Genomic DNA, 70,775 nt, shown 5'->3' with positions numbered 1-70,775 from the left:
ATTAACCCTGCCGTGGCTGACCATCATTATAGCCTCTGGGGCTAGGGCCTGGAAATAACAGGGCCAGAGAACGAGGAAGTGAGAGAGAAGGAGAAAGGGAGAGAGGGGTGAGGAAAGAGAGAAGGAAAGGAGAAAAAAAAGAAAGAAAGAAAGAAAGAAAGAAAGAAAGAAAGAAAGAAAGAAAGAAAGAAAGAAAGAAAGAAAGAAAGAGGGGAGAGAGGGAGGGAGGAGGGTAGGGAGGTACTCACAGAACTGCCCCTCAGCCCCCCACACCTCTGGCCCCCATGGGCCTGGACGTCTGATACTTAATGAGAGGTGGGGTTGCTGACTCCTGATTACCCAGCCGTGTGTCTACACTCTTTACAACAACACAATAACCCTATAGGCCTGGCAAGAAAAGCTAATTCCTAACTCAGTTTGGGTTGACGACAACCACCCAAAAATGTCTGTGGCCCAATAAGAAGGTAGACAGGTACAATGAAGGTCTATTGATCTTTAATGACAAAACCATACCACAATAAAAGTATGTTTTTGCCTTCTTCACCTCACAAGCTACTGTAAATCAGTCTTCTCCAATCAGGGATACTAGAACCCCTTGGGGTGCCTGGCCTATCCACAGGGGGAACTTGAGAAGACTCATGAGACCATAGGTTTAAGGCATCAGCATGCTTCATTCGGCTGGTGGCTAGCCGACGTCGGCTAGGCGAACCAAACAAGTGTGCTTGAATACTCCCTTAATTCGCAAAAAACAAAAAAAACAAGCGGTACTGTTTGTCCATTTAGAGACACTGTAGTCAGAATGAATCTCAAGATATCTGTCATTGATTTTGAAGTTTTTGCAGAGGAGATCTTAGTCACGCAATTTGACTGTACATCTAACTAAGTTGTTTGGTGCAGTATTTCTAAATGAAAAATGTGCCTGAAAACAAGTCGTCTCTCGTTGAATGACAACAAAGACTTTACTGAAGAATCCCTACTGTTGACCGATCACCAACAAAGGGGAGTAGACTTCGGCTACAGACTTCTGCTTCCCTATAGACATTTTTTTGTGTGCCCCGAACAGCTGAAAAATGTTGTGTGCCCCGAACAGCTGAAAAATGTTGTGTGCCCCGAACAGCTGAAAAATGTTGTGTGTCCCGAACAGCTGAACAATGTTGTGTGCCCCGAACAGCTGAAAATTTTTGTCATAATATACAGTGCATTCGGAAAGTGTTCAGACCCCTTCACTTTTTTCACATTTTGTTACCTTACAGCCCCATTCTAAAGTTGATTAAATAGTTTTTTCCCCTCATCAATCTACAGACAATACCGCATAATGACCAATCAAAAACAGATTTGGGGATTTTTTTTTGCAAATGTATTAAAAACAACAAACTGAAATATCACATTTACAAGTATTATGGGGTATTGTGTGTAGATTGATGAGGGAAAACAATGATTTAATCAATTTTAGAATATGGCAGTAACGTAACAAAACATGCAAAATTGAAGGGGTCTGAATACTTTCTGAATGAACTGTATGCACGTACTCCTCCGAACTGCTTCGGCTGGGAAGCATGCGGATTCCTTTCCTCTCCAAAGCAGGCAGAATCCTCTGTTTCTTTCATTCTCCCGTACTATCAACCTCCCATAGATGAACGTCCCTGGCTAGCCTAGATGGACTGGATGGACTCCTGCCACAATCCCAGGCCTGTTAAGTCTCATTTAAGCACTCATTCAATACCTCAAGCTAATTTTTCTTTCAGAAAAACTGCGCCAGGTGAGGAGGAGGAGGGAGGGAGGGAAGGAAGGAGGGAGGGAGAAGGCGGTTAGAGGGGATACTATATACACATAGCATATCACAGCCAGCCAATAATGACACAAGCATCAAAAGGTTTGGGCTCTTGGGCATCACCCAAGAGGAAAATGCACACAAATATCATGTTTATTATCGCAGTTTGTTGCACAAGTGCCTGAAGTTGTCTTTTCTTTTCTTTTTTTCGGTTGGAAATCTTATCGAGGTTCAGAGGTCGCACACCTGTTAGGCTCCGAGACTGGAGGGATCAAAATGAATGTCTTGAAGGGGCCTTTCCCTTAACCAACCCATTAATACAGTATAACACCACATAGGGCAGGGTTCTTATGGGTCGGGACCCAAAGTGGGCCCTGGGCATGTGAGTGGTGGGTAACGAGTTATGAGAATACATCTATAATCACAAACAATTTATTCTTAATTTGGGTCATTGGAGGAAGATTTGGGTCACGAGCTGAAACATTTTAAGAACCCCTGACATAGAGCATTCATAAAGTCTTCATAAACACTACATAGATGTTTCACAAATCATTCATAGGCAAAGTCATTCTACATAAAGAGTGGTATAAAAGGCTGTTGGTGCTTTACCAAATGTGCCATTATCCTTTTGTCATCCTCTGTAAAGCATGAAATTAGCTTTTGAATGATTTCTGAAGCGTCTATAGAGGCCTTATAAAGGGTTTAGAAAGGCGTTGTCCAGCCTTAAAAGTGGTAGTTGGTTTAAAGCAGGACCATATTGACTAAGGGAAAGCCATATCTCTGTTGCGTGCAGTTATGTCAAATGTCTCCATTTTCTTTGGAGGATTCAAATCAACTGACTGGCTGCACTAGCAGGTTATACCTGTAGGAGTCCAGACATACTGTAGCCGTGTTGGTTCCCTGTTGTTGTCCACGTCTCATCCTCATCCGTCATCCGAATGTCAGTGGTGTGGTGTCCTGCAGGGTCGAGTGTTGGGTCACGTCAGTGGTGTGGTGTCCTGCAGGGTCACGTCAGTGGTGTGGTGTCCTGCAGGGTCACGTCAGTGGTGTGGTGACCTGCAGGGTCGAGTGTTGGGTCACGTCAGTGGTGTGGTGACCTGCAGGGTCGAGTGTTGGGTCACGTCATTCCTTCCTAACAACTGCAGGAGAGCTCTGAACACAGAGAGAGGGACAGACGGCAATAAAGAGAGGGGGAGAGAGGGAGAGAAAGAAAGATATAGAAAGGGGGAGAGAGAAAAGGAGAGCATGAGAAAGAGATATGTATAGACTCAGTGAACATAGCCTTGCTATTGAGAAAGGCCACCGTAGGCAGACCTGGCTCTCAAGAGAAGACAGGCAATGTGCACACTGCCCACAAAATGAGGTGGAAACTGAGCTGCACTTCCTAACCTCCTGCCAAATGTATGACCATATTAGAGACACATATTTCCCTCAGATTACACAGACCCACAAAGAATTTGAAAACGAATCCAATTTTGATAAACACCCATATCTATTGGGTGAAATACCACAGTGTGCCATCTCAGCAGCAAGATTTGTGACTTGTTGCCACAAGAAAAGGGCAACCAGTGAAGAACAAACACCATTGTAAATACAACCCATATTTATGTTTATTTATTTTCCCTTTTGTACTTTAACTATTTGCACATCGTTACAACACTGTAAATAGACATAACATGACATTTGAAATGTCTTTATTATTTTAGAACTTGTGTGAGTGTAATATTTACTGTTCACTTTATATTGTTCATTTCACTGTTGTTCATCCATTTGACTTGCTTTGTCAATGTAAACATATGTTTCCCATGCCAATAAAGCCCCTTGAACTGAACTGAATTGATAAAGGGAAAGAGAGCACGAGAAGACAGAAGAAATAGAGACTTACAAATGCAAGTTCACTAAAAAATGAAGTTGTGTTGCGGATGGACGTGTTGAAGACTGAAAATCAGCTCCATTCAAAGGAATTGAATGAGCAAATGAATGGGCCAGTGTAGATAAAACAGTGTGTAAGGGAATACGACAAGGAAGCGGATGTTGGGGTGAGAAGTCCGCCTGCCTCAAGTTACATCTGAGGAAGACATGTTTCACTACCGACTCTGAAGGGATTTAGTGTACTGTATATAGTGTACTGTATGTGTATGTTGATACCCCAGTAGTGGAGTGAAAAGCCAAACAAGTCAACACGGAAGCAAACTAAATGAGGGGTGTGGGTTCGCTCGCCAGAACCAGGAACAGCTAGGCTATTCAAATCTCTCAAGCCATTGCACTCCAAGGTTGCATCCTGCACTACTTTTGACAAAGGTCCATAAGGCTCTGGTCAAAAGGAGTGCACTACATAGGGAATAGGGTGCCATTTGGGTTCTCAGTGTGTCTCTCCCTCTCTCCAAATTATCTGTGTTGATTTTGTGCTCTCTCTGTCTTTCTCCTTCTCTGCCTCGCCTCGTCTCTGTCTTCTTCTCTGTGAAGTTGCCTCTTTGCTGAAAATCCAGGACGAAAACAAACCTGTCCCAGTTTGTGTCGTGCCAATGCATGTTTTCACAAAATAAGCATAATAAAGCCTCTCTCTCTCTCTCTCTCTCTCTCTCTCTCTCTCTCTCTCTCTCTCTCTCTCTCTCTCTCTCATCGAGATGCTCTCTGCAGATCTCCTGCAGGTGTGTAGCAGCAATACTGGACAGTTTGGACAATTTACACTTGAGCGCACATGAACACAGGCACAAGTGCACATATGCACACACACACAGTATTTCCCATTTGGGGCTCGGGGCAGATAGAGTGGGAGGAGGGGAATGTTGAGATAGGAAATTATGGGCCAAATAAAGCAATACAGCGGGCAGGGTGTTTCAGATCCTTATAGTCCTAACCTGAAAACACAGAGACCTGAGATTCAACACTCCCACTCTCCACTAGAAGACACAGGGTGCTGCTTTAGTCTTTTACAGCAGCAACAGTCAGCATTAGGACAAAGCTGTTACTGTCTCAAAAACAAGCCCCTCCACTCACACACACACACACACACACACACACACACACACACACACACACACACACACACACACACACACACACACACACACACACACACACACACACACACACACACACACACCCTCTCCCATCCTTCCACACACACCCATCCACCCTCCACCACTCCCCATACCAGGCTCTATTTTACAGCACTAAGGTCAGGACAAGCACAGGATCATGCAGCTATGTGGATGAGATTATCACCAGGATCTGACCCGGTGACCTTGTGGAGGTCATGTATGGAGGGCCGGGAGGGCGGCAGGCTGGTCGGTGAGGTGACCCCGAGGCCCCAGCAGGACTGTGAATGCCTGACGTCTCAGGAATCTGCGCAGCGCCACTCTGCCTGGCCCCATCCCCTGTCACTGGCCACGCAACACAGCACAAGACTGGAGAGTGATGGAGGGAGGGAGGGAGGGAGGGAGGGAGGGAGGGAGGGAGGGAGGAAGGGAGGGTCTGCTCATCCTGACTAATAGTACTATAGAGGAAGGATGATTAGATGTGGTGTAATAACAGTGTAATTGGTTGACTAATAGGCTTCGTACATGTCTCTACATGTTTATGGATGAGTCTGTGTGTGTGCATGCGTGCATGTGTGCGTGTGTGAGTGTGTATGTGTGTGTGTTTGTGTATGAATGAGTAAGCGTGTGTGTGTTTTCTATGATTAGTTAATTGTTAACACCAAAGCGTTACCAACCTCTCTGATAGATATCTCTGCAGGCCAAACAGTCTTACTGTAGTTACCTGGGTTAGCTACAGCTACCTTATCTCCTAACGTTGATACATTTCCAAACAGTCTTACTGTAGTTACCTGGGTTAGCTACAGCTACCTTATCTCCTAACGTTGATACATGTCTGCACGCAGCACAGTGAAAGTGTGTGAAAGGCAATTTCTATCAAACTTTATAACGGTTTTTATAACTTTATGAAGTATATCAGTGCACTCAGAGCTGGTTTGGGGGAAGCTGAGCTGAGCACGCACGCACGCAAACACACACACACACACGCACGCACGCACGCACGCACGCACGCACGCACGCACACACACACACACACACACACACACACACAGAGAGAGAGAGACAGCTAGTTAAAAATATGAGAGACAGAATGAAAATGGACAGCAGGCCTACCTACCTTGCTGAACCGTTCAGCTCCCACAGTGAACAGATCTACACAGTCTGTTACTGCCTAGCTACCTTACTGAACCGTTCAGCTCCCACAGTGAACAGATCTACACAGTATGTTACTGCCTAGCAACCTTACTGAACCGTTCAGCTCCCACAGTGAACAGATCTACACAGTCTGTTACTGCCTAGCTACCTTACTGAACCGTTCAGCTCCCACAGTGAACAGATCTACACAGTCTGTTACTGCCTAGCTACCTTACTGAACCGTTCAGCTCCCACAGTGAACAGATCTACACAGTATGTTACTGCCTAGCAACCTTACTGAACCGTTCAGCTCCCACAGTGAACAGATCTACACAGTATGTTACTGCCTAGCTACCTTACTGAACCGTTCAGCTCCCACAGTGAACAGATCTACACAGTATGTTACTGCCTAGCTACCTTACTGAACCGTTCAGCTCCCACAGTGAACAGATCTACACAGTATGTTACTGCCTAGCAACCTTACTGAACCGTTCAGCTCCCACAGTGAACAGATCTACACAGTATGTTACTGCCTAGCAACCTTACTGAACCGTTCAGCCCCCACAGTGAACAGATCTACACTGTCTGTTACTGCTGTTTCCCCCTGCTCTGCACACTTCTGCTGTAGGTGTAATGCGTGTAACATATGTAGGTTATATACAGTATATCAGACACACGTCAGATCTGACAGTATAGAAGGAGGGAGGGGATGAGAAACAGGAAATGGGAGTCTGTCTGACAGTATAGGAGGAGGGAGGGGATGGCAAACAGGAAATGGGAGTCTGTCTGACAGTATAGGAGGAGGGAGGGGATGATAAACAGGAAATAGGTGTCACGACTCCCGCCGAAGTCGGCCCCTCTCCTTGTTCGGGCGGCGTTCGGCGGTTACCACCGATCGTTGTTTCCCTGTTCGTTTGGTTTTGTCTTTATTGTGTACACCTGTTTTTGATTCCCTGATTATGTTCATTATTTAACCCTCTGCCTTTCCTGTTTGTCTTGTCTGTGATTGGTTCCTGTTTTGTGGTTGTTGGAGGTGTTTCTCCCAACCATGTTATTTTCTGTGAGAAGTTTATTGAAAAGTTGAGTAAACACGTTTTGTTTACACTTATCCCTGTGTCCTGCGCCTGACTCCGCTACTTCTCAGAAGAGACCATTACAGAATCACGGACCACACTATAGAGTCAGCAGGAGCAGCCAGCCCTCCTATTCCAGTAGAGGAGCGCGTCCAGCAGCACGCGAGTATGATACAGAGTCTCATGACAGCCATGGATTGCGTGCTGCAGACCATGGAGAGAGTGGAGAGAAAAGGATTTCCCTTCGACCCAGCCACACCACCACCAGTCGCACCACCACCAGTTGCACCTCCTGATGAACACATTTCTACCCATCCTCCGTCTGTATCCCGTGGGATTCGGCTCTCGCTCCCAGGAGCGTTTGATGGAACAGCTGCCGGGTGCCAGGGGTTCCTACTCCAGCTGGAGCTCTACCTGGCGGCTGTCCAGCTGGCACCCTCGGGACGCGAGAGAGTGAGCGCCCTCATCTCCTGTCTGACTGGTAAAGCCCTGGAGTGGGCCAACGCCATCTGGGAAGAGGAAGGCCCGACTCTGGATGACTATGAGGACTTCTCCCGCCGCTTTCGGGCAGTATTTGATCATCCACCAGAAGGGAGAGCGGCGGGAGAGCGCTTGTTACAATTAAGACAGGAGATGAGGAGCGCTCAGGAGTTTGCACTAGACTTTAGAACTCTGGCGGCAGGTGCGGGATGGAATGAGCGGGCCCTGATCGATCACTACAGGTGTAGTTTGCAAGAGGACGTTCGTAGTGAGCTAGCCTGCAGGGACACCACCCTCCACCTGGACCAGCTGGTGGACTTATCGATCCAGCTGGATAACCTGCTGGCCTCCCGCGGACATCCGGATCGTGGTCCGTTGGCTCCATTCCCCAGTCCCTTAGACCCAACACCTATGGAGTTGGGAGGGGCTGGTACTAGGGAGACCGGAGGGGAGACCATTCCATGCACTAGAGGTGACCGCAGAGGGCACACTGCTGGTCGGTGCTGGGGAGGTTTTCCAGGTAGTCAAGGTGGTAGGCGGAACACTGGTGGTTCATCTCAGGTGAGTAGGCACACGACTCACCCAGACCCCCCTGTTGCTCACATGTGGGTATCTATAGGATTTCCAGGGGTTTCCCCGCATTCCCAGCATAAGGCGCTAGTAGATTCAGGCGCAGCTGGGAACTTTATTGATTGGTCCTTGGCCCATAGATTAGGGATTCCTATTGTTCCCGTTGATGTTCCCTTCCCTGTACATGCCCTAGATAGTCGTCCGTTGGGGTCGGGGCTGATTTTCACCTCTTCCGTCCGGATCGGCCTGCTCCCCGTCCTCCGGGTCGTCCCCGAGGCCGGTGTCGGCGCGCTGCTGGAGCCGCGCGTCAGGAGGGGGGTAATGTCACGACTCCCGCCGAAGTAGGCCCCTCTCCTTGTTCGGGCGGCGTTCGGCGGTTACCACCGATCGGTGTTTCCCTGTTCGTTTGGTTTTGTCTTTATTGTGTACACCTGTTTTTGATTCCCTGATTATGTTCATTATTTAACCCTCTGCCTTTCCTGTTTGTCTTGTCTGTGATTGGTTCCTGTTTCTGTGAGAAGTTTATTGAAAAGTTGAGTAAACACGTTTTGTTTACACTTATCCCTGTGTCCTGCGCCTGACTCCGCTACTTCTCAGAAGAGACCATTACAATAGGAGTCTGTCAGAGAGTTTGAGCTACAGGAACAGTGAAGGGGAAAACCAGTAGGAAAACCCAAATGACAGACACACACACACACAAAAGCACAAACACATACACACTAATCCACACACCCATGTGTGAACACACACGTGTGTGTTAGCATTACATACATACCAGGCGGCTATCAAATTATTTTTGTAAGAGCTGCAGCTTCAGCATTTCTTTGTGCGGTGGATTACGTCACCTGTAGTCTGTAGGGTCAACAGTGGCCTTAGTCTGGTCTACACTACTGCTGCTTTTGCTAGCCTGGTCCCAGATCAGTAGATGTTTAACCCAATACGCTTTTAGAGTGGGCTTTAAGAGTTGGCTAACATATCTACAGATCTGGGATCAGGCTAGTTGCTACAGTGGCCCTGCTCTGGGTTCTACTGCCATTACTAGCCAGGTCCCAGAACAGTAGATGCTTAACCAATGTGCTTTTAGTATGTGGTTTTAGAGTTGGCTAAAGTATGTACAGATCTGGGATCAGGCTAGCTGTTACTGTTGCTTTATCTAAGAGTGGTGTTGACACATGCTGTAGTAATGGATGTGACCCAGTCCTCCTGTCGCTGCTCCTGGCTCAATGGGGCTCATTACCGCTGAACTCTGTGTGTGTGTGTGTGTGGATGTGTGTGTGGATGTGTGTGTGTGTGTGTGTGTGTGTGTGTGTGTGTGTGTGTGTGTGTGTGTGTGTGTGTGTGTGTGTGTCGGCCTTGTCTCAGGATGGTAAGTTGGTGGTTGAAGATATCCCTCTAGTGGTGTGGGGGCTGTGCTTTGGCAAAGTGGGTGGGGTTATATCCTTCCTGTTTGGCCCTGTCCAGGGGTATCGTCGGATGGGGCCACAGTGTCTCCTGAACCCTCCTGTCTCAGCCTCCAGTATTTATGCTGCAGTAGTTTATGTGTCGGGGGGCTAGGGTCAGTTTGTTATATCTGGAGTATTTATCCTGTCTTATCCGGTGTCCTGTGTGAATTTAAGTATGCTCTCTCTAATTCTCTCTTTCTCTCTTTCTCTCTCTCGGAGGCCCTGAGCCCTAGGACCATGCCTCAGGACTACCTGACATGATGACTCCTTGCTGTCCCCAGTCCACCTGGCCGTACTGCTGCTCCAGTTCCAACTGTTCTGCATGCGGCTATGGAACCCTGACCTGTTCACCGGACGTGCTACCTGTCCCAGACCTGCGGTTTTCAACTCTCTAGAGACAGCAGGAGCGGTAGAGATACTCTCAATGATCGGCTATGAAAAGCAAACTGACATTTACTCTTGAGGTGCTGACTTGTTACACCCTCGACAACTGTGAATATTATTATTTGACCATGCTGGTCATTTATGAACATTTGAACATCTTGGCCATGTGCTGTTATAATCTCCACCCGGCATAGTCAGAAGAGGACTCAGGGCTCTCTAGGCTTCTTCCTAGGTTTTGGCCTTTCTAGGGAGTTTTTCCTAGCCACCGTGCTTCTACACCTGCATTGCTTGCTGTTTGGGGTTTTAGGCTGGGTTTCTGTACAGCACTTTGAGATATCAGCTGATGTAAGAAGGGCTATATAAATACATTTGATTTGATTTGTGTGTGTGTGTGTGTGTGTGTGTGTGTGTGTGTGTGTGTGTGTGTGTGTGTGTGTGTGTGTGTGTGTGTGTGTGTGTGTGTGTGTGTGTGTGTGTGTGTGTGTGTGCGTGTTTTTGTGCGTGTGTGTGTGTTTTTGTGCGTGTGTGTGTTTTTGTGCGCGTGTGTGTGTGTGTTCCAGCATGCCTGCCTGTGTGTGTGTTCATGTGTTTGTGTGTGCGTGCGTGCGTGCGTGCGTGCGTGGCACAGCCCCACAGTCACCATTGATGGATATCTACTCTGGCTTCAAGAGAGCCAAAGGTTTTCCAGCTTGTAACTCATGAGCCTTTTGACAATTTACTGCTGCCACTGCAACCGGTGCTCCTGCTCCCCACCCAGTGTGTACATACGTCTTTCTGTGATTGTTTTTTCCAGCTACCTCTTATGGATTTTCCACTCCACTGATGAACGGACTGCAAATGAAGGGAGGGAGAAGACGGAGGGAGGGAGGGAGAACAGGGAGGAAGAAGAGGGAGGTAAAGGGAGTGAGAAAAGGGAGGGAGAAGAGGAAGGGAGGGAGAAGAGGGAGAGAGAAGAGGGAGGTAGAGGGAGGGAGAAGAGGGAGGGAGAGGAGCATTCAGAGGTCTAGAAGAGGTCATCTCGGTTACCCAGAAGTAAAATTCTCTGGTGAAAGTTTGTCACTTGGTGTTTTACTTCTGGGGGAATGCTGTTTGCAATTGTGATTACCTTTGTGCAAAGGAAGGAAGTGAAGTCTCCTCCCTCACAAACGGAAAGTCTCAGCCAAACCCATCCCTTCTGCTAATTTCACCCATGTATATCATTGTTAAAAAGCACATTTTGGCTTTCATACATTTTTAAGATATAGCCAATTTTGACTCTGTGGCTGTGGAATATAGTGGAAACAATTTATCATCCCCGCACTACTTTAAGCACCGCCTTCGCCCAATCCCGATACACCCAAATAATCAATAAATTAAAAGATTACAAAAATTCAAAAATTAAAGCCTTGACAGACTCTCGCCATTTCATCTGTCCATGAGAATCTGTCCACGGGAGATTAAGATGAGGGGAGGGAGAAGAGAGGGAGGGAGAGGGGAGGGAGATGAGGAAGAGGGGAGGAAGAGGGGCATTTTGAGGACTAGGAGAGGAGGAGAAGAGAGGGAGAAGAGGAGACGGAGAGGGGAGGGAGAGGGAGAAGAGGGAAGGGACGGAGGGAGAGGGTCATTTAGAGGACTAGAAGAGGAGGGAGGGAGGGAGGGAGGGAGGGAGGGAGGGAGGGAGGGAGGGAGGGAGGGAGGGAGGGAGGGAGGGAGGGAGGGAGGGAGGGAGGGAGGGATGTCCATGCCCACTTGTGCCCATACTCTAAAAGCATCTGTCTCAGAGTAGCATCAGGACCTCCCTGTACATATAATCTGATTGATTATTATCTAAAAGGCTATACTGATCTTAGACCAGCAGTCCTACTCTGGTCTGTCTTTGTGAATACGAGTGTTTGGAACATGGTGGGGTTGGCACTACGGTGAAGGGAGCCAGAAAGGTTGAGTGTTAAATGAGTCTGGGCAAACACACACACATCTAACTCACTATCATTCAGACTCCCTCTCATTCAGACTCATTCAGACTCAGACATGTTAGCTATGTTTCTGCACCAACACCTGAGTACACAGACTGAGGGAATGAGATACACTATATATATATATATATATATATATACAAAAGTATGTGGACACCCCTTCAGCCACACCCGTTGCTGAAAGGTGTATATTTTATTTCTTTTACCAGGCAAGTCAGTTAAGAACAATTTGTTATTTACAATGACGGCCTACCCCGGCCAAATCCGGACGACGCTGGGCCAATTGTGCCGCCCTATGGGACTTCCAATCACGGCCGGATGTGATGCAGCCTGGATTCAAACCAGGTACTGCAGTGATGCTTCTTGCACTGAGATGAAGTGTTCTAGACCACTTCGCCACTCGGGAGCCCAAATCGATAAAATCGAGCACACCGCCATTTAATCTCCATAGACAAACATTGGCAGTAGAATGGCCTTTCTGAAGAGCTCAGTGACTTTCAATGTGGCATCGTCATAGGATGCCACCTTTCCAACAAGTCAGTTCGTTCAATTGTGTGGTAGGCCACACAAGCTCACAGAACGGAACCGCCGAGTGTTATAGAGAGTAGGGCGTAAAAAACATATATTGTCTGTCACGGCTGTCTGAAGAATGGGACCAAAGCGCAGCGTGTGTATCTTTCCACAAATTTGATTTAACCTGTTGGGGTGTAGGGGGCAGTATTTTCACGGCCGGATGAAAAACGTACCCAAATTAAACTGGTTACTACTCTGGCCCAGAAACTAGAATATGCATATTATTAGTAGATTTGGATAGAAACCACTCTGAAGTTTCTAAAACTGTTTGAATGGTGTCTGTGAGTATAACAGAATTCATATGGCAGGCAAAAACCTGAGAAAAATCCAACCAGGAAGTGGAAAGTCTGAGAATTGTAGTTCTTCTTTTGATTCTCTATCAAAACTACAGTTTCTGTGGGGTCACGTTGCACTTCCTAAGGCTTCCATTGGCTGTCAACAGCTTTCAGAAAGTGGTTTGAGCATTCTCCTGTCACTGGGCAGAGTATAGGAGCTCAGTTACTGAGTGGACTGCCTGGAGACAAAGGGATTGGATATGCTCGATCCCGCGAGCGCACAATTCCTCCTTTTTCTTCTTGAATGAATATGCTATTGTCCGGTTGGAATATTATCGCAATTTTACGTTAAAAATACCATAAAGATTGATTTTAAACAGCGTTTGACATGCTTCTAAGTACGGTAATGGAACATTTTGACTTTTCGTCTCTGGTTCCGCACTCGCGCGCTATGCCTTTGAATAAGTGATCTGTACGCACGAACAAAACTGAGGTATTTGGACATAAATATGGATTATTTAGATCAAAAAGAGCATTTCTTGTGGACGTAGCATTCCTGGGAGTGCATTCTGACGAAGATCAGCAAAGGTAAGAGAATATTTCTAATACTAATTCTGAGTTTAGGTTGCCCCGAACTTGGCGGGTGTCTGTATAGCTCGCTGTGATGGCTGAGCTATGTACTCAGAATATTGAAAAATGTGCTTTCTCCATTAAAGCTATTTTAAAATTTGACACTGCAGTTGCATCCAGGAGTAGTCTATCTATAATTCTTTAAATAATTGTTATATATTTTGTCAACGTTTATGATGAGTATTTTTGTAAATTGATGTGCACATTCACCGGAAAGTTTTGGTGGGAATACATTTTCTGAACATCATGCGCCAATGTAAAATGCTGTTTTTGGATATAAATATGAACTTTATCGAACAAAACATACATGTATTGTGTAACATAATGTCCTAGGAGTGTCATCTGATGAAGATCGTCAAAGGTTAGTGCTTCATTTAGCTGTGTTTTGGGTTTTATTGACACATGTCCTTGCTTGGAAAATGGCTGTGTGATTATTTTTGTCTATGTACTCTCCTAACATAATCTAATGTTTTGCTTTCGCTGTAAAGCCTTTTTGAAATCGGACAATGTGGTTAGATTAACGAGAAGTTTATCTTTAAAATGGTGTAAAATAGTTGTATGTTTGAGAGTTGAATTATGACATTTTGTTATTTTGAATTTGCCGCCCTGATATTTCACTGGCTAGCGTCCCACGTTGCCCATAGAAGTTAAACTGTGAAACTATGCAAGATATAAAAATAAACTACTAAACAAAATAACAAACCGTGACGAAGAGGTGAAACATACACTACCTCAAAATAATACCCCACAAACACAGGTGGGAAAAACAACCACTTAATATGATCCCCAATTAGAGACAACGATGACCAGCTGCCTCTAATTGGAGATCATCCCCCCAAAAAAAACATAGAAAAAAGAAACTAGAACCAACATAGACATAAATAAACTAGACAAAACCCTCTGTCACGCCCTGACTGACATTGTCAGTCCTCGGTTGCAACACTCACTACGGAGTTCCAAACTGTCTCTAGAAGCAACATCAACACAAGAACTCTTGAAATGGGTTTCCATGGCCGATCAGGCACACACACGCCTAAGATCACCATGCGCAATGCCAAGCGTCGGCTGGAGTGGTGTAAAGCTAGCTGCCGTTGGAAATGCATTCTCTGGAGTGATGAATCACGCTTCATCCTCTGGCAGTGACGGAGAAATCTGGGTTTGGCGGATGCCTGCCCGAATGCATAGTACCAACTGTAAAGGTTGATGGAGGAGGAATAATGTTCTGGGGCTGTTTTTCATGGTTTGGGATAGGCCCCTTAGTTCCAGTGAAGGAAAATCTTATCGATATAGCATACAATAACATTCTAGACGATTTTGTGACTCCAACTTTGTGGAATCGCACAAAGCGAGGTCCATACAGAAACGGTTTGTTGAGATTGGTGTGGAAGAACTTGATTGGCCTTCACAGAGCCCTGACCTCAACCTCATCAAACACCTTTGGGGTGAATTGGAACACCAACTGCGAGCCAGACCTAATTGCCAAACATCAGTGCCTGACTTCACTAATGCTCTTGTGGCTGAATGAAAGCAAGTTCCCGCAGCAATATTCCAACATCTAGTGGAAAGCATTCCTAGAAGAGTGGAGGCTGTTATAGCAGCAAAGGGGGGACCAACGCCATATTAATGCCCAGATTTTGGAATGAGATGTTCGACGAGCAGGTGTCCACATACCATCTGAATGGTACACACACATTGCAGTACAGACAGTGTAGCTGGGGGAATACATGGATCATCATAATACAGGCTTTATCCAGACTGTATATGGTTATAGCCTATCAGACCTGGGCTCAAATACTATTTTACATTTTACATTTTTCTAATCCTTTGAGCGTTTGCTTTGGCCTGCCTGGAGAACCAGTAGGACAGGCTTTGCCATTTGAGACTGTCCCATTGGTTCTATTGCAACAGGCATGCTCAATCAAGCCCAGCTAAAATAAAAAATACATTTCTCAATATAGTTTATGTTAAATGTATTGGTATGGATTTAAATCTGTGGTTAAGAGGTTACCAAGTTCAGGTCCTGGGTGGGACTTGAACTCCTGTTGAACTGCCATTCCCCGAAGCGCTAGATTCTTTACCTGCAGAGCTTTACCTGGGATTGCCTCTTAACTTAACAGTTTGACAAACACACTGGATACGTCCCAAAGTTGCAAGCATTCCCTACAGTGGACAGCTTATAGGGTTCTGGTAAAAAGAAGTGCACTATAGGAAAATACAGTGTATAGCGAAACCCTGCCTCTCAAGACAGTCCTCATATTTGATAGTTCAAGGAAACTCTTCAATGAAAGACACCTGAACGTTGGTCCATGTTCAATACAGTATACAGACTGAATTTGAATAAACACCTCAGCAAACACAAGTAGGGGAACAGGGATACCTAGTCAGTGGCACAACTGAATACATTCAGAAGAGGTGTCTGCACATTTAACCCAGAGAGGTGCTAGAAGCTGCCTTCATCAATGTCCAGGGAGCAGTTGTGGTGGAGGTTAACTGCTTTGCTGGGACAGAAAGGCATTTTCTTTCCCACCTTGCCAGCTTGGGGATTTGAACCAGCAATCTTTTGGTTATTGGCCCAATGCTCTTAACAGCTAAGCTGTTGAGCTAATGGGCACTAATGGGCACTAATGTGATTAGCATGAGGTTGTAAGTAACAAGAACATTTCCCAGAACATAGACATATCTGATATGTGCAGAAAGCTTATCTTAAATTATTGTTAATCTAACTGCACTCTCCAATTTACATTAGCTATTACAGTGAAAGAATACCATGGTATTGTTTGAGGAGAGTGCACAGTTAGGTACTTGAAAATGTATCAATAAACCAATTAGGCACATTTGGTCAAGCATTTTGAACAGTGTCATGACGTTGGCCTGTTGGGAGAGGTTTATGACCCCCATAAATACCCCCCCCCCCATTTCTCTCTCTCTACTCTATAGTGTTGACTCTTGAAAAGCCCTTTGTTAACATAGATATTCTGGGAACATCAAAAGGTGGGAAACGGAACCATATTTCGGTAATCCAACCAGTTGAAAATATGCCAACTGTCAGATCAGTTGGCGTCTGAGACATGATTACTGATGATAGGACGACATAAACTGTATCTTGGAAAATCTACACATTCTAGTTCTATCAGATTCACATGGAATTGTTGTGCAATTTAAATGTTTAAATATGAAACTATTTGTGAAAATATGAAATGTAATTTTTAGCTTCTTAATGAGAGAACGGTTTGTCATAAGAAAACCACTCTGCTCACTCAGAGGCCCCGCCCAAGTGAACAGACATGGGTTGTATAAACTATGAAACACGCCCTTTCACCACTATATAAAACCGGTGACGGAAATTCAACTTTCTGTTCCAAGGACGTGCGGACTTGCAGTCCCCACGTTGAAAGGACAAAGATCAACAACAGAACTAAGCCAACCTCAGCGTGAGTTATGGTTGAACGACAAGAACCTAACGAAATTAGCATCGAATTTCAACGTGAAGATGACGATCAACACGCCAAAAGATGAATTTGAGCTTAAAAGTATGGCAACTTGGTATGAATTTTGAACTCTTATTCACTAAAGAAGTGATACCCTCTCCGCTCGCTAAACGTGGGCTAGGAGAGGACGGATAGAGTACCCATTCTACCACGCTCCAGTTCACCACTAGACATTCTTCAGTGGGCCAGAGATCCATGCTGGACTACCCCACTTTCTATCTACGACCAATCTACCAAAGCGCAGCTCAGAGTAAATATTTATTGCATTTTCCTTTTTCAAATGGGCGGTTATTTAGAATGCATAAGATACTGTATTTACGATAGCATAGCTGCCTATGGCCCGATAGAGACACAAAACCTTTTTTGCTCCTCAGTCTTCCTGCTCTTTCACTCAAACCCAACCCCCGTTCTTTTTGTAACCAGCCGTCGTATCTGTTCCATCCGCTTGGGACGTTTTCCTTTATGACATAATTTGTAATCAATGTATGATCCATTCTGTGTAGATGTAATTCTGTGTGATTATTTAGGTATTTAGTAAATAAATAATTAAACCATATTTTGTATTGCTGATTCAACTTGTTAGCCAGGGTTCATGAAGATAACCAAGAATGTACAACTTTCAGATGAGACTAAATAAAGTGACGATTAAATATTGACTGCTATTGAGGTAAAAGATTACCAGGTCTTTAAGAGTTTATTCGGAAGATAACAGCTCTGTAAACATTATTTAGTGGTGCCTCGACTATCTAGTTAATTACATTTACCTGATTAAATTAATCAGGTAATATTAGTTACAGAGAAATGATTTTATAGAATAGCATGTCATATCACTTAATCCAGCATAGCCAAAGACACGACAACAGTAATGCAATGGTTTATTGGATCAGTCTAAAACTTTGCACATACACTGCTACCATCTGGTGGCCAAAATCTAAATTGTGCCTAAACTGGAATAATACATGGCCTTTCTCTTGCATTTCAAAGATGATGAAAAAAAAAATAAGAAAAAATATGTTTTTTTCTTTGTGTTATCTTTTAACAGATCTAATGTGTTATATTCTCCTACATTCATTTCACATTTCCACAAACTTCCAAGTGTTTCCTTTCAAATGTTATCAAGAATATGCATATCCTTGCTTCAGGTCCTGAGCTACAGGCAGTTAGATTTGGGTATGTCATTTTAGGCGAAAATTGAGGGTCTGATCCTTAATTAAGAACAAATTCTTATTTACAATGACGGCCTACCCTGGCCAAACCCTAACCCAGCCAACGCTGGGCCAATTGTGTCCCATCCTATGGGAACCAAACCAGGGTCTGTAGTGACTCCTCCAGCACTGAGATGCCTTAGACCGCCGCTCCACTCGGGAGCCCCCTGAGTCTAAACAACTGGAACTCTACTGGTTTTGCCTCGGGACACAAATTGAAGTAGGTTGTCTCAGTCGGGACCCAATATTCGCATTGCAAAAAAGAAACCGCCAAAATACAATCTGGAAAAACTATTTTTAATGCTATATTGATAGTAAATGTGCCAATTATATGAAAAGGGAACAACATTCCCACCTCGTTCATTGTCAATAATACAATTTTCCCCATATTCTCATTGAAGAATGTTAATAAACTCACTGATTTGAGACCACAAAACCAAACAAAAATAGCTCTGCTATTTCAGTAGCTCTATATTGAAAATACTGTGATTGAACAAAAATTGTTCAGAGATTAAATTATGTTAAAAATAAAAATATATATAATTTCTACACACTTTCTATCTTGTTCAAGTCATTTAAGTTCAGACTGGAGTATTTTTTTAGAAAATATATTTTGTTTTTACACCCCGACCCATTGAAAACCTCCCGGCGCACCAGTTGATAATCACTGGTCCTAACTACTCTGGACATGATGATCATCTTCATCCTGAACGACGGTGGCGTGTGTATGTGGAACAGCTGGTGTGTGAGGGATGGGACAGAGGGTATGTCTATCGTGAGTGTGTGTGTGTCAGAGACCTAGAGACATGACTATACTTCACGCAACAGAGAGCCCACACACAGACTGAGACACTAACAACAACCCAATTGGCTCTATTTCATGGTTTTATATGCATGCACGCACACACACACACCACCTTGTCTGAGTTCCTCATGCTCTAGTCTAGGTCAGTGGTTCCCAACCTGGGGATACTTGGCCGAACCACAGGGGGGTACTTGAGAAGACTCATGAGACCATAGGGCATAGATTTACTGGTAAAATGCGCATGAGGTGGGTACTTCAGGGGTACTCCGGGCAGACAAAATTCAGTTGGTGGTAAAGTGACCGAAAAAGGTTGGGAACCACTGGTCTAGGAAACACACTATACAGTAACAATACATAGAACATGGTACAGTAGAGACAGATGTCACGTCCTGACCAGTGAAAGAGGTCATTTGCCATAGTAGAATGGTCAGGGCGTGGCAGGGGGGTTTGTTTTGTATGTATTTTGGGTTTTCTGTTTCTATGTGGGTTTGTTTTAGTTATCTATTTCTATGTGTTGGTTTTCATGTTCGGCCGGGTATGGTTTCCAATCAGAGGCAGGTGTCTTTCGTTGTCTCTGATTGGAGGCCATACTTAGGCAGCCTGTTTTTCCTTTGGGGTTGTGGGTAGTTGTTTTCCATTTAGTCTAAGTGTACCTGACGGGACTGTGTTGGTCGTTTTGTTATTTTGTCAAGTGTCTTCATTAAAGTATTGAAAATGAGCACTATCCACGCTGCGTCTTGGTCTCCATTTCACGACCCTTGTGACAACAGAGACAATGGCTGCTTCTAGTCTAAAGGAACATACTGTACTCTTAATGGCTTGGTCGGTCCTGGTCTAAAGGAACATACTGTACTCTTAATGGCTTGGTCGGTCCTGGTCTAAAGGAACATACTGTTCTCTTAATGGCTCGGTCGGTCCTGGTCTAAAGGAACATACTGTACTCTTAATGGCTCGGTCGGTCCTGGTCTAAAGGAACATACTGTACTCTTAATGGCTTGGACGCTTAATTGGCTTGATATACCCCTAGACCAACCCAGACTATACAGTGCCTAATGGCTTGGCCGCCTAATTGGCTTGATATACCCCTAGACTAACCCAGCCTATACAGTGCCTTCGGAGAGTATTCAGACCGCTTGACTTTTTCCACATTTTGTTATTTTACAGCCTTATTCTAAAATGGATTAAATAAAAACAATTACTCAGCAATCTACACACAATACCCCACAATGACAAAGCGGAAAGAGGTTTTTTGAAATGTATGCAAATGTATTAAAAATAAAAAACAGAAATACCTTATTTACATAAGTATTCAGACCTTTGCTATGAGACTCGAAATTGAGCTCAGGTACATCCTGTTTCCATTGATCATCCTTGAGATGTTTCTACAAATTGATTGAGTCCACCTGTGGTAAATTCAATTGATTGGACATGATTTGGAAAGGCACACACCTGTCTATATAAGGTCCCACAGTTAACAGTGCATGTCAGAGCAAAAACCAAGCCATGAGGTCAAAGGAGTTGTCCGTAGAGCTCCGAGACAGGATTGTGTCGAGGCACAAAACTGGGGAAGGGTACAAAGGCATTTCTGCAGCATTGAAGGTCCCCAGTAACACAGTGGCATCCATCGTTCTTAAATGGAAGAAGTTTGGAAACACCAAGACTCTTCCTAGAGCTGTCCGCCCGGACAGACAGACAGACAGACAGAGCCGCCAAGCCTTCTTAGGCCAAGCAGAGACAATGGAGTATAACTCCGTCCCAACCTCAAACCCCACTGCACCGCTGTAATACACACTACATCAAAACAACTGCATGATGAATCACTGCTCCTTCAAAGTGATCGGAAACTCAAGCGTGAGGTTTGCCAGGACGACCCCACCTGGGAATCTTTATGAATCAAAGAACAATGGAATAAAAAAACAATCATCTCTCAAAACACGGCATATTTTACATTTCCCCCTCCCTACCTGCTGTCTGTCATCTACTATTAGAAAGGAAGGGGAGCACAGTGAGTAATCTCTTTGGCCCAGACCTGTGTGTGTGTGTGTGTGTGTGTGTGTGTGTGTGTGTGTGTGTGTGTGTGTGTGTGTGTGTGTGTGTGTGTGTGTGTGTGTGTGTGTGTGTGTGTGTGTGTGTGTGTGTGTGTGTGTGTGTGTGTGTGTGTGTGTCCATAAGACAGACCCGACCACCCAGACAGTCACCCAAGCTCCCCAGCTTGCTCTTCCCAGGAATGAGTGCCAAATCCGAGCCCCATTTGGCCATTTCCCCTGGCCCAAACCCACCCGTCATGTAGCTTTTATGAGAGACCATCCTTAGCTAGAGGAGGGTAACCTCCAAGTCACACAGTCGCTCCACTCCACACCTGCAATGAAAGCAGTCCCACAGCAACTGCAATACTGTCTCTTCCTCTGGGCTATTCCGGGCTGAGGTTAGCCAGTTAGTCAGGACCCCCGTCTCCACACACCCACATTTAGCTGCCCGCGGAATGCCTGGGTTAAATCATCTCTGTTTGTTTTAGGCAAATACTAAATATTCATTAGTGGTTAGGTTCCGATGCCTCGGATTCCATCTAATTATTTTGTGTTAAACTCTGTAATCTGCAACGGGCATTTTATCCCTCTCGAACCTCCGAAATAATCATAAGCTAATATTGACGCGAGCTAAAGATGTGAGCATGCGGTGGTAGAGTGGCTTGGATGGGGTTAGAAGGCTGGGAACAGGCAAGAGGAGCCAAACTGAAAACACACAAAGCTAAACAAAGATCAGAGAAAGACAGAGGAACAAACTCTGTCTCAAACGCAAACCGCCGTCCGCCATCCTTGTCTCTCAATCTCTCCGTCTCTCACACTCACACGCTATTTTATTTTCAGAAAGACCAACACGAGAGAAAACAGTCCCGGCTTCCATTGGTGTTGTTATAGTTACCTGAAAGCAATTTTCTCTGGCCTAAACAAATTAGGATCACTAAGATAGTGTGTGTGTGAGTGTGTGTGTGTGTGTGTGTGTGTGTGTGTGTGTGTGTGTGTGTGTGTGTGTGTGTGTGTGTGTGTGTGTGTCTGTTTATCTATGACGGTGCAGCAGTAAGTCTTTAAGGAAGAAGAGCACCTTTTTATAGGAACAGTTTATTTACCTGTGCTTATTTGGCTACTGTGAAGGCAGTTATTCTTTTCTGCTGTTGCCAGCGGTAACGTAGCCCACTGGTAGCACTGGGCTACGGGCTGGGCGTGGGTCCTGTCCACATGCACAAACATACTGTACATATATATACACACACACACACACACACACACACACACACACACACACACACACACACACACACACACACACACACACACACACACACACACACACACACACACACACACTCGGGAGTGTACAGAGCCAGCGACTAAGTAAGATGTCCATGCACACACGGACACACACACACCGTCCCTACAGTACAGTGATGAAGGAGTGCTCTGTCCCTCTGTGGCCAGGGTGGTGAGGAGTTACCCAGGGCCCAGGGGACATTCTGCCCTGTGGAGAGCTGGCGTCTGAGGCCACATTCACACGGCAGGGCAGACGAGACCAGGCCGCCAGGACACCCCCATGGCACTGGAGCCAGAGAATCCTGCACCTTAATCACAGCCAAATCCCACACCTCAGTCACTTTTACCGGACTCCTCACCCTCTCTTATGCAATGTTGTTGCTAGAGTAGGATAGTGGGATTAAACAGAGAGGACATTTTTAAGATGGTTCATTTCATGGACAAATAACTGCAGTGATCAATTTGAGAGATGTTTCTATCTTTCTACCTAGCTGAGGAGTAAAAATGTAAAACAACACAGAACATAATGAAACTGTGGAATCTATTTGTCATGACTGGTTAATGGTTTTTAGGTAGTTTACACTATTCACCCTCTCCTCTCCACTTACCCCTACAGTATGTTATGGAGAAAGGGGAGAGAAGCATCCATCCACTCTTTACTGCTTAGTTATACCCAATCCCTCAAACCCCCTCTCTCACCCCCCCTCCAGCCCTCTCACCCCCCAGCCCTCTCTCTCACACCCCCCTCACTTCCCTCTCTCTCACACCCCCCTCAGCCCCCTCTCTCTCTCACCCCCCTTACCCCATATCTCTCTCACCCTCTCACGCCCTCTCTCTCACCCCCCTCACCCTATCTGTCTAACCCCCCCACCCCTCTGGAGGGGGTCACAGGTTTATTGTGATAATATAGCAAGTAAGGCTGTGCCAACCTGTGCAGGTGTCTGTGAATGGAGCTTCAGAGACAGAGAGACTTCAACTGAACATAGCATCAAATCTATCGGGTAGAGGGGTAGAACGATGGAAGAGTGTAGTGATGGAGGGATGGAGGAGGGGAGTGGTGGAGGGATGGAGGAGAGGAGTGGTGGAGGGATGGAAGGGTGTAGCAATGGAGGGATGGAGGAGGGGAGTGGTGGAGGGATGGAGGAGAGGTGGAGGGATGGAAGGGTGAAGTGATAGAGGGATGGAGGAGGGGAGTGGTGGAGGGATGGAGGAGTGGTGGAGGGATGGAGGAGTGGTGGAGGGATGGAAGGGTGAAGTGATAGAGGGATGGAGGAGGGGAGTGGTGGAGGGATGGAGGAGTGGTGGAGGGATGGAAGGGTGAAGTGATAGAGGGATGGAGGAGGGGAGTGGTGGAGGGATGGAGGAGGGGAGTAGAAGGACCATCATAAGGGTAGGGCCTCTACCTAAAAAAAATGAAAAGCAAGAAAGAAGAATGTGATCTGTGTTAAATACAACCTTATAGGTTTCTTCTCTTTGTTTTGGTGTCTTTGAGGTAGAACGTGATCTGTGTGAGTTAAATACATGACCATACAGGTTTCTTCTCTTTGTTTTGGTGTCTTTGAGGTAGAACGTGATCTGTGTGAGTTAAATACATGACCATACAGGTTTCTTCTCTTTGATTTGGTGTCTTTGAGGTAGCTAAGTGCCATGGGGGTGCTGATGTCAGCTGCAGCGTAGTGATCATTTGAAAATGTGGGCAAAGGACTGGATAACAAAGTAGGTTATCCTCAACAGAATAGACAACATGGGACAGGCACTGCCCAGCGAACAGTGAACGTTCCTACAACATTAGGTACTGTTCCAATTGAACCCAATATGGTTTACAGCTAACATTACCATTACAACATACCATAAATGTTTTTTTTTTAATATACAGTAGATTTATAGAAATATCACTGGAGAACAGAGAACAGAAGCTGTAGACAGAAACATTTTCTGTGAGAAATGTGTGTCCTGTGGAATCTTGTGGTTGGCACAGTTTGCCACCTGTTACATAGGAAGGAGATGTCTGAAACAAGGAGCTCTAGAATGCAAACTAGAATAGGAACATTTCATTTCAAACCAACTGGTCAGCATTCTGGATCTGGGCTGATGGACGGAAGCCAGGCGGCTTCTCACACGGGAGGAGAGGGGGAAATGAAGGAGAGGACAGAAGGAGATGGAGTGAGACAGGAAATAAAGGGTGGTGGGGGAGAGGGAACAGGGGGTTGGAAGTGATATCTCTGAAATCGGGGGTTCACCGAACGGTGATGGACGAGGGACGCTGAGTAATGGGGGGATGATGAAGAGAATTGATGGAGAAATTGGGGGGAGGAGTGATGGAGAGGGTGAGCTGGTTGTGCCTGACAGGTACCACCCACCCCAAAAAATATACATTGTCCACATTACTTCCCCCATAACCAAACAGAGAGACAGAAAGAGGGACACAGTACTGGTGGAAAGAAGAAAGAAAATGCAGGAGGTCACAGTGTGAAGGATGCCCGTGAAATCCTGTCTGTTTCTTGACCTCAGTGTTTCATTGACAGACCCAGAAAAGAGACGGAGAGGGAGAGAAACCCCTCAGATCAGCATAATGACTGGGGAGGATGACACCAGACCGGTAGGCTGGATTAATGATTCAATGGGAATCAAGGAGACAGGAAGAGAAGGGCATTCCACAAGTGGTTTGTCATGTTCCCTCTGCTGTAACCCCCTGGGATGACCCCGGCATGCTCCTCCAAGCCCCAGATACTCTCCCCAGCAGCAGTCCCAGAGCTTCCATCTCCAGAGCAGAGTGTGGACTCACTTTGTTCCGACATCATCATTATTTACGCTGAGGGAAGCACTGACAGGTCCATTGAATAAGAGATGGATAGGAACACTTTGTCTTCTGAAGGAGGAGAAAGAAGTGAACTGATAGGATGATGAGGAGGATATAGAATAGAGACTGAATAGCAGAGGATGTCATGGAGCAGAGGATGTCATGGAGGAGAGGATGTCATGGAGCAGAGGATGTCATGGAGCAGAGGATGTCATGGAGCAGAGGTCATGGAGCAGAGGATGTCATGGAGCAGAGGATGTCATGGAGCAGAGGATGTCGTGGAGCAGAGGATGTCGTGGAGCAGAGGATGTCGTGGAGCAGAGGATGTCATGGAGCAGAGGTCATGGAGCAGAGGATGTCATGGAGCAGAGGATGTCATGGAGCAGAGGATGTCATGGAGCAGAGGTCATGGAGCAGAGGATGTCATGGAGCAGAGGATGTCATGGAGCAGAGGATGTCATGGAGCAGAGGATGTCATGGAGCAGAGCATGTCATGTAGCAGAGGTCATGGAGCAGAGGATGTCATGGAGCAGAGGATGTCATGGAGCAGAGCATGTCATGGAGCAGAGGATGTCATGGAGCAGAGGTCATGGAGCAGAGGATGTCATGGAGCAGAGGATGTCATGGAGCAGAGGTCATGGAGCAGAGCATGTCATGGAGCAGAGGAAATTAAGCAGATCAAGATAGAGAAACCAGATCCAAGAACATAATAAAAACTAAACAAATAGATATTCATAGAAAGATGGATGAGGCTAGAATAGACTAGAATAGACTAGACTAGAATAGTATAATTTTATATATATATATATTATTTTATATATATATATATATATATAATTACAATATAACAAAATAGAACAGAATAAAATAGTATAGAATATAATAGATTTGCTGTTGCCAACTGAAACATGCCTCTTTACCTCCTCCCATGTCAGCCCTATAGACTGCCGTCTACAGTAAGACAGGTCAGCCCTATAGACTGCCGTCTACAGTAAGACAGGTCAGCCCTATAGACTGCCGTGTACAGTAAGATAGGCCAGCCCTATAGACTGCCGTATACGGTGAGACAGGCCAGCCCTGTAGACTGCCATGTACAATGAGACAAGTCAGCCCTATAGATTGCCGTGTACAGTAAGACAGGTCAGCCCTATAGACTGCCGTGTAGAGTGAGACAGGTCAGCCCTATAAACTGAGATGTACAGTAAGACAGGCCAGCCCTAGACTGACATGTACAGTAAGACAGGCCAGCCCTATAGACTGTCATGTACAGTAAGACAGGACAGCCTTATAAACTGCCATGTGCAGTGAGACAGGCCAGGCCTATAGACTGACATGTACAGTAAGACAGGCCAGCCCTAGACTGACATGTACAGTAAGACAGGCCAGCCCTAGACTGACATGTACAGTAAGACAGGAAAGCCTTGTAAACTGCTGTGTACAGTGAGACAGGCCAGGCCTATAGGCTGACATGTACAGTAAGACAAGCCAGCCCTAGACTGCCATGTACACTAAGACAGGCCAGCTCTAGACTGGATTGTACAGCAAGACAGGACAGCCCTACAGACTGATGTACAGTAAGACAGGCCAGCTCTATAAAATGTAATGTACAGTGAGACAGGCCAGCCCTATAGACTGACATGTACACTAAGACAGGCCAGCCCTAGACTGTCATGTACAGTAAGACAGGTCAGCCCTATAGACTGTCATGTACAGTAAGACAGGACAGCCCTACAGACTGATGTACAGTAAGATAGGCCAGCCCTATAGACTAACATGTACACATGTACACTAAGACAGGACAGCCCTACAGACTGATGTACAGTAAGACAGGCCAGCTCTATAGAATGTAATGTACAGTGAGACAGGCCAGCCCTATAGACTGACATGTACACTAAGACAGGCCAGCCCTAGACTGGCATGTACAGTAAGACAGGTCAGCCCTATAGACTGACAATACAGTAAGACAGGACAGCCCTACAGACTGACATGTACAGTAAGACAGGCCAGCCCTATAGACTGTCATGTACAGTGAGACAGGCCAGTCCTATAGACTGACATGTACAGTAAGACAGGCCAGCCCTAGACTGTCATGTAGAGTAAGACAGGTCAGCCCTATAGACTGACATATACAGTAAGACAGGCCAGCCCTACAGACTGACATGTACAGTGAGACAGGCCAGCCCTAGACTGTCATGTACAGTAAGACAGGACAGCCTTATAAACTGCCATGTACCGTAAGACAGGTCAGCCCTATAGGCAGCCATGTACAGTGAGACAGGCCAACCCTATAGACTGTCATATACAGTAAGACAGGTCAGCCCCATAGACTGCCATGTACAGTAAGACAAAACAGCCCTATAGACTGCCATGTACATTAAGACAAAACAGCACCATAGACTGCCATGTACAGTGAGACAGGTCAGCCTCATAGACTGCCATGCACATTAAGACAGAATAGCCCTATAGACTGCCATGTACAGTGAGACAGGTCAGCCTCATAGACTGTCATGTACAGTAAGACAAAACAGCTCTGTAGACTGCCATGTACAGTAAGACAGAATAGCCCTACAGACTGCCATGTACAATAAGACAAAACAGCCCTATAGACTGCCATGTACAGTAAGGCAGAATTGCCCTATAGACTGCCATGTACAGTAAGACAGAATAGCCAATAGACTGCCATGTACAGTAAGACAGAATAGCCTATAGACTGCCATATACAATGACAGAATAGCCCTATAGACTGCCATGTACAGTAAGACAGAATAGCCTATAGACTGCCATGTACAATGACAGAATAGCCCTATAGACTGCCATGTACAGTAAGACAGAATAGCCTATAGACTGCCATGTACAGTAAGACAGAATAGCCTATAGACTGCCATGTACAATGACAGAATAGCCCTATAGACTGCCATGTACAGTAAGACAGAATAGCCTATAGACTGCCATGTTCAGTAAGACAAACCAGCTCTATAGACCAGGGGTTGGAACCGGTTCATAGAACAGAAAACTGGAAAATAACAACTTTTTTTAAGGAACAGGAACAGAACCTAGAACGAAAGTGATCCATACTGTTCCGGAATAAAACCATTATTTAAAAAGCATGGGAACCGTTTAATAACGTTATTTTACGTTCCATGCATTTTTTTATGGTTCCACAAAAAAATGCAACAAAATGCCTATGCAAAGCCCTCACTCTGTCACTCAGAAAGCTAGAGAAGAATGGATTAACTTTTAGGTAAGGATACTGTAAACCTAGTTATCACGTTTCATGTTGGATTTATTAACTACAAAAAGGTAAGACGTGTTTTTGATTCTGGTGCCGCTCTGTACACACAAGTTTATTAGCTAGCTAGCTCAAATTACCATTAAAGTTCCTCCATAGAAGCCACTCCTCCTACGTATAATTCTGTGCACCAAGTCAGTTAAGAACAAATTGTTATTTACAATGACGGCCTACCCCGGACAACGCTGGGCCAATTGTGTGCTGCCCTATGGGACTCCCAATCACAGCTGGATGTGATACAGCCAGTATTTGAACCAGGGACTGTAGTGACGCCTCTTGTATTGAGATGCAGTGCCTTAGACCACTGCGCCACTCAGGAGCCCCGTGTGTTACAAGATGCCCAGTGCTTCAAGTCTCCTCCTCAACTCTCTCTCAATCTCTCCCCACCCGTAGAATTTCAGTCTCATCTTGCGCCATAGGCTACACTTCTCTGTCCATCACTCATGTAAACAATTAACTTGCCTGCTGTATCCATACTGACTGTTAATTCAATGAGCTAAATTGAGGAAACTGTTGATTTCACAGGTTAAAACAAGAACAGAGATGAACGATATAAACAGTGAATTTCTTTGGGTTAGAACCTGTCCAGAACATGTTTTATTTCTTCAGTGGAACAGAACGCAAAAAAATGTGGTTCTGTTCAGAACTAAACGATTGGAGAATTGTTTTGGGTTCCAACCCCTGTTATAGACTGTCAGGAAACACTTATCTCCCTCACTAGCTTTAAGCACCAACTGTCAGAGCAGCTCACAGATCACTGCAGCTGTACATAGCCCATCTATAATTTAGCCCAAACAACTACCACTTCCCCTACTGTATTTATTTATTTATTTATTTAGCTCCTTTGCACCCCATTATTTCTACTTCTACTTTGCACTTTCTTCCACTACAAATCTACCATTCCAGTGTTTTACTTGCTATATTGTATTTACTTTGCCACCATGGCCTTTTTTGCCTTTACCTCCCTTATCTCACCTCATTTGCTCACATTGTATATAGACTTATTTTTCTACTGTATTATTGACTGTATGTTTGTTTTACTCCATGTGTAACTCTGTGTCGTTGTATGTGTCGAACTGCTTTGCTTAATCTTGGCCAGGTCGCAATTGTAAATGAGAACTTGTTCTCAACTTGCCTACCTGGTTAAATAAAGGTGAAATATATATATATTTTTTTTAAATGTACAGTGAGACAGAAACAGCAGAGCCCTCCACCATGTAACTACAGAGACAGCATTCCCCTGGGGCAGACTGTAGTATGAAAGGGAGAGATCACCCGATCTCAGCTGGACCCCCCGGTCCACCAATGAGAAAGCCAGGAACCCTGTAACCGAGGCCGAGGGGCACGGTCAGGGGTCAGAGGTTGGAGGGGAGAAGAAGTGACAGAAAGGAGAGATTGATGCCTGCTGACAAAACCTGAGCCCACTGGGTCTGTAGCTCTATCCCTGGGGTAGGGGAGAATCTGATGCATCCCTCCCCAACACCCCCCAACGTACCACGGCACCCCTCAACCCGACCCCTGTACTGTCCTGTCCCGTACTGTAAAGGGGCAAAATGGTCTCAGTAAAAGGAGAGCTCTGACACATGCAGTATAACGTTACATGCAGAACCAAATTCCTTCAGAGGGGTCACCCAATGTGTGTGTGTGTATGTGTGTTGACGGGTTGCAGGGGGGGGTCTAGAGGGGTTGGAGTGTGGTGGTGGTAGGGGGGATTGGGGGTATATGGTTGAACTGTCACAGATCGAGTTACATGGGGGACCAATCCCTGAAACGAAAACACTGTTAAATCTCACAAATGGATTTTCAAAGATATTGTTACATGCAGCCAACAGGCCTCCATGAGAAAAAAGAGGAAAATAGTCAAAAAGAAGGCAGGTTCTTTTTGTTGTTTATTTTGACTTTCACTCACCACCATTTCATCCTAGACCAGAGTGAATGAGAAGAACAGAACATGTAACCCAGACCAGGCTCCCTCCTCCTCCCTCCTCCTCCTCCCACCTTCCTCTTCTCCACCTCTCCTCTCTCGTTACATGAAGTCATCTGGAGTCTCTAACGCAGCCCAGACTGATAGAATGTCAGACGTTCGCCGATGTATATGGAAATACATTAAAGACTCTATGATGAGATGAAACGTGTCTGAATCTGTCTGAATCAGAGAAGCTGCCAAGACAATATAGTGCTTCTGTTTGGCCTCTCCTGGCTTCACCCTGGCTCATTACGCATAACCTGTCACGTTGTCCAGTGGCAGGTGTGTGAGTGTGTGTGTGTGTGTGTGTGTGTGTGTGTGTGTGTGTGTGTGTGTGTGTGTGTGTGTGTGTGTGTGTGTGTGTGTGCGTGCGTGCGTGTGCGTGCGTACGCGTGTGTGTTGGGAGAAATGGAATAGCTTGGAAGCCAGTGAGGAGACTACAGGTCTGGCTATTCAGTCATAAACCCACCCAAAGGACCAGCCAGTCTCTGGAAGACAATGGCATCCTGGCTAAATGTAGGGCTAAATGAATGGCTACTGTATATTCCTAGACGTGGTAAAATAGTTCATGTTTATGTACATATACTGTCCAGTATATACGCTAACTCTATGGCTGTATCCAACCCTTCTCCCAACTGGAGCATTTATTTAGTCTTGCGGAAGTATTCACCCCCTTAGCATTTAAAAAAAAAAATGCCTTACAACCTGGAATTAAAATAGATTTTTTTGGTCGGTTTGTATAATTTGATTTACACAACATGCCTACCACTATGAAGACGCAAAATCTTTTTTATTGTGAAACAAACAAGAAATTAGAAAAAAAACGAAAACTTCAGCATGCATAACTATTCACCCCTCAAAGTCAATTATTTGTAGAGCAACCTTTTGCAGCAATTACAGCTGCAAGTCTCTTGGGGTATGTCTCTATAAGCTTGGCACATCTAGCCACCGGGGTTTTTGCCCATTCTTCAAGGCAAAACTGCTCCAGCTCCTTCAAATTGGATGGGTTCCGCTGGTGTACAGCAATCTTTAAGTCATACCACAGATTCTCAATTGGATTGAAGTATGGGCTTTGACTAGGCCATTCCAAGACATTTAAATGTTTCCCTTAAACCACTCGAGTGTTGCTTTAGCAGTATTCTTAGGGTCATTGTCCTGCTGGAAGGTGAACCTTCGTCCCAGTCTCAAATCTGTGGAAGACTGAAACAGGTTTCCCTCAAGAATTTCCCTGTATTTAGCGCCATCCATCATTTCTTCAATTCTGACCAGTTTCCCAGTCCCTGATGATGGAAAAACATCCCTACAGCATGATACTGCCACCACCATGCTTCACTGTGGGGATGGTGTTCTCGGGATGATGAAAGGTGTTGGGTTTGCGCCAGACATAGTGTCTTCTTTGATGGCCAAAAATCTAAATGTTATCCTCATCTGACCAGAGTACCTTCTTCCATATGTTTGGGGAGTCTCCCACATGCCTTTTCTTTAAGCAATGGCTTTTTTTCTGGGCACTCTTCCGTAAAACCCAGCTCTGTGGAGTGTACGGCTTAAAGTGGTCCTATGGACAGATACTCCAATCTCCGCTGTGGAGGTTTGCAGATTTCAGTGTTATCTTTGGTGGGCTGCCCTCTCTTGGCAGGTTTGTTGTGGTGCCATATTCTTTCCTCTTTTTAATAATGGATTTAATGGTGCTCCGTTGGATATTGAAAGTTTCTGATCTTTTTTTTATAACCCAACCCTGATCTGTACTTCTCCACAACTTTGTCCCTGACCTGTTTGGAGAGCTCCTTGGTCTTCATGGTGCCGCTTGCTTGGTGGTGCCCCTTGCTTAGTGGTGTTGTAGACTCTGGGGCCTTTCAGAACTGGTGTATATATACTGAGATCATGTGACAGATCATGTGACACTTAGATTGCACACAGGTGGACTTTATTTAACTAATTATGTGACTTCTGAAGGTAATTGGTTGCACAAGATCTTATTTAGGGGCTTCATAGCAAAGGGGGTGAAAACACATGCACGCACCACTTTTCCGTTTTTGATTTTTTAAGTCATTTTTTTCATTTCACTTCACCAATTCGGACTATTTTGTGTATGTCCATTACATGAAATCCATATAAAAATACATTTAAATTACAGGTTGTAATGCTACAAAATAGGAAAAACGCCAAAGGGGATGAATACTTTTGCAAGGCACTGCAGAGCATTCACCACATGACTGGAGGACCTCCAATTTTTGAACAAAGCAGAATGTTCCTTCACCTTTTTCTTTTAACATGGATAATACCGACTGACCTTCCCCTTTTCTCTGTCACCTAGTTGACTTCTCAAGAGATGTGAGAAGTTGAAAAACAAAGCTGAAGCATTTCCTCACATCACTAACTCCTTTGAATAAATACAATTTTTAAACAAAAGGTTTTAAGATGACCCTCACTCCATGCCTCTCACAGGTTTACTGGAAACCCGAGGAGAACACAGGAGAACAGAGGGAAAAGACCTAACCATTTCCATCATAACTGTTTTGAACAAACAAAATAAAAGGTTCTAGAACTGAACCAGCTGACCTTCCTCCCACATGGCACTAGTTGCCTGATGTCTGAGTAGAGGTTAGACGCAACAAAACCACTTCCCTCATTAATTTTAAACCAAACAACTTTTTAATGCCTGAACTAGTTGACCTCCAGTCTCTCTCACTAGTTCACTGGAAGAGAGGAGAACAGAGGGCTGGTGGTGTTTGAAGCCTGGACTGCAGGTCATATTAACTTCCCCAGTCACTTCCCCAGTGTTTCCTCTGCTGATTGGGCCTGTTTATCACATTAGGATAGAGGTCAAGGATGGGGTCAAACCAAAGCCAGGGCTAACCAACAGAGACACTCATAAACACTGTCCAGATCCTCAGATCTTGTCAGAAACATGAGAAAGTGTTAGGGTGGAATGTCATTGTAGTTTAGGAGGTTAGAAAGTGTATGTGGGACTTAAAAAAATGAATAGTATCTGGGATTCATGGTTGCTCTTAAAATGTTGTTACCCTTTGTAGACACACAAACATACAGAAACATTCACACGCACACACACCCATCACCAACACAAACCTGCATTATCCCTCCTCCCCTCCTCTCTTCCCGCCCCCTCCTCTCCTCCCCTCATCCCCTCCTCCCTTCCCCGCCTCCTGTGTAATTTGCAGTGTCAGCCCTCCCTCTCCTACCTTAGTCCCTCAGATCAACGTGACACTCACAGGAAGCTTTTATCTACCAGACAGGGGCCTAGTGTTAGTGTGGGCCTTTCACCGTGACCTGGGCCTCGCCTGGGCTCACCCTGTGGCAGAGGGGCAGCCCTCCCTGGGGCTGACAGGCCTGGGACCTCCCCTGGCTGGCCTAGTTGACCCTCTGGCTGCTCTAATTATGTGTAATGCCAGGGCTGTGGCCCCTCGGGCCCCCCGGGGCCTCACCATGGAGAGGCCTCAGGCTACAGGCCAATTATATTCTGTGTTGTTGACACAGACAACCTGACAGTCTCCCCTCTCTCTCTTTCAACTCTCTCTCCCACACACCTCCTGCCCTCCCCTCTTTCTTTCTTTCTTTCTTTCTTTCTTTCTTTCTTTCTTTCTTTCTTTCTTTCTTTCTTTCTTTTTTTCATTTTTTTCTTTCTTTCTTTCTTTCTTTCTTTCTTTCTTTCTTTCTTTCTTTCTTTCTTTCTTTCTTTCTTTCTTACTTTCTCCCACTCCCTTCTCTCTTCAGGGACCACCTAGGTTTTCACAGCCCTCATGCACTCAGGAGGATTGGGTGTTTTTTTCGTGCCGTGTTGGCAGGATCTTCTCTGTGTTGTTCACCCACACACACACACATGCACGCCCGCATGCATGCATAAGCACGAGTGCACACACACACACACACACACACTCTGCATACCAGTGAAGAAGGCCATTAGCATGGCTGCCTGAGGCAAGCCAGGAAGGGAGGGTGTGAGAGAGTGTGAGAGGTCAAAGGGGAGCTGGGAATAACAGTGGTGTGTTAACCTCTCTCCAGACCCAAATAGAATGTTTCTATTTGGGATGATATGCATGCTTTAAGTGTTATTGTTGTCGGGTTGCCATAAGCTCTTTCCCTCCTCCTGTTCTCTCTACTCTCTGTCTCTCTCTCTCTCTAGCCTGGACACAGATTTGATTGTGCCGTCCATAGCCAAGTCCTATGATCATTGTCAATGCCAAACAATGGCAACAACCATAGACATTGTCTGAACACAGCACACACAGATCTGGGACCACCAGACACATTTTTCTCTTAGCCAAACGTTGTGTGCAGGATTTTGCTCAAGCCCTACACAAACACACCTGAGTCCACCAATCAGCTGATCTTCAAAACCTTGATTAGATGAATCAAGTGTGTTAGCGCTGCACTGAAACAAAAGCCTGAACAACATGGAGTTCTCCAGTACCAGGGTCGGTGTCCTCAGCTCTCTGTGCTTTATCTCTCTGTCCGATGTTTGGCGAGGTTCACTGTTTGTGAACTCACTGGCTGGCTGGATCTCTGACTGTGCTTCCATGGAAGTCCTGATGTTGGAGCCAGGTTTCCTACCAGAGCTCTGGGCCACTGGGAGAGAGAGACGGGGCGTTCTTGAGTTGTTCTGTAGGTGAAGTGGGAAGGTGCTCTTACCTTTTTAGTATGTAATTAGGGCTGAATTCTAACATCAGACGTTCATGTCAGGATGAAACTTTGAGGTCAATGCATTGATTTCAATGAGCGATAGAGTTCGTAGGAACCTTTGACTGATACACTGCACTGCACTGTCCTCTCTGTGTCACTAGTCTGGATTGGTCATCATTTGACATTTTATTGACATCACCAGTCATCATCAAATGCATATTTCCTTCCTGTTTTCAGTGACTCTGTAGGAATCTGTGAGGAGACAGAGGTCAGATGTAGGTCAGTACATAATGAGGAGAATGGAGACCAGCTAGCCTGTTGGCCTTGTCTTCTCCATGGAGACTGCATGGAGCTGAGCCAGAGGAGTGGGGAGAAGACAATGACAACACTGTTAGGGATTACTGTATGCCAGATGGGTTATGATACGCTGTGGGAGTGGGAGTGGGAGTGGGAGTGGGAGTGTGTGTGTGTGTGTGTGTGTGTGTGTGTGTGTGTGTGTGTGTGTGGGAGGGGGGGTATGGGAGTTATGATCTGTTCCTTTCTGCATGCTGTCAGCTATCAAGTTGGATGGGAATGAGGGGGAATGCCGAACCACAGTGCCCAGAGGGTGTGTGTGCATGTGTGCATGTGCAGGTGTGTGCCTCCCCGTGTGCATTCGTGCGTGCGTGTGTGTGTGTGTGTGTGTGTGTGTGTGTGTGTGTGTGTGTGTGTGTGTGTGTGTGTGTGTGTGTGTGTGTGTGTGTGTGTGTGTGTGTGTGTGTGTGTGTGTGTGTGTGTGTGTGTGTGTGTGTGAGCATAAACTCCCCTCCCAGGTAACCATCCATTGCCCCGCCCAAACAACACCAGCAGTGTAATTGTGTGGGCTCTGCCTCACCTCAGACACCATGCTCATCCTGTCACCTCTCTGCTGTCCGGTCTAGCAGTGGAGCTGTGCTGGTATTAGGAGCATGGAGACAAAGCAACATCCATGTGCACTACCCACACAGAGGTTCCACTGTGACCACCACCCACTCCTGCCACACCATTACGACGGGGTCCTAAAGCGTGTGTGTGTGTGTGTGTGTGTGTGTGTGTGTGTGTGTGTGTGTGTGTGTGTGTGTGTGTGTGTGTGTGTGTGTGTGTGTGTGTGTGTGTGTACATATGCACACACGGTATCCCTCTGAGGAGTCGGGATAATTGTTCTTTGAATGCCCGATTTTCTCAGAACCATCCCTCTCCTCTCCAGCCCTTATGACAGCCATTGTTCTGCAGCCGTACATGTCCCACCAGGTGTGTGATGTATAGACGACAGCTCCGTGATTTAACAAGTCAGGTCTGGCTTTTAACGAGAGACGAGAACTTTAGAAACCTCAGCAGCCGGGACGATATATAGAACCCTGGAGACTAACTGACCCAGAGGGGCCCTGTCTGTCTGCCTCTCTAGCCCAGCGACAGTGCCTCAGACTGGGGTGCCTGTGGGTGTGACAAATGGGACACCTGAGCCAGACTGTAACACCGGTGGCGTGGTGGGTCCCCCCCTAATCAGCCAGTGGAATGCTCCGACTGCCTGACTTCCAGCGTCGGGTTTCGGATTCTGGGGGAAGCGACGAAGGTGGGAGACGTGACCTGTGGAGGGTGGGAGGGGAGTGTTTATGTTCAACTGCACCAACACACAAACACTTTTAACTATAATGCATACTGTACATATACACACAGAATCAGTTCACATTTGGACGTACACGCAGATACATGCTCACATGATCACATGATCACAGTACGTAGAATTGTACTTGGTGAATAAAGTGATTCTGATTCTGACACACACACACACACACACACACACACACAACCACACAAATGGAGGAATACACACCTGGAGGCATACACACACACACCCTTCTATGCCCTTCACCTCAAACCATAAACCCAACACTCATGAGCCCCATAGCTGTAAATGTGATGAAGTTACTGGGGGGACAATCACAGACTCAGTCCTAGAGCTGTAGTTACTGGGGGGACAATCACAGACTCAGTCCAAGAGCTGTAGTTACTGGGGGGATAATCACAGACTCAGTCCTAGAGCTGTAGTTACTGGGGGGACAATCACAGACTCAGTCCAAGAGCTGTAGTTACTGGGGGGACAATCACAGACTCAGTCCAAGAGCTGTAGTTACTGGGGGGACAATCACAGACTCAGTCCTAGAGCTGTAGTTACTGGGGGACAATCACAGACTCAGTCCTAGAGCTGTAGTTACTGGGGGGACAATCACAGACTCATTCCTAGAGCTGTAGTTACTGGGTTGACAATCACAGACTCAGTCCAAGAGCTGTAGTTACTGGGGGACAATCACAGACTCAGTCCTAGAGCTGTAGTTACTGGGGGGACAATCACAGACTCAGTCCTAGAGCTGTAGTTACTGGGGGACAATCACAGACTCAGTCCTAGAGCTGTAGTTACTGGGGGGACAATCACAGACTCATTCCTAGAGCTGTAGTTACTGGGGGACAATCACAGACTCAGTCCAAGAGCTGTAGTTACTGGGGGACAATCACAGACTCAGTCCTAGAGCTGGATTTTAGATCCTAGATCCTGACTAGTTCCAGACTAGTTTACAGACTGGGGCCTCCTGAGCAGATCATATGATATGCTATGGGCTAGGGTTAGTGATGACCGTCCAATAAACAGAGAATATATGGAGAGAAAACACCAGCTGTTCAAGTCTTATGACACTCTGGACTCTGTTCAGAACCTTTGTGCGACCTCTTAAAACTCGCCCTTCAATAACAAGTTGGAGAAAGTACAGTATTACAGGATTATTAGTCACAACCTACACCACTAACTTCCCACATCAAATAAAACCAGGAAGTAAATTAAAGCCAGTGAATAAACACTTCCTCTAAATTTGCATTCGACAGATTTAACAAAGTTCAAGCTGGCCTACAGATCGTAGACTGCGGCTTTAAAGCTGGCCTACACTGCAGTCTCTAAATGTGTCATCAACAGTTAAATGTGGGTCCGGATGAGAGGGGGTTCTGAATTATAGACGTTGCTTAGTGACATTGCTAGTCTGTTGACGTGGCAAATAGATCAGTTACAGTGATAATTGAGCATCTAATACCTTTGCATATTTATTTATATTTCTCTCTCTCTCTCTTGCTCTCCCTCTCTCCCTCTTTGGTTATATTTCTGGATCTCTGTAGCTGCAGGGGGCCTGAGGACTGAAGCCTACCTGTGTGGACACACTGAGGCACCCGACAGGGGTAGCCAACCCCGTCCCTCACCTCTGCTGACTATTCAGCTCAGAGAGAGAGAGAGAGAGAGAGAGAGAGAGAGAGAGAGAGGGAGGAGGACGAGAGAGAGAGAGAGAGAGAGAGAGAGAGAGAGAGAGAGAGAGAGAGAGAGAGAGAGAGAGAGAGAGAGAGAGAGAGAGAGAGAGAGAGAGAGAGAGAGAGAGAGGAGGGAGGACGAGAGAGAGAGAGAGAGAGAGAGGGAGGACGAGAGAAAGAGAGAGAGAGAGAGAGAGAGAGAGAGAGAGAGAGAGAGAGAGAGTGATTTCCGTAAACTGTGTCAACAATGGCCTTCCTCTCAGTGCCAAAGCAAACTCTATTTGCACTTGTTTCTACCGTTAATCGCTCATCTAAACAAGCTTGGGGGTTAGAACTGGGGAGAGAAGGGGAGAGGGGGGAGGAAAGGGAGGTGGAAAGGTGAGGAGGCAATAAAGGGGAGAGCAGTGGTGGGACTGGGTTTGCCTAAATAAATGCATGAATACTCTCTTTCACTGGCTGGCATCTTTGAAGTGAGCTATAATTGCAGCGCTCTTGTCCAGTCGTTGGAGCCTGCGGCGGTCCAGGCCCCGGTTATACGCAGTGATGTCTGGCTTCAATGTCGGGGAAACGTTATGACTTGAAGCGAATCGGGTGCAGAAGCCTAACTATAACGTTGGGAAAAAATTATGCATTAGTGAACCAGATACTGTAGCACAGAATGATCCAGGTATCAACACTGAACATACAGAAACACCATATATGGCTAACATCCGTAAGTATCAATGTAATTAAAACATTAGCAGAGTGACAGGAGGAGTTTTCCCCTGGTTAGAGGGTGACGGGAGGAGTTTTCCCCTGGTTAGAGGGTGACGTGAGGAGTTTTCCCCTGGTTAGAGGGTGAGGGTTTTTGAAGTTGGTGAGTTGGTTGGGGGTGACGGGAGGAGTTTTCCCCTGGTTAGAGGGTGACGGGAGGAGTTTTCCCCTGGTTAGAGGGTGACGTGAGGAGTTTTCCCCTGGTTAGAGGGTGACGGAGGAGTTTTCCCCTGGTTAGAGGGTGACGGGAGGAGTTTTCCCCTGGTTAGAGGGTGACGGAGGAGTTTTCCCCTGGTTAGAGGGTGACGGGAGGAGTTTTCCCCTGGTTAGAGGGTGACGGGAGGAGTTTTCCCCTGGTTAGAGGGTGACGGGAGGAGTTTTCCCCTGGTTAGAGGGTGACGGGAGGAGTTTTCCCCTGGTTAGAGGGTGACGGGAGGAGTTTTCCCCTGGTTAGAGGGTGACGGGAGGAGTTTTCCCCTGGTTAGAGGGTGACGGGAGGAGTTTTCCCCTGGTTAGAGGGTGACGGGAGGAGTTTTCCCCTGGTTAGAGGGTGACGGGAGGAGTTTTCCCCTGGTTAGAGGGTGACGGGAGGAGTTTTCCCCTGGTTAGAGGGTGACGGGAGGAGTTTTCCCCTGGTTAGAGGGGTGACGGGAGGAGTTTTCCCCTGGTTAGAGGGGTGACGGGAGGAGTTTTTCCCTGGTTAGAGGGGTGACGTGAGGAGTTTTCCCCTGGTTAGAGGGTGACGGGAGGAGTTTTCCCCTGGTTAGAGGGTGACGGGAGGAGTTTTCCCCTGGTTAGAGGGTGACGTGAGGAGTTTTCCCCTGGTTAGAGGGTGACGGGAGGAGTTTTCCCCTGGTTAGAGGGTGACGGGAGGAGTTTTCCCCTGGTTAGAGGGTGACGTGAGGAGTTTTCCCCTGGTTAGAGGGTGACGTGAGGAGTTTTCCCCTGGTTAGAGGGTGACGGGAGGAGTTTTCCCCTGGTTAGAGGGTGACGGGAGGAGTTTTCCCCTGGTTAGAGGGTGACGGGAGGAGTTTTCCCCTGGTTAGAGGGGTGACGTGAGGAGTTTTCCCCTGGTTAGAGGGTGACGTGAGGAGTTTTCCCCTGGTTAGAGGGTGACGGGAGGAGTTTTCCCCTGGTTAGAGGGTGACGGGAGGAGTTTTCCCCTGGTTAGAGGGTGACGGGAGGAGTTTTCCCCTGGTTAGAGGGGTGACGTGAGGAGTTTTCCCCTGGTTAGAGGGTGACGGGAGGAGTTTTCCCCTGGTTAGAGGGTGACGGGAGGAGTTTTCCCCTGGTTAGAGGGTGACGGGAGGAGTTTTCCCCTGGTTAGAGGGTGACGGGAGGAGTTTTCCCCTGGTTAGAGGGTGACGGGAGGAGTTTTCCCCTGGTTAGAGGGTGACGGGAGGAGTTTTCCCCTGGTTAGAGGGTGACGTGAGGAGTTTTCCCCTGGTTAGAGGGTGACGGGAGGAGTTTTCCCCTGGTTAGAGGGTGACGGGAGGAGTTTTCCCCTGGTTAGAGGGTGACGTGAGGAGTTTTCCCCTGGTTAGAGGGTGACGGGAGGAGTTTTCCCCTGGTTAGAGGGGTGACGTGAGGAGTTTTCCCCTGGTTAGAGGGTGACGGGAGGAGTTTTCCCCTGGTTAGAGGGGTGACGGGAGGAGTTTTCCCCTGGTTAGAGGGTGACGGGAGGAGTTTTCCCCTGGTTAGAGGGTGACGGGAGGAGTTTTCCCCTGGTTAGAGGGTGACGTGAGGAGTTTTCCCCTGGTTAGAGGGTGACGTGAGGAGTTTTCCCCTGGTTAGAGGGTGACGGGAGGAGTTTTCCCCTGGTTAGAGGGTGACGTGAGGAGTTTTCCCCTGGTTAGAGGGTGACGGGAGGAGTTTTCCCCTGGTTAGAGGGGTGACGTGAGGAGTTTTCCCCTGGTTAGAGGGTGACGGGAGGAGTTTTCCCCTGGTTAGAGGGGTGACGGGAGGAGTTTTCCCCTGGTTAGAGGGTGACGGGAGGAGTTTTCCCCTGGTTAGAGGGTGACGGGAGGAGTTTTCCCCTGGTTAGAGGGTGACGGGAGGAGTTTTCCCCTGGTTAGAGGGTGACGGGAGGAGTTTTCCCCTGGTTAGAGGGTGACGGGAGGAGTTTTCCCCTGGTTAGAGGGTGACGGGAGGAGTTTTCCCCTGGTTAGAGGGTGACGGGAGGAGTTTTCCCCTGGTTAGAGGGTGACGGGAGGAGTTTTCCCCTGGTTAGAGGGTGACGTGAGGAGTTTTCCCCTGGTTAGAGGGTGACGGGAGGAGTTTTCCCCTGGTTAGAGGGTGACGTGAGGAGTTTTCCCCTGGTTAGAGGGGTGACGGGAGGACTTTTCCCCTGGTTAGAGGGTGACGGGAGGAGTTTTCCCCTGGTTAGAGGGTGACGTGAGGAGTTTTCCCCTGGTTAGAGGGTGACGGGAGGAGTTTTCCCCTGGTTAGAGGGTGACGTGAGGAGTTTTCCCCTGGTTAGAGGGTGACGGGAGGAGTTTTCCCCTGGTTAGAGGGGTGACGGGAGGAGTTTTCCCCTGGTTAGAGGGTGACGGGAGGAGTTTTCCCCTGGTTAGAGGGTGACGGGAGGAGTTTTCCCCTGGTTAGAGGGGTGACGGGAGGAGTTTTCCCCTGGTTAGAGGGTGACGGGAGGAGTTTTCCCCTGGTTAGAGGGTGACGTGAGGAGTTTTCCCCTGGTTAGAGGGTGACGGGAGGAGTTTTCCCCTGGTTAGAGGGTGACGGGAGGAGTTTTCCCCTGGTTAGAGGGTGACGGGAGGAGTTTTCCCCTGGTTAGAGGGTGACGGGAGGAGTTTTCCCCTGGTTAGAGGGTGACGGGAGGAGTTTTCCCCTGGTTAGAGGGTGACGGGAGGAGTTTTCCCCTGGTTAGAGGGTGACGGGAGGAGTTTTCCCCTGGTTAGAGGGTGACGGGAGGAGTTTTCCCCTGGTTAGAGGGTGACGGGAGGAGTTTTCCCCTGGTTAGAGGGTGACGGGAGGAGTTTTCCCCTGGTTAGAGGGTGACGGGAGGAGTTTTCCCCTGGTTAGAGGGGTGACGTGAGGAGTTTTCCCCTGGTTAGAGGGTGACGGGAGGAGTTTTCCCCTGGTTAGAGGGTGACGGAGGAGTTTTCCCCTGGTTAGAGGGTGACGGGAGGAGTTTTCCCCTGGTTAGAGGGGTGACGTGAGGAGTTTTCCCCTGGTTAGAGGGTGACGGGAGGAGTTTTCCCCTGGTTAGAGGGTGACGGGAGGAGTTTTCCCCTGGTTAGAGGGTGACGGGAGGAGTTTTCCCCTGGTTAGAGGGTGACGGGAGGAGTTTTCCCCTGGTTAGAGGGGTGACGGGAGGAGTTTTCCCCTGGTTAGAGGGTGACGGGAGGAGTTTTCCCCTGGTTAGAGGGTGACGGGAGGAGTTTTCCCCTGGTTAGAGGGTGACGGGAGGAGTTTTCCCCTGGTTAGAGGGTGACGGGAGGAGTTTTCCCCTGGTTAGAGGGTGACGGGAGGAGTTTTCCCCTGGTTAGAGGGTGACGGGAGGAGTTTTCCCCTGGTTAGAGGGTGACGGGAGGAGTTTTCCCCTGGTTAGAGGGTGACGGGAGGAGTTTTCCCCTGGTTAGAGGGGTGACGGGAGGAGTTTTCCCCTGGTTAGAGGGTGACGGGAGGAGTTTTCCCCTGGTTAGAGGGTGACGTGAGGAGTTTTCCCCTGGTTAGAGGGTGACGGGAGGAGTTTTCCCCTGGTTAGAGGGGTGACGGGAGGAGTTTTCCCCTGGTTAGAGGGTGACGGGAGGAGTTTTCCCCTGGTTAGAGGGTGACGGGAGGAGTTTTCCCCTGGTTAGAGGGTGACGGGAGGAGTTTTCCCCTGGTTAGAGGGTGACGGGAGGAGTTTTCCCCTGGTTAGAGGGTGACGGGAGGAGTTTTCCCCTGGTTAGAGGGTGACGTGAGGAGTTTTCCCCTGGTTAGAGGGGTGACGGGAGGAGTTTTCCCCTGGTTAGAGGGTGACGGGAGGAGTTTTCCCCTGGTTAGAGGGTGACGGGAGGAGTTTTCCCCTGGTTAGAGGGTGACGGGAGGAGTTTTCCCCTGGTTAGAGGGTGACGGGAGGAGTTTTCCCCTGGTTAGAGGGTGACGGGAGGAGTTTTCCCCTGGTTAGAGGGTGACGGGAGGAGTTTTCCCCTGGTTAGAGGGTGACGGGAGGAGTTTTCCCCTGGTTAGAGGGTGACGGGAGGAGTTTTCCCCTGGTTAGAGGGTGACGTGAGGAGTTTTCCCCTGGTTAGAGGGTGACGGGAGGAGTTTTCCCCTGGTTAGAGGGTGACGGGAGGAGTTTTCCCCTGGTTAGAGGGTGACGGGAGGAGTTTTCCCCTGGTTAGAGTGTGACGGGAGGAGTTTTCCCCTGGTTAGAGGGTGACGTGAGGAGTTTTCCCCTGGTTAGAGGGTGACGGGAGGAGTTTTCCCCTGGTTAGAGGGGTGACGGGAGGAGTTTTCCCCTGGTTAGAGGGTGACGTGAGGAGTTTTCCCCTGGTTAGAGGGGTGACGTGAGGAGTTTTCCCCTGGTTAGAGGGTGACGTGAGGAGTTTTCCCCTGGTTAGAGGGTGACGGGAGGAGTTTTCCCCTGGTTAGAGGGTGACGTGAGGAGTTTTCCCCCGGTTAGAGGGTGACGTGAGGAGTTTTTCCCTGGTTAGAGGGTGACGGGAGGAGTTTTCCCCTGGTTAGAGGGTGACGGGAGGAGTTTTCCCCTGGTTAGAGGGGTGACGGGAGGAGTTTTCCCCTGGTTAGAGGGTGACGGGAGGAGTTTTCCCCTGGTTAGAGGGGTGACGGGAGGAGTTTTCCCCTGGTTAGAGGGTGACGGGAGGAGTTTTCCCCTGGTTAGAGGGTGACGTGAGGAGTTTTCCCTGGTTAGAGGGTGACGGGAGGAGTTTTCCCCTGGTTAGAGGGTGACGGGAGGAGTTTTCCCCTGGTTAGAGGGTGACGGGAGGAGTTTTCCCCGGTTAGAGGGTGACGGGAGGAGTTTTCCCCTGGTTAGAGGGTGACGTGAGGAGTTTTCCCCTGGTTAGAGTGTGACGGGAGGAGTTTTCCCCTGGTTAGAGGGTGACGTGAGGAGTTTTCCCCTGGTTAGAGGGTGACGGGAGGAGTTTTCCCCTGGTTAGAGGGTGACGTGAGGAGTTTTCCCCTGGTTAGAGGGTGACGGGAGGAGTTTTCCCCTGGTTAGAGGGTGACGTGAGGAGTTTTCCCCTGGTTAGAGGGTGACGGGAGGAGTTTTCCCCTGGTTAGAGGGTGACGGGAGGAGTTTTCCCCTGGTTAGAGGGTGACGGGAGGAGTTTTCCCCTGGTTAGAGGGTGACGGGAGGAGTTTTCCCCTGGTTAGAGGGGTGACGGGAGGAGTTTTCCCCTGGTTAGAGGGTGACGGGAGGAGTTTTCCCCTGGTTAGAGGGTGACGGGAGGAGTTTTCCCCTGGTTAGAGGGTGACGGGAGGAGTTTTCCCCTGGTTAGAGGGTGACGGGAGGAGTTTTCCCCTGGTTAGAGGGTGACGGGAGGAGTTTTCCCCTGGTTAGAGGGTGACGGGAGGAGTTTTCCCCTGGTTAGAGGGTGACGGGAGGAGTTTTCCCCTGGTTAGAGGGTGACGGGAGGAGTTTTCCCCTGGTTAGAGGGTGACGGGAGGAGTTTTCCCCTGGTTAGAGGGTGACGGGAGGAGTTTTCCCCTGGTTAGAGGGTGACGGGAGGAGTTTTCCCCTGGTTAGAGGGTGACGGGAGGAGTTTTCCCCTGGTTAGAGGTGACGGGAGGAGTTTTCCCCTGGTTAGAGGGTGACGGGAGGAGTTTTCCCCTGGTTAGAGGGTGACGGGAGGAGTTTTCCCCTGGTTAGAGGGTGACGGGAGGAGTTTTCCCCTGGTTAGAGGGTGACGGGAGGAGTTTTCCCCTGGTTAGATGGTGACGGGAGGAGTTTTCCCCTGGTTAGAGGGTGACGGAGGAGTTTTCCCCTGGTTAGAGGGTGACGGGAGGAGTTTTCCCCTGGTTAGAGGGTGACGTGAGGAGTTTTCCCCTGGTTAGAGGGTGACGGGAGGAGTTTTCCCCTGGTTAGAGGGTGACGGGAGGAGTTTTCCCCTGGTTAGAGGGTGACGGGAGGAGTTTTCCCCTGGTTAGAGGGTGACGGGAGGAGTTTTCCCCTGGTTAGAGGGTGACGTGAGGAGTTTTCCCCTGGTTAGAGGGTGACGGGAGGAGTTTTCCCCTGGTTAGAGGGTGACGGGAGGAGTTTTCCCCTGGTTAGAGGGTGACGGGAGGAGTTTTCCCCTGGTTAGAGGGTGACGGGAGGAGTTTTCCCCTGGTTAGAGGGTGACGGGAGGAGTTTTCCCCTGGTTAGAGGGTGACGTGAGGAGTTTTCCCCTGGTTAGAGGGTGACGTGAGGAGTTTTCCCCTGGTTAGAGGGTGACGGGAGGAGTTTTCCCCTGGTTAGATGTGACGGGAGGAGTTTTCCCCTGGTTAGAGGGTGACGGGAGGAGTTTTCCCCTGGTTAGAGTGTGACGGGAGGAGTTTTCCCCCGGTTAGAGGGTGACGGGAGGAGTTTTCCCCTGGTTAGAGGGTGACGGGAGGAGTTTTCCCCTGGTTAGAGGGGTGACGGGAGGAGTTTTCCCCTGGTTAGAGGGTGACGTGAGGAGTTTTCCCCTGGTTAGAGGGTGACGGGAGGAGTTTTCCCCTGGTTAGAGGGTGACGTGAGGAGTTTTCCCCTGGTTAGAGGGTGACGGGAGGAGTTTTCCCCTGGTTAGAGGGTGACGTGAGGAGTTTTCCCCTGGTTAGAGGGTGACGGGAGGAGTTTTCCCCTGGTTAGAGGGTGACGGGAGGAGTTTTCCCCTGGTTAGAGGGTGACGGGAGGAGTTTTCCCCTGGTTAGAGGGTGACGGGAGGAGTTTTCCCCTGGTTAGAGGGTGACGGGAGGAGTTTTCCCCTGGTTAGAGGGTGACGGGAGGAGTTTTCCCCTGGTTAGAGGGTGACGGGAGGAGTTTTCCCCTGGTTAGAGGGTGACGGGAGGAGTTTTCCCCTGGTTAGAGGGTGACGTGAGGAGTTTTCCCCTGGTTAGAGGGTGACGGGAGGAGTTTTCCCCTGGTTAGAGGGTGACGGGAGGAGTTTTCCCCTGGTTAGAGGGTGACGGGAGGAGTTTTCCCCTGGTTAGAGGGTGACGGGAGGAGTTTTCCCCTGGTTAGAGGGTGACGTGAGGAGTTTTCCCCTGGTTAGAGGGTGACGGGAGGAGTTTTCCCCTGGTTAGAGGGTGACGGGAGGAGTTTTCCCCTGGTTAGAGGGTGACGGGAGGAGTTTTCCCCTGGTTAGAGGGTGACGTGAGGAGTTTTCCCCTGGTTAGAGGGTGACGGAGGAGTTTTCCCCTGGTTAGAGGGGTGACGGGAGGAGTTTTCCCCTGGTTAGAGGGTGACGGGAGGAGTTTTCCCCTGGTTAGAGGGTGACGGGAGGAGTTTTCCCCTGGTTAGAGGGTGACGGGAGGAGTTTTCCCCTGGTTAGAGGTGACGGGAGGAGTTTTCCCCTGGTTAGAGGGTGACGGGAGGAGTTTTCCCCTGGTTAGAGTGTGACGGGAGGAGTTTTCCCCTGGTTAGAGGGTGACGGGAGGAGTTTTCCCCTGGTTAGAGGGTGACGGAGGAGTTTTCCCCTGGTTAGAGGGTGACGGGAGGAGTTTTCCCCTGGTTAGAGGGTGACGGGAGGAGTTTTCCCCCGGTTAGAGGGTGACGGGAGGAGTTTTCCCCTGGTTAGAGGGTGACGGGAGGAGTTTTCCCCTGGTTAGAGGGTGACGTGAGGAGTTTTCCCCTGGTTAGAGGGTGACGGGAGGAGTTTTCCCCTGGTTAGAGGGGTGACGGGAGGAGTTTTCCCCTGGTTAGAGGGTGACGTGAGGAGTTTTCCCCTGGTTAGAGGGTGACGGGAGGAGTTTTCCCTGGTTAGAGTGTGACGGGAGGAGTTTTCCCCTGGTTAGAGGGTGACGGGAGGAGTTTTCCCCTGGTTAGAGGTGACGGGAGGAGTTTTCCCCTGGTTAGAGGGTGACGGGAGGAGTTTTCCCCTGGTTAGAGGGTGACGGGAGGAGTTTTCCCCTGGTTAGAGGGTGACGGGAGGAGTTTTCCCCTGGTTAGAGGGGTGACGGGAGGAGTTTTTCCCCTGGTTAGAGGGTGACGGGAGGAGTTTTCCCCTGGTTAGAGGGTGACGGGAGGAGTTTTCCCCTGGTTAGAGGGTGACGGGAGGAGTTTTCCCCTGGTTAGAGGGTGACGTGAGGAGTTTTCCCCTGGTTAGAGGGTGACGGGAGGAGTTTTCCCCTGGTTAGAGGGTGACGGGAGGAGTTTTCCCCTGGTTAGAGGGTGACGGGAGGAGTTTTCCCCTGGTTAGAGGGTGACGGGAGGAGTTTTCCCCTGGTTAGAGGGTGACGGGAGGAGTTTTCCCCTGGTTAGAGGGTGACGTGAGGAGTTTTCCCCTGGTTAGAGGGTGACGGGAGGAGTTTTCCCCTGGTTAGAGGGTGACGTGAGGAGTTTTCCCCTGGTTAGAGGGTGACGTGAGGAGTTTTCCCCCGGTTAGAGTGTGACGGGAGGAGTTTTCCCCCGGTTAGATGTGACGGGAGGAGTTTTCCCCTGGTTAGATGTGACGGGAGGAGTTTTCCCCTGGTTAGAGGTGACGGGAGGAGTTTTCCCCTGGTTAGAGGGTGACGGGAGGAGTTTTCCCCTGGTTAGAGGGTGACGGGAGGAGTTTTCCCCTGGTTAGAGGGTGACGGGAGGAGTTTTCCCTTGGTTAGAGGGTGACGTGAGGAGTTTTCCCCTGGTTAGATGGTGACGGGAGGAGTTTTCCCCTGGTTAGAGGGTGACGTGAGGAGTTTTCCCCTGGTTAGAGGGTGACGGGAGGAGTTTTCCCCTGGTTAGAGGGTGACGTGAGGAGTTTTCCCCTGGTTAGAGGGTGACGGGAGGAGTTTTCCCCTGGTTAGAGGGTGACGGGAGGAGTTTTCCCCTGGTTAGAGGGTGACGGGAGGAGTTTTCCCCTGGTTAGAGGGTGACGGGAGGAGTTTTCCCTTGGTTAGAGGGTGACGGAGGAGTTTTCCCCTGGTTAGAGGGGTGACGGGAGGAGTTTTCCCTTGGTTAGAGGGTGACGTGAGGAGTTTTCCCCTGGTTAGAGGGTGACGGGAGGAGTTTTCCCCTGGTTAGAGGGTGACGTGAGGAGTTTTCCCCTGGTTAGATGTGACGGGAGGAGTTTTCCCCTGGTTAGAGGGTGACGTGAGGAGTTTTCCCCTGGTTAGAGGGGTGACGGAGGAGTTTTCCCCTGGTTAGAGGGTGACGTGAGGAGTTTTCCCCTGGTTAGAGGGTGACGGGAGGAGTTTTCCCCTGGTTAGAGGGTGACGGGAGGAGTTTTCCCCTGGTTAGAGGGTGACGGGAGGAGTTTTCCCCAGGTTAGAGGTGACGGGAGGAGTTTTCCCCTGGTTAGAGTGTGACGGGAGGAGTTTTCCCCTGGTTAGAGTGTGACGGGAGGAGTTTTCCCCTGGTTAGATGTGACGGGAGGAGTTTTCCGCTGGTTAGAGGGTGACGTGAGGAGTTTTCCCCTGGTTAGAGGGTGACGGGAGGAGTTTTCCCCTGGTTAGAGGGTGACGTGAGGAGTTTTCCCCTGGTTAGAGGGTGACGGGAGGAGTTTTCCCCTGGTTAGAGGGTGACGTGAGGAGTTTTCCCCTGGTTAGAGGGTGACGGGAGGAGTTTTCCCCTGGTTAGAGGGTGACGGGAGGAGTTTTCCCCTGGTTAGAGGGTGACGTGAGGAGTTTTCCCCTGCTTAGAGGGTGACGGGAGGAGTTTTCCCCTGGTTAGAGGGTGACGTGAGGAGTTTTCCCCTGGTTAGATGGTGACGGGAGGAGTTTTCCCCTGGTTAGAGGGTGACGGGAGGAGTTTTCCCCTGGTTAGAGGGTGACGGGAGGAGTTTTCCCCTGGTTAGAGGGTGACGTGAGGAGTTATCCCCTGGTTAGAGGGTGACGGGAGGAGTTTTCCCCTGGTTAGAGGGTGACGGGAGGAGTTTTCCCCTGGTTAGAGGGTGACGTGAGGAGTTTTCCCCTGGTTAGAGGGTGACGGGAGGAGTTTTCCCCTGGTTAGAGGGTGACGGGAGGAGTTTTCCCCTGGTTAGAGGGTGACGTGAGGAGTTTTCCCCTGGTTAGAGGGTGACGTGAGGAGTTTTCCCCTGGTTAGAGGGTGACGTGAGGAGTTTTCCCCTGGTTAGAGGGTGACGTGAGGAGTTTTCCCCTGGTTAGAGGGTGACGGGAGGAGTTTTCCCCTGGTTAGAGTGTGACGGGAGGAGTTTTCCCCTGGTTAGATGTGACGGGAGGAGTTTTCCCCCGGTTAGATGTGACGGGAGGAGTTTTCCCCTGGTTAGATGTGGCGGGAGGAGTTTTTCCCCTGGTTAGAGGTGACGGGAGGAGTTTTCCCCTGGTTAGATGTGACGGGAGGAGTTTTCCCCTGGTTAGAGTGTGACGGGAGGAGTTTTCCCCTGGTTAGAGGGTGACGGGAGGAGTTTTTCCCCTGGTTAGAGGGTGACGGGAGGAGTTTTCCCCTGGTTAGATGGGTGACGGGAGGAGTTTTCCCCTGGTTAGAGGGTGACGGGAGGAGTTTTCCCCTGGTTAGAGGGTGACGGGAGGAGTTTTCCCCTGGTTAGAGGGTGACGGGAGGAGTTTTCCCCTGGTTAGAGGGTGACGGGAGGAGTTTTCCCCTGGTTAGAGGGTGACGGGAGGAGTTTTCCCCTGGTTAGAGGGTGACGTGAGGAGTTTTCCCCTGGTTAGAGGGTGACGGGAGGAGTTTTCCCCTGGTTAGAGGGTGACGTGAGGAGTTTTCCCCTGGTTAGAGGGGTGACGGGAGGAGTTTTCCCCTGGTTAGAGGGTGACGGGAGGAGTTTTCCCCTGGTTAGAGGGTGACGGGAGGAGTTTTCCCCTGGTTAGAGGGTGACGGGAGGAGTTTTCCCCTGGTTAGAGGGTGACGGGAGGAGTTTTCCCCTGGTTAGAGGGTGACGGGAGGAGTTTTCCCCTGGTTAGAGGGTGACGGGAGGAGTTTTCCCCTGGTTAGAGGGTGACGTGAGGAGTTTTCCCTGGTTAGAGGGTGACGGGAGGAGTTTTCCCCTGGTTAGAGGGTGACGTGAGGAGTTTTCCCCTGGTTAGAGGGTGACGGGAGGAGTTTTCCCCTGGTTAGAGGGTGACGGGAGGAGTTTTCCCCTGGTTAGAGGGTGACGGGAGGAGTTTTCCCCTGGTTAGAGGGTGACGGGAGGAGTTTTCCCCTGGTTAGAGGGTGACGGGAGGAGTTTTCCCCTGGTTAGAGGGTGACGTGAGGAGTTTTCCCCTGGTTAGAGTGTGACGGGAGGAGTTTTCCCCGGTTAGATGTGACGGGAGGAGTTTTCCCCCGGTTAGATGTGACGGGAGGAGTTTTCCCCCGGTTAGATGTGACGGGAGGAGTTTTCCCCCGGTTAGATGTGACGGGAGGAGTTTTCCCCTGGTTAGAGGTGACGGGAGGAGTTTTCCCCTGGTTAGATGTGACGGGAGGAGTTTTCCCCTGGTTAGAGGGTGACGGGAGGAGTTTTCCCCTGGTTAGAGGGTGACGGGAGGAGTTTTCCCCTGCTTAGAGGGTGACGGGAGGAGTTTTCCCCTGGTTAGAGGGTGACGTGAGGAGTTTTCCCCTGGTTAGAGGGTGACGGGAGGAGTTTTCCCCTGGTTAGAGGGTGACGTGAGGAGTTTTCCCCTGGTTAGAGGGTGACGGGAGGAGTTTTCCCCTGGTTAGAGGGTGACGTGAGGAGTTATCCCCTGGTTAGAGGGTGACGGGAGGAGTTTTCCCCTGGTTAGAGGGGTGACGGGAGGAGTTTTCCCCTGGTTAGAGGGTGACGGGAGGAGTTTTCCCCTGGTTAGAGGGTGACGGGAGGAGTTTTCCCTTGGTTAGAGGGGTGACGGAGGAGTTTTCCCCTGGTTAGAGGGTGACGGGAGGAGTTTTCCCCTGGTTAGAGGGTGACGTGAGGAGTTTTCCCCTGGTTAGAGGGTGACGTGAGGAGTTTTCCCCTGGTTAGAGGGTGACGGGAGGAGTTTTCCGCTGGTTAGAGGGTGACGGGAGGAGTTTTTCCCCTGGTTAGAGGGTGACGGGAGGAGTTTTCCCCTGGTTAGAGGGTGACGGGAGGAGTTTTCCCCTGGTTAGAGGGTGACGGGAGGAGTTTTCCCCTGGTTAGAGGGTGACGGGAGGAGTTTTCCCCTGGTTAGAGGGTGACGTGAGGAGTTTTCCCCTGGTTAGAGGGTGACGTGAGGAGTTTTCCCCTGGTTACAGGGTGACGGGAGGAGTTTTCCCCTGGTTAGAGGGTGACGGGAGGAGTTTTCCCCTGGTTACAGGGTGACGTGAGGAGTTTTCCCCTGGTTAGAGGGTGACGGGAGGAGTTTTCCCCTGGTTAGATGTGACGGGAGGAGTTTTCCCCTGGTTAGAGGGTGACGGGAGGAGTTTTCCCCTGGTTAGAGGGTGACGGGAGGAGTTTTCCCCTGGTTAGATGGTGACATGAGGAGGTTTCCCCTGGTTAGAGGGTGACGTGAGGAGTTTTCCCCTGGTTAGAGGGTGACAAGAGGAGTTTTCCCCTGGTTAGATGTGACGGGAGGAGTTTTCCCCCGGTTAGAGTGTGACGGGAGGAGTTTTCCCCTGGTTAGATGTGACGGGAGGAGTTTTCCCCTGGTTAGATGTGACGGGAGGAGTTTTCCCCTGGTTAGATGTGACGGGAGGAGTTTTCCCCTGGTTAGAGGGTGACGGGAGGAGTTTTCCCCTGGTTAGAGTGTGACGGGAGGAGTTTTCCCCTGGTTAGAGGGTGACGGGAGGAGTTTTCCCCTGGTTAGAGGGTGACGGGAGGAGTTTTCCCCCTGGTTAGAGGGTGACGGGAGGAGTTTTCCCCTGCTTAGAGGGTGACGGGAGGAGTTTTCCCCTGGTTAGAGGGTGACGGGAGGAGTTTTCCCCTGGTTAGAGGGTGACGGGAGGAGTTTTCCCCTGGTTAGAGGGTGACGGGAGGAGTTTTCCCCTGGTTAGAGGGTGATGTGAGGAGTTTTCCCCTGGTTAGAGGGTGACGTGAGGAGTTTTCCCCTGGTTAGAGGGTGACGTGAGGAGTTTTCCCCTGGTTAGAGGGTGACGGGAGGAGTTTTCCCCTGGTTAGATGTGACGGGAGGAGTTTTCCCCTGGTTAGAGGGTGACGGGAGGAGTTTTCCCCTGGTTAGAGGGTGACGGGAGGAGTTTTTCCCTGGGTAGAGAACGACGGGAGGAATTTTCCACTGGTTAGAGGGTGACGGGAGGAGTTTTCTCCTGGTTAGAGGGTGACGTGAGGAGTTTTCCCCTGGTTAGAGGGTGACGTGAGGAGTTTTCCCCTGGTTAGATGTGACGGGAGGAGTTTTCCCCTGGTTAGATGTGACGGGAGGAGTTTTCCCCCGGTTAGATGTGACGGGAGGAGTTTTCCCCTGGTTAGATGTGACGGGAGGAGTTTTCCCCTGGTTAGAGGGTGACGGGAGGAGTTTTCCCCTGGTTAGAGGGTGACGGGAGGAGTTTTCCCCAGCTTAGAGGGTGACGGGAGGAGTTTTCCCCTGGTTAGAGGTGACGAGAGGAGTTTTCCCCTGGTTAGAGGTGACGGGAGGAGTTTTCCCCTGGTTAGAGGGTGACGGGAGGAGTTTTCCCCTGGTTAGAGGGTGACGGGAGGAGTTTTCCCCTGGTTAGAGGGTGACGGGAGGAGTTTTCCCCTGGTTAGAGGGTGACGGGAGGAGTTTTCCCCTGGTTAGAGGGTGACGGGAGGAGTTTTCCCCTGGTTAGAGGGTGACGGGAGGAGTTTTCCCCTGGTTAGAGGGTGACGTGAGGAGTTTTCCCCTGGTTAGATGGTGACGTGAGGAGTTTTCCCCTGGTTAGAGGGTGACGGGAGGAGTTTTCCCCTGGTTAGAGGGTGACGGGAGGAGTTTTCCCCTGGTTAGAGGGTGACGGGAGGAGTTTTCCCCTGGTTAGAGGGTGACGGGAGGAGTTTTCCCCTGGTTAGAGGGTGACGGGAGGAGTTTTCCCCTCGTTAGAGGGTGACGGGAGGAGTTTTCCCCTGGTTAGAGGGTGACGGGAGGAGTTTCCCCTGGTTAGAGGGTGACATGAGGAGTTTTCCCCTGGTTAGAGGGTGACGTGAGGAGTTTTCCCCTGGTTACAGGGTGACGGGAGGAGTTTTCCCCTGGTTAGAGGGTGACGGGAGGAGTTTTCCCCTGGTTAGAGGGTGACGGGAGGAGTTTTCCCCTGGTTAGAGGGTGACGGGAGGAGTTTTCCCCTGGTTAGAGTGTGACGGGAGGAGTTTTCCCCTGGTTAGAGGGTGACGGGAGGAGTTTTCCCCTGGTTAGAGGGTGACGGGAGGAGTTTTCCCCTGGTTAGAGGGTGACATGAGGAGGTTTCCCCTGGTTAGAGGGTGACGTGAGGAGTTTTCCCCTGGTTAGAGGGTGACAAGAGGAGTTTTCCCCTGGTTAGATGTGACGGGAGGAGTTTTCCCCCGGTTAGAGTGTGACGGGAGGAGTTTTCCCCTGGTTAGATGTGACGGGAGGAGTTTTCCCCTGGTTAGAGGTGACGGGAGGAGTTTTCCCCTGGTTAGATGTGACGGGAGGAGTTTTCCCCTGGTTAGAGTGTGACGGGAGGAGTTTTCCCCTGGTTAGAGGTGACGGGAGGAGTTTTCCCCTGGTTAGAGGGTGACGGGAGGAGTTTTCCCCTGGTTAGAGGGTGACGGGAGGAGTTTTCCCCTGGTTAGAGGGTGACTCGAGGAGTTTTCCCCTGCTTAGAGGGTGACGGGAGGAGTTTTCCCCTGGTTAGAGTGTGACGCGAGGAGTTTTCCCCTGGTTAGATGGTGACGGGAGGAGTTTTCCCCTGGTTAGAGGGTGACGTGAGGAGTTTTCCCCTGGTTAGAGGGTGACGTGAGGAGTTTTCCCCTGGTTAGAGGGGTGACGTGAGGAGTTTTCCCCTGGTTAGAGGGTGACGTGAGGAGTTTTCCCCTGGTTAGAGGGGTGACGTGAGGAGTTTTCCCCTGGTTAGATGTGACGGGAGGAGTTTTCCCCTGGTTAGATGTGACGGGAGGAGTTTTCCCCTGGTTAGATGGTGACGGGAGGAGTTTTTCCCTGGGTAGAGAATGACGGGAGGAATTTTCCCCTGGTTAGAGGGTGACGGGAGGAGTTTTCCCCTGGTTAGAGGGTGACGTAAGGAGTTTTCCCCTGGTTAGAGGGTGACGGGAGGAGTTTTCCCCTGGTTAGAGGGTGACGGGAGGAGTTTTCCCCTGGTTAGATGTGACGGGAGGAGTTTTCCCCTGGTTAGATGTGACGAGAGGAGTTTTCACCTGGTTAGAGGTGACGGGAGGAGTTTTCCCCTGGTTAGAGGGTGACGGGAGGAGTTTTCCCCTGCTTAGAGGGTGACGGGAGGAGTTTTCCAAAGCTTAGAGGGTGACGGGAGGAGTTTTCCCCTGGTTAGATGTGACGGGAGGAGTTTTCCCCTGGTTAGATGTGACGGGAGGAGTTTTCCCCTGGTTAGAGGGTGACGGGAGGAGTTTTCCCCTGGTTAGAGGGTGACGGGAGGAGTTTTCCCCTGGTTAGAGGGTGACGTGAGGAGTTTTCCCCTGGTTAGAGGGTGACGGGAGGAGTTTTCCCCTGGTTAGAGGGTGACGTGAGGAGTTTTCCCCTGGTTAGAGGGTGACGGGAGGAGTTTTCCCCTGGTTAGAGGTTGACGGGAGGAGTTTTCCACTGGTTAGAGGGTGACGTGAGGAGTTTTCCCCTGGTTAGAGGGTGACGGGAGGAGTTTTCCCCTGGTTAGAGGGTGACGGGAGGAGTTTTCCCCTGGTTAGAGGGTGACGGGAGGAGTTTTCCCCTGGTTAGATGGTGACGGGAGGAGTTTTCCCCTGGTTAGAGGGTGACGTGAGGAGTTTTCCCCTGGTTAGAGGGTGACGTGAGGAGTTTTCCCCTGGTTAGAGGGTGACGTGAGGAGTTTTCCCCTGGTTAGAGGGTGACTTGAGGAGTTTTCCCCTGGTTAGAGGGTGACATGAGGAGTTTTCCCCTGGTTAGAGGGTGACGTGAGGAGTTTTCCCCTGGTTAGAGGGTGACGTGAGGAGTTTTCCCCCGGTTAGATGTGACGGGAGGAGTTTTCCCCGGTTAGATGTGACGGGAGGAGTTTTCCCCTGGTTAGATGTGACGGGAGGAGTTTTCCCCTGGTTAGAGGGGTGACGGTGAGGAGTTTTCCCCTGGTTAGAGGGTGACGGGAGGAGTTTTCCCCTGGTTAGAGGGTGACGGGAGGAGTTTTCCCCTGGTTAGAGGGTGACGGGAGGAGTTTTCCCCTGGTTAGAGGGTGACGGGAGGAGTTTTCCCCTGGTTAGAGGGTGACGGGAGGAGTTTTCCCCTGGTTAGAGGGTGACGTGAGGAGTTTTCCCCTGGTTAGAGGGTGATTTGAGGAGTTTTCCCCTGGTTAGAGGGTGACGTGAGGAGTTTTCCCCTGGTTAGAGGGTGACGGGAGGAGTTTTCCCCTGGTTAGAGGGTGACGGGAGGAGTTTTCCCCTGGTTAGAGGGTGACGTGAGGAGTTTTCCCCTGGTTAGAGGGTGACGGGAGGAGTTTTCCCCTGGTTAGATGTGACGGGAGGAGTTTTCCCCTGGTTAGAGGGTGACGGGAGGAGTTTTCCCCTGGTTAGAGGGTGACGGGAGGAGTTTTCCCCTGGTTAGAGGGTGACGTGAGGAGTTTTCCCCTGGTTAGAGGGTGACGTGAGGAGTTTTCCCCTGGTTAGAGGGTGACGTGAGGAGTTTTCCCCTGGTTAGAGGGTGACGGGAGGAGTTTTCCCCTGGTTAGAGGGTGACGTGAGGAGGTTTCCCCTGGTTAGAGGGTGACGGGAGGAGTTTTCCCCTGGTTAGAGGGGTGACAAGAGGAGTTTTCCCCTGGTTAGATGTGACGGGAGGAGTATTCCCCGGTTAGATGTGACGGAGGAGTTTTCCCCTGGTTAGAGGGTGACGGGAGGAGTTTTCCCCTGGTTAGAGGGTGACGGGAGGAGTTTTCCCCCTGGTTAGAGGGTGACGGGAGGAGTTTTCCCCTGCTTAGAGGGTGACGGGAGGAGTTTTCCCCTGGTTAGATGTGACGGGAGGAGTTTTCCCCTGGTTAGAGGGTGACGGGAGGAGTTTTCCCCTGGTTAGAGGGTGACGGGAGGAGTTTTCCCCTGGTTAGAGGGTGATGTGAGGAGTTTTCCCCTGGTTAGAGGGTGACGTGAGGAGTTTTCCCCTGGTTAGAGGGTGACGTGAGGAGTTTTCCCCTGGTTAGAGGGTGACGTGAGGAGTTTTCCCCTGGTTAGATGTGACGGGAGGAGTTTTCCCCTGGTTAGATGTGACGGGAGGAGTTTTCCCCCGGTTAGATGTGACGGGAGGAGTTTTTCCCTGGGTAGAGAACGACGGGAGGAATTTTCCACTGGTTAGAGGGTGACGGGAGGAGTTTTCCCCTGGTTAGAGGGTGACGTGAGGAGTTTTCCCCTGGTTAGAGGGTGACGGGAGGAGTTTTCCCCTGGTTAGAGTGTGACGGGAGGAGTTTTCCCCCGGTTAGAGTGTGACGGGAGGAGTTTTCCCCTGGTTAGATGTGACGAGAGGAGTTTTCACCTGGTTAGATGTGACGGGAGGAGTTTTCCCCCGGTTAGATGTGACGGGAGGAGTTTTCCCCTGGTTAGATGTGACGGGAGGAGTTTTCCCCAGGTTAGATGTGACGGGAGGAGTTTTCCCCCGGTTAGATGTGACGGGAGGAGTTTTCCCCTGGTTAGATGTGACGGGAGGAGTTTTCCCCTGGTTAGATGTGACGGGAGGAGTTTTCCCCTGGTTAGAGGGTGACGTGAGGAGTTTTCCCCTGGTTAGAGGGTGACGGGAGGAGTTTTCCCCTGGTTAGAGGGCGACGTGAGGAGTTATCCCCTGGTTAGAGGGTGACAGGAGGAGTTTTCCCCTGGTTAGAGGGTGACGGGAGGAGTTTTCCCCTGGTTAGAGGGTGACGTGAGGAGTTTTCCCCTGCTTAGAGGGTGACGGGAGGAGTTTTCCGCTGGTTAGAGGGTGACGTGAGGAGTTTTCCCCTGGTTAGATGGTGACGGGAGGAGTTTTCCCCTGGTTAGAGGGTGACGTGAGGAGTTTTCCCTGGTTAGAGGGTGACGGGAGGAGTTTTCCCCTGGTTAGAGGGCGACGTGAGGAGTTATCCCCTGGTTAGAGGGTGACGGGAGGAGTTTTCCCCTGGTTAGAGGGTGACGGGAGGAGTTTTCCCCTGGTTACAGGGTGACGTGAGGAGTTTTCCCCTGGTTAGATGGTGACGGGAGGAGTTTTCCCCTGGTTAGAAGGTGACGTGAGGAGTTTTCCCCTGGTTAGAGGGTGACGTGAGGAGTTTTCCCCTGGTTAGAGGGTGACGTGAGGAGTTTTCCCCTGGTTAGAGGGTGACATGAGGAGTTTTCCCCTGGGTAGAGGGTGACGTGAGGAGTTTTCCCCTGGTTAGAGGGTGACGTGAGGAGTTTTCCCCCAGTTAGATGTGACGGGAGGAGTTTTCCCCCGGTTAGATGTGACGGGAGGAGTTTTCCCCCGGTTAGATGTGACGGGAGGAGTTTTCCCCTGGTTAGATGTGACGGGAGGAGTTTTCCCCCGGTTAGATGTGACGGGAGGAGTTTTCCCCTGGTTAGATGTGACGGGAGGAGTTTTCCCCTGGTTAGAGTGTGACGGGAGGAGTTTTCCCCTGGTTAGAGGGTGACGGGAGGAGTTTTCCCCTGGTTAGAGGGTGACGTGAGGAGTTTTCCCCTGGTTAGATGGTGACGGGAGGAGTTTTCCCCTGGTTAGATGTGACGGGAGGAGTTTTCCCCCGGTTAGATGTGACGGGAGGAGTTTTCCCCTGGTTAGATGTGACGGGAGGAGTTTTCCCCTGGTTAGAGGGTGACGTGAGGAGTTTTCCCCTGGTTAGATGGTGACGGGAGGAGTTTTCCCCTGGTTAGAGGGTGACGTGAGGAGTTTTCCCCTGGTTAGATGGTGACGGGAGGAGTTTTCCCCTGGTTAGAGGGCGACGTGAGGAGTTATCCCCTGGTTAGAGGGTGACGGGAGGAGTTTTCCCCTGGTTAGAGGGTGACGGGAGGAGTTTTCCCCTGGTTAGAGGGTGACGGGAGGAGTTTTCCCCTGGTTAGAGGGTGACGGGAGGAGTTTTCCCCTGGTTAGAGGGTGACGGGAGGAGTTTTCCCCTGCTTAGAGGGTGACGGGAGGAGTTTTCCCTTGGTTAGAGGGTGACGTGAGGAGTTTTCCCCTGGTTAGATGGTGACGGGAGGAGTTTTCCCCTGGTTAGAGGGGTGACGTGAGGAGTTTTCCCCTGGTTAGATGGTGACGGGAGGAGTTTTCCCCTGGTTAGAGGGCGACGTGAGGAGTTATCCCCTGGTTAGAGGGTGACGGGAGGAGTTTTCCCCTGGTTAGAGGGTGACGTGAGGAGTTTTCCCCTGGTTAGATGTGACGGGAGGAGTTTTCCCCAGGTTAGATGTGACGGGAGGAGTTTTCCCCCGGTTAGATGTGACGGGAGGAGTTTTCCCCTGGTTAGATGTGACGGGAGGAGTTTTCCCCTGGTTAGATGTGACGGGAGGAGTTTTCCCCTGGTTAGAGGGTGACGGGAGGAGTTTTCCCCTGCTTAGAGGGTGACGGGAGGAGTTTTCCCCTGGTTAGAGGGTGACGTGAGGAGTTTTCCCCTGGTTAGAGGGTGACGGGAGGAGTTTTCCCCTGGTTAGAGGGTGACGTGAGGAGTTTTCCCCTGGTTAGAGGGTGACGGGAGGAGTTTTCCCCTGGTTAGAGGGCGACGTGAGGAGTTATCCCCTGGTTAGAGGGTGACGGGAGGAGTTTTCCCCTGGTTAGAGGGTGACGGGAGGAGTTTTCCCCTGGTTACAGGGTGACGTGAGGAGTTTTCCCCTGGTTAGATGGTGACGGGAGGAGTTTTCCCCTGGTTAGAAGGTGACGTGAGGAGTTTTCCCCTGGTTAGAGGGTGACGTGAGGAGTTTTCCCCTGGTTAGAGGGTGACGTGATGAGTTTTCCCCTGGTTAGAGGGTGACGTGAGGAGTTTTCCCCTGGGTAGAGGGTGACGTGAGGAGTTTTCCCCTGGTTAGAGGGTGACGTGAGGAGTTTTCCCCTGGTTAGATGTGACGGGAGGAGTTTTCCCCCGGTTAGATGTGACGGGAGGAGTTTTCCCCCGGTTAGATGTGACTGGAGGAGTTTTCCCCCGGTTAGATGTGACGGGAGGAGTTTTCCCCCGGATAGATGTGACGGGAGGAGTTTTCCCCTGGTTAGATGTGACGGGAGGAGTTTTCCCCTGGTTAGATGTGACGGGAGGAGTTTTCCCCTGGTTAGAGGGTGACGGGAGGAGTTTTCCCCTGCTTAGAGGGTGACGGGAGGAGTTTTCCCCTGCTTAGAGGGTGACGGGAGGAGTTTTCCCTTGGTTAGAGGGTGACGTGAGGAGTTTTCCCCTGGTTAGATGGTGACGGGAGGAGTTTTCCCCTGGTTAGAGGGTGACGTGAGGAGTTTTCCCCTGGTTAGATGGTGACGGGAGGAGTTTTCCCCTGGTTAGAGGGTGACGTGAGGAGTTTTCCCCTGGTTAGAGGGTGACGGGAGGAGTTTTCCCCTGGTTAGAGGGTGACGGGAGGAGTTTTCCCCTGGTTAGAGGGTGACGGGAGGAGTTTTCCCCTGGTTAGAGGGTGACGGGAGGAGTTTTCCCTTGGTTAGAGGGTGACGTGAGGAGTTTTCCCCTGGTTAGATGGTGACGGGAGGAGTTTTCCCCTGGTTAGAGGGTGACGTGAGGAGTTTTCCCCTGGTTAGAGGGCGACGTGAGGAGTTATCCCCTGGTTAGAGGGTGACGGGAGGAGTTTTCCCCTGGTTAGAGGGTGACGGGAGGAGTTTTCCCCTGGTTAGAGGGTGACGGGAGGAGTTTTCCCCTGGTTAGAGGGTGACGGGAGGAGTTTTCCCCTGGTTAGAGGGTGACGGGAGGAGTTTTCCCCTGGTTAGAGGGTGACGGGAGGAGTTTCCCCTGGTTAGAGGGTGACATGAGGAGTTTTCCCCTGGTTAGAGGGTGACGTGAGGAGTTTTCCCCTGGTTAGAGGGTGACGGGAGGAGTTTTCCCCTGGTTAGAGGGTGACGGGAGGAGTTTTCCCCTGGTTAGAGGGTGACGGGAGGAGTTTTCCCCTGGTTAGAGGGTGACGGGAGGAGTTTTCCCCTGGTTAGATGTGACGGGAGGAGTTTTCCCCTGGTTAGAGGGTGACGGGAGGAGTTTTCCCCTGGTTAGAGGGTGACGGGAGGAGTTTTCCCCTGGTTAGATGGTGACATGAGGAGGTTTCCCCTGGTTAGAGGGTGACGTGAGGAGGTTTCCCCTGGTTAGAGGGTGACGTGAGGAGTTTTCCCCTGGTTAGAGGGTGACAAGAGGAGTTTTCCCCTGGTTAGATGTGACGGGAGGAGTTTTCCCCCGGTTAGATGTGACGGGAGGAGTTTTCCCCTGTTTAGATGTGACGGGAGGAGTTTTCCCCTGGTTAGATGTGACGGGAGGAGTTTTCCCCCGGTTAGATGTGACGGGAGGAGTTTTCCCCTGGTTAGATGTGACGGGAGGAGTTTTCCCCTGGTTAGATGTGACGGGAGGAGTTTTCCCCTGGTTAGAGGGTGACGGGAGGAGTTTTCCCCTGGTTAGAGGGTGACGGGAGGAGTTTTCCCCTGGTTAGAGGGTGACGGGAGGAGTTTTCCCCTGCTTAGAGGGTGACGGGAGGAGTTTTCCCCTGGTTAGATGTGACGGGAGGAGTTTTCCCCTGGTTAGAGGGTGACGGGAGGAGTTTTCCCCTGGTTAGAGGGTGACGGGAGGAGTTTTCCCCTGGTTAGAGGGTGATGTGAGGAGTTTTCCCCTGGTTAGAGGGTGACGTGAGGAGTTTTCCCCTGGTTAGAGGGTGACGTGAGGAGTTTTCCCCTGGTTAGAGGGTGACGTGAGGAGTTTTCCCCTGGTTAGATGTGACGGGAGGAGTTTTCCCCTGGTTAGATGTGACGGGAGGAGTTTTCCCCCGGTTAGATGGTGACGGGAGGAGTTTTTCCCTGGGTAGAGAATGACGGGAGGAATTTTCCCCTGGTTAGAGGGTGACGGGAGGAGTTTTCCCCTGGTTAGAGGGTGACGTGAGGAGTTTTCCCCTGGTTAGAGGGTGACGGGAGGAGTTTTCCCCTGGTTAGATGTGACGGGAGGAGTTTTCCCCTGGTTAGATGTGACGGGAGGAGTTTTCCCCTGGTTAGATGTGACGAGAGGAGTTTTCCCCTGGTTAGATGTGACGGGAGGAGTTTTCCCCTGGTTAGAGGGTGACGGGAGGAGTTTTCCCCTGGTTAGAGGGTGACGGGAGGAGTTTTCCAAAGCTTAGAGGGTGACGGGAGGAGTTTTCCCCTGGTTAGAGGTGACGAGAGGAGTTTTCCCCTGGTTAGATGTGACGGGAGGAGTTTTCCCCTGGTTAGAGGGTGACGTGAGGAGTTTTCCCCTGGTTAGAGGGTGACGGGAGGAGTTTTCCCCTGGTTAGAGGGTGACGTGAGGAGTTTTCCCCTGGTTAGAGGGTGACGGGAGGAGTTTTCCCCTGGTTAGAGGGTGACGTGAGGAGTTATCCCCTGGTTAGAGGGTGACGGGAGGAGTTTTCCCGTGGTTAGAGGTTGACGGGAGGAGTTTTCCCCTGGTTAGAGGGTGACGTGAGGAGTTTTCCCCTGGTTAGAGGGTGACGGGAGGAGTTTTCCCCTGGTTAGAGGGTGACGGGAGGAGTTTTCCCCTGGTTAGAGGGTGACGGGAGGAGTTTTCCCCTGGTTAGAGGGTGACGGGAGGAGTTTTCCCCTGGTTAGAGGGTGACGTGAGGAGTTTTCCCCTGGTTAGAGGGTGATGTGAGGAGTTTTCCCCTGGTTAGAGGGTGACGTGAGGAGTTTTCCCCTGGTTAGAGGGTGACTTGAGGAGTTTTCCCCTGGTTAGAGGGTGACGTGAGGAGTTTTCCCCTGGTTAGAGGGTGACGTGAGGAGTTTTCCCCTGGTTAGAGGGTGACGGGAGGAGTTTTCCCCCGGTTAGATGTGACGGGAGGAGTTTTCCCCCGGTTAGAGGTGACGGGAGGAGTTTTCCCCTGGTTAGAGTGTGACGGGAGGAGTTTTCCCCTGGTTAGAGGGCGACGTGAGGAGTTATCCCCTGGTTAGAGGGTGACGGGAGGAGTTTTCCCCTGGTTAGAGGGTGACGGGAGGAGTTTTCCCCTGGTTAGAGGGTGACGGGAGGAGTTTTCCCCTGGTTAGAGGGTGACGGGAGGAGTTTTCCCCTGGTTAGAGGGTGACGGGAGGAGTTTTCCCCTGGTTAGAGGGTGACGTGAGGAGTTTTCCCCTGGTTAGAGGGTGATTTGAGGAGTTTTCCCCTGGTTAGAGGGTGACGTGAGGAGTTTTCCCCTGGTTAGAGGGTGACGGGAGGAGTTTTCCCCTGGTTAGAGGGTGACGGGAGGAGTTTTCCCCTGGTTAGAGGGTGACGTGAGGAGTTTTCCCCTGGTTAGAGGGTGACGGGTGGAGTTTTCCCCTGGTTAGATGTGACGGGAGGAGTTTTCCCCTGGTTAGAGGGTGACGGGAGGAGTTTTCCCCTGGTTAGAGGGTGACGGGAGGAGTTTTCCCCTGGTTAGAAGGTGACGTGAGGAGTTTTCCCCTGGTTAGAGGGTGATGTGAGGAGTTTTCCCCTGGTTAGAGGGTGACGTGAGGAGTTTTCCCCTGGTTAGAGGGGTGACGGAGGAGTTTTCCCCTGGTTAGAGGGTGACGTGAGGAGGTTTTCCCCTGGTTAGAGGGTGACGTGAGGAGTTTTCCCCTGGTTAGAGGGTGACAAGAGGAGTTTTCCCCTGGTTAGATGTGACGGGAGGAGTATTCCCCCGGTTAGATGTGACGGGAGGAGTTTTCCCCTGGTTAGAGGGTGACGGGAGGAGTTTTCCCCTGGTTAGAGGGTGACGGGAGGAGTTTTCCCCCTGCTTAGAGGGTGACGGGAGGAGTTTTCCCCTGGTTAGAGGGTGACGGGAGGAGTTTTCCCCTGGTTAGATGTGACGGGAGGAGTTTTCCCCTGGTTAGAGGGTGACGGGAGGAGTTTTCCCCTGGTTAGAGGGTGACGTGAGGAGTTTTCCCCTGGTTAGAGGGTGATGTGAGGAGTTTTCCCCTGGTTAGAGGGTGACGTGAGGAGTTTTCCCCTGGTTAGAGGGTGACGTGAGGAGTTTTCCCCTGGTTAGAGGGTGACGTGAGGAGTTTTCCCCTGGTTAGATGTGACGGGAGGAGTTTTCCCCTGGTTAGATGTGACGGGAGGAGTTTCCCCCGGTTAGATGGTGACGGGAGGAGTTTTTCCCTGGGTAGAGAACGACGGGAGGAATTTTCCACTGGTTAGAGGGTGACGGGAGGAGTTTTCCCCTGGTTAGAGGGGTGACGTAAGGAGTTTTCCCCGTGGTTAGAGGGTGACGTGAGGAGTTTTCCCCTCGTTAGATGTGACGGGAGGAGTTTTCCCCGGTTAGATGTGACGGGAGGAGTTTTCCCCTGGTTAGATGTGACGAGAGGAGTTTTCACCTGGTTAGATGTGACGGGAGGAGTTTTCCCCTGGTTAGAGGGTGACGGGAGGAGTTTTCCCCTGGTTAGAGGGTGACGGGAGGAGTTTTCCAAAGGTTAGAGGGTGACGGGAGGAGTTTTCCCCTGGTTAGATGTGACGAGAGGAGTTTTCCCCTGGTTAGATGTGACGGGAGGAGTTTTCCCCTGGTTAGAGGGTGACGTGAGGAGTTTTCCTCTGGTTAGATGGTGACGGGAGGAGTTTTCCCCTGGTTAGAGGGTGACGTGAGGAGTTTTCCCCTGGTTAGAGGGTGACGGGAGGAGTTTTCCCCTGGTTAGAGGGCGACGTGAGGAGTTTTCCCCTGGTTAGAGGGTGACGGGAGGAGTTTTCCCCTGGTTAGAGGTTGACGGGAGGAGTTTTCCACTGGTTAGAGGGTGACGGGAGGAGTTTTCCCCTGGTTAGAGGGTGACGGGAGGAGTTTTCCCCTGGTTAGAGGGTGACGGGAGGAGTTTTCCCCTGGTTAGAGGGTGACGGGAGGAGTTTTCCCCTGGTTAGATGGTGACGGGAGGAGTTTTCCCCTGGTTAGAGGGTGACGTGAGGAGTTTTCCCCTGGTTAGAGGGTGACGTGAGGAGTTTTCCCCTGGTTAGAGGGTGACGTGAGGAGTTTTCCCCTGGTTAGAGGGTGACGTGAGGAGTTTTCCCCTGGTTAGAGGGTGACGTGAGGAGTTTTCCCCTGGTTAGAGGGTGACGTGAGGAGTTTTCCCCTGGTTAGAGGGTGACGTGAGGAGTTTTCCCCCGGTTAGATGTGACGGGAGGAGTTTTCCCCCGGTTAGATGTGACGGGAGGAGTTTTCCCCTGGTTAGATGTGACGGGAGGAGTTTTCCCCTGGTTAGAGGGCGACGTGAGGAGTTTTCCCCTGGTTAGAGGGTGACGGGAGGAGTTTTCCCCTGGTTAGAGGGTGACGGGAGGAGTTTTCCCCTGGTTAGAGGGTGACGGGAGGAGTTTTCCCCTGGTTAGATGGTGACGGGAGGAGTTTTCCCCTGGTTAGAGGGTGACGGGAGGAGTTTTCCCCTGGTTAGAGGGTGACGTGAGGAGTTTTCCCCTGGTTAGAGGGTGACGTGAGGAGTTTTCCCCTGGTTACAGGGTGACGGGAGGAGTTTTCCCCTGGTTAGAGGGTGACGGGAGGAGTTTTCCCCTGGTTAGAGGGTGACGTGAGGAGTTTTCCCCTGGTTAGAGGGTGACGGGAGGAGTTTTCCCCTGGTTAGATGTGACGGGAGGAGTTTTCCCCTGGTTAGAGGGTGACGGGAGGAGTTTTCCCCTGGTTAGATGGTGACGGGAGGAGTTTTCCCCTGGTTAGAAGGTGACGGGAGGAGTTTTCCCCTGGTTAGAGGGTGACGTGAGGAGTTTTCCCCTGGTTAGAGGGTGACGTGAGGAGTTTTCCCCTGGTTAAAGGGTGACGGGAGGAGTTTTCCCCTGGTTAGAGGGTGACATGAGGAGGTTTCCCCTGGTTAGAGGGTGACGTGAGGAGTTTTCCCCTGGTTAGAGGGTGACAAGAGGAGTTTTCCCCTGGTTAGATGTGACGGGAGGAGTATTCCCCCGGTTAGATGTGACGGGAGGAGTTTTCCCCTGGTTAGATGTGACGGGAGGAGTTTTCCCCTGGTTAGATGTGACGGGAGGAGTTTTCCCCCGGTTAGATGTGACGGGAGGAGTTTTCCCCTGGTTAGATGTGACGGGAGGAGTTTTCCCCTTGTTAGATGTGACGGGAGGAGTTTTCCCCTGGTTAGAGGGTGACGGGAGGAGTTTTCCCCTGGTTAGAGGGTGACGGGAGGAGTTTTCCCCCTGGTTAGAGGGTGACGGGAGGAGTTTTCCCCTGGTTAGAGGGTGACGGGAGGAGTTTTCCCCTGGTTAGATGTGACGGGAGGAGTTTTCCCCTGGTTAGATGGTGACGGGAGGAGTTTTCCCCTGGTTAGAGGGTGACGTGAGGAGTTTTCCCCTGGTTAGAGGGTGATGTGAGGAGTTTTCCCCTGGTTAGAGGGTGACGGGAGGAGTTTTCCCCTGGTTAGAGGGTGACGTGAGGAGTTTTCCCCTGGTTAGAGAGTGACGTGAGGAGTTTTCCCCTGGTTAGATGTGACGGGAGGAGTTTTCCCCTGGTTAGATGTGACGGGAGGAGTTTTCCCCGGTTAGACGGTGACGGGAGGAGTTTTTCCCTGGGTAGAGAATGACGGGAGGAATTTTCCCCTGGTTAGAGGGGTGACGGGAGGAGTTTTCCCCTGGTTAGAGGGTGACGTAAGGAGTTTTCCCCGTGGTTAGAGGGTGACGTGAGGAGTTTTCCCCTGGTTAGATGTGACGGGAGGAGTTTTCCCCTCGTTAGAGTGTGACGGGAGGAGTTTTCCCCCGGTTAGATGTGACGGGAGGAGTTTTCCCCTGGTTAGATGTGACGAGAGGAGTTTTCCCCCGGTTAGAGTGTGACGGGAGGAGTTTTCCCCTGGTTAGAGGGTGACGGGAGGAGTTTTCCCCTGCTTAGAGGGTGACGGGAGGAGTTTTCCCAAAGGTTAGAGGGTGACGGGAGGAGTTTTTCCCCTGGTTAGAGGGTGACGGGAGGAGTTTTCCCCTGGTTAGATGGTGACGGGAGGAGTTTTCCCCTGGTTAGAGGGTGACGGGAGGAGTTTTCCCCTGGTTAGAGGGTGACGGGAGGAGTTTTCCCCTGGTTAGAGGGTGACGGGAGGAGTTTTCCCCTGGTTAGATGGTGACGGGAGGAGTTTTCCCCTGGTTAGAGGGTGACGGGAGGAGTTTTCCCCTGGTTAGAGGGTGACGTGAGGAGTTTTCCCCTGGTTAGAGGGTGACGGAGGAGTTTTCCCCTGGTTAGAGGGTGACGGGAGGAGTTTTCCCCTGGTTAGAGGGTGACGTGAGGAGTTTTCCCTGGTTAGATGTGACGGGAGGAGTTTTCCCCTGGTTAGAGGGTGACGGGAGGAGTTTTCCCCTGGTTAGATGGTGACGGGAGGAGTTTTCCCCTGGTTAGAAGGGTGACGGGAGGAGTTTTCCCCTGGTTAGAGGGTGACGTGAGGAGTTTTCCCCTGGTTAGAGGGTGACGGGAGGAGTTTTCCCCTGGTTAGAGGGTGACGGGAGGAGTTTTCCCCTGGTTAGAGGGTGACGGGAGGAGTTTTCCCCTGGTTAGAGGGTGACGGGAGGAGTTTTCCACTGGTTAGAGGGTGACGGGAGGAGTTTTCCCCTGGTTAGAGGGTGACGGGAGGAGTTTTCCCCTGGTTAGAGGGTGACGGGAGGAGTTTTCCCCTGGTTAGAGGGGTGACGGGAGGAGTTTTCCCCTGGTTAGATGGTGACGGGAGGAGTTTTCCCCTGGTTAGAGGGTGACGTGAGGAGTTTTCCCCTGGTTAGAGGGTGATGGGAGGAGTTTTCCCCTGGTTAGAGGGTGACGTGAGGAGTTTTCCCCTGGTTAGAGGGTGACGTGAGGAGTTTTCCCCTGGTTAGAGGGTGACGTGAGGAGTTTTCCCCTGGTTAGAGGGTGACGTGAGGAGTTTTCCCCTGGTTAGAGGGTGACGGGAGGAGTTTTCCCCTGGTTAGATGTGACGGGAGGAGTTTTCCCCCGGTTAGAGGTGACGGGAGGAGTTTTCCCCTGGTTAGAGGTGACGGGAGGAGTTTTCCCCTGGTTAGAGGGTGACGTGAGGAGTTTTCCCCTGGTTAGAGGGTGACGGGAGGAGTTTTCCCCTGGTTAGAGGGTGACGGGAGGAGTTTTCCCCTGGTTAGAGGGTGACGGGAGGAGTTTTCCCCTGGTTAGATGGTGACGGGAGGAGTTTTCCCCTGGTTAGATGGTGACGGGAGGAGTTTTCCCCTGGTTAGAGGGTGACGGGAGGAGTTTTCCCCTGGTTAGAGGGTGATTTGAGGAGTTTTCCCCTGGTTAGAGGGGTGACGTGAGGAGTTTTCCCCTGGTTAGAGGGTGACGGGAGGAGTTTTCCCCTGGTTAGAGGGTGACGGGAGGAGTTTTCCCCTGGTTACAGGGTGACGTGAGGAGTTTTCCCCTGGTTAGAGGGTGACGGGTGGAGTTTTCCCCTGGTTAGATGTGACGGGAGGAGTTTTCCCCTGGTTAGAGGGTGACGGGAGGAGTTTTCCCCTGGTTAGAGGGTGACGGGAGGAGTTTTCCCCTGGTTAGAAGGTGACGGAGGAGTTTTCCCCTGGTTAGAGGGTGACGTGAGGAGTTTTCCCCTGGTTAGAGGGTGACGTGAGGAGTTTTCCCCTGGTTAAAGGGTGACGGAGGAGTTTTCCCCTGGTTAGAGGGTGACGTGAGGAGGTTTCCCCTGGTTAGAGGGTGACGTGAGGAGTTTTCCCCTGGTTAGAGGGGTGACAAGAGGAGTTTTCCCCTGGTTAGATGTGACGGGAGGAGTTTTCCCCCGGTTAGATGTGACGGGAGGAGTTTTCCCCTGGTTAGAGGGGTGACGGGAGGAGTTTTCCCCTGGTTAGAGGGTGACGGGAGGAGTTTTCCCCCTGGTTAGAGGGTGACGGGAGGAGTTTTCCCCTGCTTAGAGGGTGACGGGAGGAGTTTTCCCCTGGTTAGAGGTGACGGGAGGAGTTTTCCCCTGGTTAGATGGTGACGGGAGGAGTTTTCCCCTGGTTAGAGGGAGACGTGAGGAGTTTTCCCCTGGTTAGAGGGTGACGTGAGGAGTTTTCCCCTGGTTAGAGGGTGACGTGAGGAGTTTTCCCCTGGTTAGAGGGTGACTTGAGGAGTTTTACCCTGGTTAGAGGGTGACGGAGGAGTTTTCCCCTGGTTAGAGGGTGACGGGAGGAGTTTTCCCCTGGTTAGATGTGACGGGAGGAGTTTTCCCCCGGTTAGATGGTGACGGGAGGAGTTTTTCCCTGGGTAGAGAATGACGGGAGGAATTTTCCCCTGGTTAGAGGGTGACGGGAGGAGTTTTCCCCTGGTTAGAGGGTGACGTAAGGAGTTTTCCCCGTGGTTAGAGGGGTGACGTGAGGAGTTTTCCCCTCGTTAGATGTGACGGGAGGAGTTTTCCCCGGTTAGATGTGACGGGAGGAGTTTTCCCCTGGTTAGATGTGACGAGAGGAGTTTTCACCTGGTTAGATGTGACGGGAGGAGTTTTCCCCTGGTTAGAGGGTGACGGGAGGAGTTTTCCCCTGCTTAGAGGGTGACGGGAGGAGTTTTCCAAAGCTTAGAGGGTGACGGGAGGAGTTTTCCCCTGATTAGATGTGACGAGAGGAGTTTTCCCCTGGTTAGATGTGACGGGAGGAGTTTTCCCCTGGTTAGAGGGTGACGTGAGGAGTTTTCCTCTGGTTAGATGGTGACGGGAGGAGTTTTCCCCTGGTTAGAGGGGTGACGTGAGGAGTTTTCCCCTGGTTAGAGGGTGACGGGAGGAGTTTTCCCCTGGTTAGAGGGTGACGTGAGGAGTTTTCCCCTGGTTAGAGGGTGACGGGAGGAGTTTTCCCGTGGTTAGAGGTTGACGGGAGGAGTTTTCCACTGGTTAGAGGGGTGACGTGAGGAGTTTTCCCCTGGTTAGAGGGGTGACGGGAGGAGTTTTCCCCTGGTTAGAGGGTGACGGGAGGAGTTTTCCCCTGGTTAGAGGGTGACGGGAGGAGTTTTCCCCTGGTTAGATGGTGACGGGAGGAGTTTTCCCCTGGTTAGAGGGTGACGTGAGGAGTTTTCCCCTGGTTAGAGGGGTGACGTGAGGAGTTTTCCCCTGGTTAGAGGGTGACGTGAGGAGTTTTCCCCTGGTTAGAGGGTGACGTGAGGAGTTTTCCCCTGGTTAGAGGGTGACGTGAGGAGTTTTCCCCTGGTTAGAGGGGTGACGTGAGGAGTTTTCCCCTGGTTAGAGGGTGACGGGAGGAGTTTTCCCCGGTTAGATGTGACGGGAGGAGTTTTCCCCCGGTTAGATGTGACGGGAGGAGTTTTCCCCTGGTTAGATGTGACGGGAGGAGTTTTCCCCTGGTTAGAGGGTGACGTGAGGAGTTATCCCCTGGTTAGAGGGTGACGGGAGGAGTTTTCCCCTGGTTAGAGGGGTGACGGGAGGAGTTTTCCCCTGGTTAGAGGGTGACGGGAGGAGTTTTCCCCTGGTTAGATGGTGAAGGGAGGAGTTTTCCCCTGGTTAGAGGGGTGACGTGAGGAGTTTTCCCCTGGTTAGAGGGTGACGTGAGGAGTTTTCCCCTGGTTAGAGGGTGACGTGAGGAGTTTTCCCCTGGTTAGAGGGTGACGGGAGGAGTTTTCCCCTGGTTAGAGGGTGACGGGAGGAGTTTTCCCCTGGTTACAGGGTGACGTGAGGAGTTTTCCCCTGGTTAGAGGGGTGACGGGAGGAGTTTTCCCCTGGTTAGATGTGACGGGAGGAGTTTTCCCCTGGTTAGAGGGTGACGGGAGGAGTTTTCCCCTGGTTAGAGGGTGACGGGAGGAGTTTTCCCCTGGTTAGAGGGTGACGTGAGGAGTTTTCCCCTGGTTAGAGGGTGACGTGAGGAGTTTTCCCCTGGTTAGAGGGTGACGGGAGGAGTTTTCCCCTGGTTAAAGGGTGACGTGAGGAGTTTTCCCCTGGTTAGAGGGTGACATGAGGAGGTTTCCCCTGGTTAGAGGGTGACGTGAGGAGTTTTCCCCTGGTTAGAGGGGTGACAAGAGGAGTTTTCCCCTGGTTAGATGTGACGGGAGGAGTATTTCCCCCGGTTAGATGTGACGGGAGGAGTTTTCCCCTGGTTAGATGTGACGGGAGGAGTTTTCCCCTGGTTAGATGTGACGGGAGGAGTTTTCCCCCGGTTAGATGTGACGGGAGGAGTTTTCCCCTGGTTAGATGTGACGGGAGGAGTTTTCCCCTTGTTAGATGTGACGGGAGGAGTTTTCCCCTGGTTAGAGGGTGACGGGAGGAGTTTTCCCCTGGTTAGAGGGTGACGGGAGGAGTTTTCCCCCTGCTTAGAGGGTGACGGGAGGAGTTTTCCCCTGCTTAGAGGGTGACGGGAGGAGTTTTCCCCTGGTTAGATGTGACGGGAGGAGTTTTCCCCTGGTTAGAGGGTGACGGGAGGAGTTTTCCCCTGGTTAGAGGGTGACGTGAGGAGTTTTCCCCTGGTTAGAGGGTGACGTGAGGAGTTTTCCCCTGGTTAGAGGGTGACGGGAGGAGTTTTCCCCTGGTTAGAGGGTGACGTGAGGAGTTTTCCCCTGGTTAGAGAGTGACGGAGGAGTTTTCCCCTGGTTAGATGTGACGGGAGGAGTTTTCCCCTGGTTAGATGTGACGGGAGGAGTTTTCCCCGGTTAGAGGGTGACGGGAGGAGTTTTTCCCTGGGTAGAGAACGACGGGAGGAATTTTCCCCTGGTTAGAGGGTGACGGGAGGAGTTTTCCCCTGGTTAGAGGGTGACATAAGGAGTTTTCCCGTGGTT

This window comes from Salmo salar, chromosome ssa06 (genome assembly GCF_905237065.1).
Source record: "Salmo salar chromosome ssa06, Ssal_v3.1, whole genome shotgun sequence".
Taxonomy (NCBI): domain Eukaryota; kingdom Metazoa; phylum Chordata; class Actinopteri; order Salmoniformes; family Salmonidae; genus Salmo; species Salmo salar.
The sequence above is the reverse complement of the archived record's forward strand: the minus strand, read 5'-3'. Positions refer to the sequence as shown.